The 61,673-nt window shown below is 33.6% G+C and overlaps 11 protein-coding genes across 14 annotated transcripts; 10 read left to right on the plus strand and 1 right to left on the minus strand.

The window, feature by feature from the left end:
• The first annotated feature begins 6,424 nt into the window (after window positions 1-6,424).
• Window positions 6,425-11,603, plus strand: LOC7497831 (protein ENHANCED DISEASE RESISTANCE 4). Its single transcript, XM_024597795.2, has 5 exons — window positions 6,425-7,059; window positions 7,319-9,686; window positions 10,116-10,176; window positions 10,265-10,488; window positions 11,246-11,603. The coding sequence occupies exons 1-5, from the start codon at window positions 6,942-6,944 to the stop codon at window positions 11,301-11,303; spliced, it is 2,829 nt and encodes a 942-aa protein (XP_024453563.1). The 5' UTR covers window positions 6,425-6,941; the 3' UTR covers window positions 11,304-11,603.
• Window positions 11,604-14,822: 3,219 nt separating this feature from the next.
• Window positions 14,823-18,538, plus strand: LOC7497832 (protein trichome birefringence-like 23). 2 transcript variants are annotated; one of them, XM_002303598.4, is made up of 3 exons: window positions 14,823-15,365; window positions 15,817-16,094; window positions 17,444-18,538. In XM_002303598.4, exons 1-3 carry the CDS (start codon window positions 15,029-15,031, stop codon window positions 18,215-18,217), a joined length of 1,389 nt encoding a protein of 462 aa, XP_002303634.1. In that variant the 5' UTR covers window positions 14,823-15,028; the 3' UTR covers window positions 18,218-18,538. The 2 variants fall into 2 exon arrangements, with proteins under 2 accessions (XP_002303634.1, XP_024452557.1); XM_024596789.2 differs by having other exon boundaries at window positions 14,824-15,365; window positions 15,805-16,094.
• Window positions 18,539-20,105: 1,567 nt separating this feature from the next.
• On the plus strand, window positions 20,106-22,586 carry LOC7497833 (uncharacterized). Of its 2 annotated transcripts, none has more exons than XM_024597098.2 (4): window positions 20,106-20,355; window positions 21,169-21,360; window positions 21,460-21,608; window positions 21,838-22,586. In XM_024597098.2, exons 2-4 carry the CDS (start codon window positions 21,235-21,237, stop codon window positions 21,878-21,880), a joined length of 318 nt encoding a protein of 105 aa, XP_024452866.1. In that variant the 5' UTR covers window positions 20,106-20,355; window positions 21,169-21,234; the 3' UTR covers window positions 21,881-22,586. The 2 variants fall into 2 exon arrangements, with proteins under 2 accessions (XP_024452866.1, XP_052307274.1); XM_052451314.1 differs by lacking the exon at window positions 20,106-20,355 and having other exon boundaries at window positions 21,838-21,883; window positions 22,211-22,586.
• A 1,076-nt stretch (window positions 22,587-23,662) lies between these two features.
• Window positions 23,663-26,372, plus strand: LOC7497834 (high mobility group B protein 13). The gene is made up of 8 exons (XM_024597096.2): window positions 23,663-24,328; window positions 24,548-24,670; window positions 24,768-25,045; window positions 25,135-25,306; window positions 25,395-25,565; window positions 25,658-25,746; window positions 25,829-25,913; window positions 26,019-26,372. Exons 1-8 carry the CDS (start codon window positions 23,861-23,863, stop codon window positions 26,148-26,150), a joined length of 1,518 nt encoding a protein of 505 aa, XP_024452864.1. The 5' UTR covers window positions 23,663-23,860; the 3' UTR covers window positions 26,151-26,372.
• A 342-nt stretch (window positions 26,373-26,714) lies between these two features.
• On the plus strand, window positions 26,715-31,815 carry LOC7497835 (probable GABA transporter 2). Of its 2 annotated transcripts, none has more exons than XM_024597097.2 (7): window positions 26,715-27,155; window positions 27,243-27,473; window positions 28,334-28,431; window positions 29,279-29,473; window positions 30,246-30,376; window positions 30,701-30,937; window positions 31,051-31,815. In XM_024597097.2, exons 2-7 carry the CDS (start codon window positions 27,331-27,333, stop codon window positions 31,438-31,440), a joined length of 1,194 nt encoding a protein of 397 aa, XP_024452865.1. In that variant the 5' UTR covers window positions 26,715-27,155; window positions 27,243-27,330; the 3' UTR covers window positions 31,441-31,815. The 2 variants fall into 2 exon arrangements, with proteins under 2 accessions (XP_024452865.1, XP_002303637.1); XM_002303601.4 differs by having other exon boundaries at window positions 26,716-27,155; window positions 29,287-29,473.
• Window positions 31,816-33,489: 1,674 nt separating this feature from the next.
• Window positions 33,490-35,538, plus strand: LOC7497836 (hydroquinone glucosyltransferase). Its single transcript, XM_002303602.4, has 2 exons — window positions 33,490-35,051; window positions 35,196-35,538. The coding sequence occupies exon 1, from the start codon at window positions 33,540-33,542 to the stop codon at window positions 35,046-35,048; it is 1,509 nt and encodes a 502-aa protein (XP_002303638.2). The 5' UTR covers window positions 33,490-33,539; the 3' UTR covers window positions 35,049-35,051; window positions 35,196-35,538.
• A 3,718-nt stretch (window positions 35,539-39,256) lies between these two features.
• On the plus strand, window positions 39,257-42,630 carry LOC7497837 (protein SEH1). Its single transcript, XM_002303603.4, has 8 exons — window positions 39,257-39,522; window positions 39,608-39,719; window positions 39,905-40,005; window positions 40,460-40,537; window positions 40,649-40,804; window positions 41,107-41,219; window positions 41,772-41,898; window positions 42,229-42,630. The coding sequence occupies exons 1-8, from the start codon at window positions 39,364-39,366 to the stop codon at window positions 42,358-42,360; spliced, it is 978 nt and encodes a 325-aa protein (XP_002303639.1). The 5' UTR covers window positions 39,257-39,363; the 3' UTR covers window positions 42,361-42,630.
• Window positions 42,631-43,828: 1,198 nt separating this feature from the next.
• On the plus strand, window positions 43,829-47,023 carry LOC7497838 (putative anthocyanidin reductase). Its single transcript, XM_024597163.2, has 5 exons — window positions 43,829-44,063; window positions 44,143-44,312; window positions 44,412-44,624; window positions 45,867-46,249; window positions 46,745-47,023. The coding sequence occupies exons 1-5, from the start codon at window positions 43,955-43,957 to the stop codon at window positions 46,914-46,916; spliced, it is 1,047 nt and encodes a 348-aa protein (XP_024452931.1). The 5' UTR covers window positions 43,829-43,954; the 3' UTR covers window positions 46,917-47,023.
• Window positions 47,024-48,495: 1,472 nt separating this feature from the next.
• LOC7497839 (uncharacterized) lies at window positions 48,496-50,461 on the plus strand. Its single transcript, XM_002303605.4, has 4 exons — window positions 48,496-49,179; window positions 49,733-49,750; window positions 49,856-50,046; window positions 50,129-50,461. Exons 1-3 carry the CDS (start codon window positions 48,807-48,809, stop codon window positions 50,044-50,046), a joined length of 582 nt encoding a protein of 193 aa, XP_002303641.1. The 5' UTR covers window positions 48,496-48,806; the 3' UTR covers window positions 50,129-50,461.
• A 169-nt stretch (window positions 50,462-50,630) lies between these two features.
• LOC7497840 (probable WRKY transcription factor 41) lies at window positions 50,631-52,602 on the minus strand. The gene is made up of 3 exons (XM_002304513.4): window positions 51,926-52,602; window positions 51,691-51,819; window positions 50,631-51,411 (listed from the first exon to the last, which is right to left on the minus strand). The coding sequence occupies exons 1-3, from the start codon at window positions 52,246-52,248 to the stop codon at window positions 50,835-50,837; spliced, it is 1,029 nt and encodes a 342-aa protein (XP_002304549.1). The 5' UTR covers window positions 52,249-52,602; the 3' UTR covers window positions 50,631-50,834.
• A 4,833-nt stretch (window positions 52,603-57,435) lies between these two features.
• LOC7476706 (uncharacterized) lies at window positions 57,436-58,145 on the plus strand. Its single transcript, XM_002303606.3, has 2 exons — window positions 57,436-57,836; window positions 57,944-58,145. Exons 1-2 carry the CDS (start codon window positions 57,516-57,518, stop codon window positions 57,947-57,949), a joined length of 327 nt encoding a protein of 108 aa, XP_002303642.1. The 5' UTR covers window positions 57,436-57,515; the 3' UTR covers window positions 57,950-58,145.
• The last annotated feature ends 3,528 nt before the right edge of the window (window positions 58,146-61,673 follow it).

Raw genomic sequence — 61,673 nt, forward strand, 5'->3', positions numbered from 1 at the left:
AGATAAACTTAGTCTAACTATTTTATTTTTTATTAATTAATAATTAATAGTAAACATACGTTGGATATTTGAAATCCAATGTATAATTTATAAATATCTAGATTTTTTACTAAATAGAATATAAACTACGTGTATCTATTGACATCCAATCGAATATAAAGATTCATGTGGACCACATGAATCTTTATATTCGATTGATGTGGTGTTTTTTAGCCCAACAAGTCTCTCTAGGTTTGAGCCTAGTCGAGACTCTGGACCTGGTTCAAGACCAACTATGAAATGATTTTATTGGCCTCACATTACCATGGTTATGTTGTAGCCATTAGTTGAGGAGTTGCCCAAGAGGATAGTAGCCATTAATTGCCAGGTCAACTGCGATTAAAACTGGCAAACAACTGGATTTGGGCCCCATCTGGGATTTAAACCACGTTTGACTGTGTTGTGCGCACTCACGGTATCCATGGAGGTTTTTAAGAGTATTTTTAATTAAAGATATATTAAAATAAAATTTTTTTTATTTTTAATATTAACATATTAAACCATAAAATATATAAGAAGCATCATTTTTATTTTTTCCAAATAAAAAGGAGGTTGTGATGCAAAAACTCAGAAACTTCTTTTATCTCCTGTTTGCTGTTGCTAATTGGACGGCCTTTTTTAGTAGTTGCTGGGTCATGCCTAAACTTTTTAGATACTAACATCAACGGGTTGGCTCCGTGTTAAAAAAAAGAAAGTTCTAATTATTTCATTGACTTTGAATTTTATATTCAAACTTTCAAGCTGATTATAAACTTATTATTGAGGTACAATGTGCATTTTTCAAACCTCGTGAAGGGAGGGTTTTGACAATTAATCTTTTAATACTGGAAGACCCAACAAATTCTTTTAATATATCATTTTTACGTCCAGTAGAATTTATTGGTATAGGAAGAAGGGCAATCACATAGAAATTCTCTTTCCATAACATTACCACAAAAAATTCTATATTCGTGGACATTAAATATCGAATTTAATTATGTCTAAAAAATCTTATATATTTAAGTAATAAATTATTTGATGTTGGGATAATGGTTAATCAAATATTCATGTATTTATTTTCTTTTTCTTTTTTGGTTTGGAGATGATGACCCTAACATGAACAATTCATATAAATAATACGAAAATAGAATCTTATGGTTCCAACATGGATTTCTAAGTTCAACTACCGGACTTAGAGGAAATGAATATGAAAACTTGTCAGACTCATCATGTTTTGGGTTCAGCTTGCGGCTGAATCCAAGTATAATAGGTCTGGTAATTTGCTAGATCCATGGTTACTTGAACTCGACAATATGAGTTGAAAATACTGAATTATCAAAATTGTTTGTTGTATTTTGTGAAGTATAAATTAATTCAAAGATATATTTGAACATAAAATCAGCCTAGCTTATATTGTTATTGTTATATTATCTTTAACGCGTTTTATTTTCTTCAGGTGCTTCTCCTATTATTATCATTATAATGCTTTTTTTTTTCTCTTTCAAATTTAACTAGGTGCTTATTTTTAAGTAAATTCCCTTTTCCCATTGCCATCTAGAATTCAAATTCATTAAAAAGCTGTATTTTTTATGTATCAGTTTGTGCATAAATGATTTGAGCAACTTTAATACATGAAAACTTGCTTTAGATCTCAACGCCTAGAAGAAGAAGAAGAAAAGTCTTCTTTTCCGCCCTTTAATGAAGAGAACAAACCGATTCAACTAAGTGGTCTTTATCGTTCATGGTTTTAAATTTATTGATAAATAAGGATCTATAGCTTTCCATCTATTTCATCAGGAAGAACTCAAGCATGCAATGAATTTTGATTAACTCCAGTTTTTTTATGAACGCTGCTATATTTTTGACATGGTCGTGATGCATTCACTCTATCTATTCATGGGTTGGTACTGTCAAATTGCTAGAAATTTCAATTTTAGTGTGTTTGGTAATGCGGCGGAGGGTATTTTTTTATGCGAATCAGCGAGCATCACTAAAGAATTTATTAAAGGTATCAATTAGGTTTCTTACAAGGTCCGAAACTAAAAAGATTCAAAAGGAATTGATTGAGTTGATTCTGAATATTTGGGTTAACAAGTTGCAAATATATCAAGCTAAACCAATGTGTATTATTTGGGTCATATCTGAAGCTTCAAGTAGAAATTTATTGCGATTCTAGTTGAGATGAAAACTAGACATTTTAAGATTTTCATTCATATATGATAAGTCTAGCAATTCACTAGTACAAGAGAGAACGACATATTTGAAGTCATGTTAAAAATTGTTGTAGGGGTTTTGTTATTCGTTTCTTTATGATTTATAGATTCTTATTTAGTAAGAATTACTTTTCATACAATGAAAGCATAATTTACAACAACTGAGATTATTTTTGCAATAGTTTCAATGTTGTGAATTTTCTCTTTAGTAAGGTTTTTTTATCATTTAAAAATACTAGTTGCAGTTTTGAGTTTATTTTTTCTATTATATAGTTTTACGCTAACATGCATAATATTTGACCAGATTGTTGGATCGAGTTGAAATTTCACCAGAAATTTTTAGAATTCTTGTTTTATATTGGGTTAAAATTTTAGGTTAATCTGATATCGTAACGTCCTTGCAATAAGGTCCAGAAGCTACTATGCATGAATTATATTAATTTCCTAGTTGATATAAGATTCTTTTTCCAATTTTATTTAAAACTCTTTTATTATTTTTCCAACATGGTTTATGATATTTTTACTTATTATAAATAGAGTTATCTAGCTTATATATATAGACTTTGATTTTTTTAATAATCTTATTATGTGTTTGTAAGAGGATTCTCATATTTTGGTTATTCATTGAACTACTTTAACTTATCGAAAAATTAATCAAACTTTGTGGTGTCTTTTATACTTTTTGTTTGCGTCTCTTCATAAACATTGGGTGGGGTTCAGTTTTTATAGTCTTGGTGTCTCGGTACAGGTTATTGTTGTGTCAAACCCAGTCACAAGTATGAATTTAATTTTCTCATGAAGGGTTAATTTAACAGTTGGTTCCTGGATTTTTATTTCCACAGGATTCATATCACTTTTATAATTGAAAATACATCAAAATGATATTTTTTTATATATTTCTTTTTAATTTTTAAAATTAATACATCAAAAATTTTTAAAAAATACTTAAAAACGTCAATTTAATGTTTTTTCAAGTAAAAAATAATTTAAAAAATAAATTGAATCACAAAAACAAACACCCCTCACTGTGACACGATGAAGAGTCGAGATGCCGATGTATTTTGGTGGAAGTTGGAAAAAGTCCAAGGCAACTTTCCCAATCAAAAGATACATACAAGTTTATGTTATACATACCATATGGACCGCCCTCTTTTTTTTTGGATTGCGTTTGGTAATAGATTAACTATTTAACCCGTACTTCGCTGCGGGTCAAATATTTTTTTCTTTCTTAAAAAAATGTATACATAAATTTTTACATCATGTTTTTATAAATAAATAAATCTCAAGTGAAATTAAAAAAGTTTATGCATATATCTAATTAAATAAACTGGGAACTATTTATGTAACAAAAAAATTATCAAGTCCAATCCTTACCTAGCAAAAGCTAATCATCTAAATTCGTGACCCGAGTTACGAGCTCAATTGAGCTTAACAATTTTTTTATATAATTTATTTTTATCTAAAATAGACACCTATAAAATAATGAACCAATAAAATATCAAAGTAACTGGAAAAAAAAATCAAACCATAATAAATTGCGTTGCTCAATTAACAATTAAATGAATATTAAGTGATTATATTGAAAAATAATGCAAGAAAAGAAATGCAATTGTAATGGAAAAGAAACGGAAAAAGTAAAAAAGACCCAGTCTTTCGGGCTAGGAAGGCCCAAAGTTCTTGAGCAACCCACGTGTTTGGGCCTTGTTTTATAAAAAATTTCTTAAGGTGCAGATGACAAGTCGTCTGCCCTTTAATGCTTTGAAAAAAAATATCAGGCAATGCATCGCCTAGATTCCGATGAACTCCGGTCGATGGAAAATCAAGCCGGTCTGTTTCGGACCAATAGAAACCCATTTTCAACCATATTTTGACATGAAAAACAAAAAATAAAAACACCCTAAACACCTTCTAAACATATATCAATAGACTCTAACAACTCGAAAATTAGCTTTAAAACTCATAATTAACCCGAAACAAAAATTGTTTTCGGGTTCAGATATGTCATTTCAAGCAAGTGTAGGGGAGGGGGACACCTTGTATAAACTTTCTTTATCAAAAGAAACCATTAACACTAGAATCACATGTTTTTATGGTCAGAATCGGTCTTCACTAAGATTTTCTTCCTCTATCATCTGAATCCGGCCACTTTATCTCTTTTCTCTCAAATCAGGAACCAAAAAATAAGAAAAATAAAATTAGTACTAAAACTGAATTTCATAATTATTAGGGACTGAAAGTTTATAATTTGAAGAGTTAGATGACTAAAGTGTATATTTAGCTCCAAATTTAGAAAAACCATCTTTTATTTTTCTTTTTTCATCTTATTCCCCTATCTTCGAATATTGCTCTTCATTAATAAATGTGCTTTGATTCGCCATTAATTTAGGTATATAAGGGTATAATAAAAAAAACAAATCAATATAGCAATCCAAATTAATTTATATGTAAACAGTGTTATAGAAAACAATATTTTCCTTGCACATTTTAAAATATTTCTTAATTTGCAAGCAAGCCCTTGCAAACTTTTTATTTGTTAAAAAAGAATAGCAACCGATGTTCTCACTACCCCTCACGCGTTTATACAAGGTTCAGAGACTTATTGCTGAAATCATATAAAAATAAAATATGAAAGGGAAGAAAAGAGGAAAAAATGTTTCCAGTTAATTATTTGACCTTGTCCTCTCCGTGGGCTATCAGTGTCTGCGTAAGCCAGGTCAAAACGAATATGTAACCACAGCAAAATGTTATCGATTAATTATAAAAAGAGATGGTAATCAACCCATCTAATACTATTCATTATAATAATATTTTTATTTTTTAAAAAAATTATCATTTAATATTTAATTTATTAAAAATTAAATTTCATAATTTGTTATAATTTGTTTTCTATATAATTATCACATTCTCATGAATTATGTTGTAGATTTAGCAGAGTAACCTTATTGACTCAGGTTTTTTAATTATTTTTTTTAATTTTATTATTAAATATTAAATTGATTGAGAATCAAGTTTTATAATTTTTTTTTATATATCATGATCTTGTGACGCAAGTTATGAATTTAGCAGATTAACTCAAGTTGATCTGGGTTAATCTGATATATTGTCGTTTAAATATATATGAAAAATATTATCTTAATTTTTTTAGTTAAATTATGTTTTTTAATGGTTGTCTAAATTATTTTTAAATTTATTAAATCTATTGAGTTATATTGAATCAATTCTAATATAATTTAAATTTTTACTTAAAAAATTACTAACAATATTTAAATATTTTTTTATATTTAAAAATAATAATAATTCAAACCATGACAAAGCCTATGGACAAATAAATTAGTCATGAAATAGATGGTGCTGGGTTGACAATGTCTCTCCTCTGAGAAGTCAACTTTGCCTAGCTTGCAAAAAGTCTATGTTTCATAAAAATAAAACCTTTTCTAAATAATGATTTCCGTTACAAAATACCCACTCAATTTTATGAGGATATTATTTGAATAAACTATAATAGATGAGCAAACAATACCTTTAATTTATTCTTATAATAGAGATTTTTTTAAAATATTCAAATAATTAAAAAAAATTCAAAAATTTAAATTTCAAGACATATGATTTCTAAGAAAAAACATGGAATGAATTAATGAAAATTTAAGAAATTAGAAAAAAAAAATACCATTAGAGGCTTTTCCAGATTGCTAAATAAGTACACTCGTTGTGTTATCATTTAAAATCATACAAGGAAAACTTTTAAAAAATTATTATTTTTTAAATTCATCAATCTTTAAAATAAAAACAAATTAATGTATCATCTTTTTTCCCCCCATGACATTAGTCCAACGTTCCGATCCCTTTATGAATTTTTAATTGTCTCTATATTTTATTGCTGGACTTGGACACTGTTGGAATGTTCTTATTGGAGAAGGGTTAAAGAAAAAACTTACGTGAGATTATATTTGAGTGTGTTTTAAAAGGATATTTAATTTAAAAAATATTAGATTGATATATATATATATATATATATATATATATATATATATATATATATCAATAATTTTTATATATTAATATAAAACTTTTAAAAAAATTATTTTAATATATTTTTAAATAAAAAACAATTTTAAAAATAACTCAACACAACATTAACAAACTCATAAACAGCTACTTATTTCAGACGTGCACTGTCAATGTTGTAGCAGCTTTAACATTAAACAACTCATGAAAGTCAAAAACGATACCGTGTACTAGCAATTTTTGCAAGCAAACAACCACGCATATTTCCCCCTTTTCTCGTTCACATTTTCCCTTGCTTTCCCGGGAAAAAGAGTTACGAGCAACCTTGTCGGGAATCGGTCCAAATTACTCCCTCCCTTCCAAACTTTCACTTTTATTGGGAACCACGGATTCTTAGGTTTTAAACAACCCCCCAGTTTCTATGTTGTCTTTTTTCATGTTTGTTTCTAAACGAAGAAAAATGTTACATGTTTTATACAAACCTCAAAGTTCTCACAAAAAGAGATAACAATAAACCTCAAAAATAGAAGTCTTTTGTCTTTTTTTTGGTTTTTCTTAAAATCCCATAATATTGATATTTTGTTCGTCTTGAAGTAAGTTGTTTTGAGGTTTTTTGAGGCTTGTTTTGGATTATTTGTTTTTTGTCTGGGTTGAGTTTGGTTTGTTGTGTTTTTGTTTCTGGATTTTAGCTTTTGAGGCTCAAGAATGGCTGAAGGGTCAGCAAAAGTTCGGTTAGTTCGTTGTCCAAAGTGTGGAAATCTCTTACCAGAGCTCCCTGACTACTCTGTGTATCAGTGTGGTGGTTGTGGTGCTGTTCTTCGAGGTTAGTTTGGCTTCTGCCTTTATCTATCTTGATTTTGGTTTTGTTTGTTTTCTCTCTTTGTTTGCTTACTGAGAAATCAAACGAAAATTCGAATTTTTAAATTCCATTTTTTTCCAACTTGTGAACAATAGCTTCAAAGTTTCAATTTTTTAAAGCTTTTTTCCTTCTGGGACCTTCTTTTAATGGAACTAAGGGGTTAACAGGTAAATTTTGGTGAAATAGGGAGTTTGATTTGTTATTTTTTATCTTTATTATACAGCAAAGAAGAAAGTGACTGTAAATGGTGGGATATTGGAGAAGTCTGGAATGGGGTGGGATGAAGAAGGCTTTGAGAAATTGGAGAGTTTGCCAGAGAAAGAGGGTGGTAGTTTAGGTAATGCATCTGAGACGGAGAGGGAGAGCGAAGGGATTATAAATAATAGGAGAAAAGCAAGAACCTTTGAAGAAACAAATGTGAATTTTGTTAGAAGTCCTTTGTTGAAAGCAGAAAAGAAAGATATTTTGGCTGCTAATAGCAACATAAATGTGAAGGAACAGCATGTGGGTTATCACAGTGGTGCAGAAAAAGAGAAACCTATGAAGCACCCCATTGATAATTGGATTCGCCGTGATGATAATGACATGAACATGAATAGATCTGAATCTGTTAGTTCAAGTAGAGAGAAAGGTATTCGAGAAATTTCAGCACAATTTAAGAGTTCTGCTGAGTTTTTTAGGCCAACAAGGGTGATGGATCAATGGGGTTCGGATAGAGAGGGTTTAGGGGGAGGGAACCACAGAGTGGCTGTCAAACAGAGCAAATTTCCAAATTTTGCTTATCCGGAGGAGGGCCCTTCAAACTATCATTTGGGTTCCTCTTCTTATGGATCCAAACAGCCAGTGAAGAATTATTACAACCCTGACAAAATTGCGTATTTCGAGCAGGATCGAGCTGAGCTTCTTAGGAGGTTAGATGAGTTGCAAGAGCAACTCAGCCGATCTGGTTCTGTGGGTGAGAAACAAAGGGAAAGGATTCCTATGTACAGTGAAATAGCTCCTCCTGATCCTTATCGCCATCAGGATACTTCCAATAGTTCGATGCTTCACTTGACTCCAGATAAGCATGTAGCAAACCCCCCTTGTTTCAAGTACTATGGCCATGGACCTGCTCCTTATATGAACAGTCATGACATGGATACACAGAACTTTTACAGTCCATCAAAGCGTTCTCCAAATGGAATTCCAGCTTACGAGGATCTATTTCAGCAACAAACTCCCAGGATGCGTCCCCATCAATCACCCCAACAATACTTGCGTCAACCACCTCATGACCACTTTGCAGGTCAACATGTAGATTTCAGTCACAAACCTCTGGTATCGGATTCGTATGGAAGATCGCATCACGGACCTGCATGCCCCTGTTTTCATTGCTACAACAAAAACTGGCATATTCCTTCACAAGCCTCACCCACTACTTTCAGCAATAAAAAGTTCCCAAAGGCCTCAACGGATTTCTGTTTCAATCAACATATCAATGCAGTGACACATAGGCCACTGCTTTACCATCCTCAAGCAAATCCCCCTGCATTGAGTCCTCGGGATCCACAGTCACATGTAAGATGGCCAAGTGATGTTGAATCAGATATGGATGGCTTTCCCAAGAGTTGTCCTAAGAAGGTGGTGATAGCCCGTGGAAATGAACAGCTTTGCCGTTCCATAGCTGGTGGTGCTCCCTTTATAAGTTGCTGTAATTGCTTTGAGTTACTAAAACTTCCTAGAAAACTTAAAGTGAGGGAGAAGAACCAGCGAAAACTGCGATGTGGTTCCTGCTCAGCATTCATCTTGCTTGAAATAAAAAGCAAGAGGCTTATTACTTCTGTTCCAGCAGAAAACAAGCAAATGTTGGCCGAGGCTGGCATTTCCTCACATGAGGTGTCTAAAGTCTTATTAAATTCTGATGGCTGTTTGAATGCTGGTGGCACAACTTGCTCTGATGATTTTGAAGATCATGGGTACGACTTCCAGTCAGCAGATTTCAAAGATGTACTATCAGAAGAACGGAAGCTAAACACAAGCAAATGTGAAAAAAGGCAGAGCCTTGCTTCATCATCTTCTATTTCTTCAGAGGAAGAGGAGAACCTGGACAGTTTGGTTGTTGAGAGAGATTTTTCCTATGCTGCTGAGCTGCCCGTAAAAGATGAAGTGCCTTCAACATTTCAAAGCTCACCTTTCCAAGAGCATTCTGGCGATGTCTTATCTAGCCATGCAGAAAACAAATGTGAGCAAGGAAACAGAGTTGGATGGACAGAGCAGGAGAATGTTATACTTGAGAAGAACATTTCTCAGCAGAGCTCTGTGAATGTCTCAGTGGCAACTGAAATGGAGGTTTCTTTCAATGAGTACCTAAACACCAGTGTATCTCAAGACTCTGCGGAGGTAAGAAATGAAGAAAATCAGTTGAAGATCAACAAGGGGAGTGAACCATTCTTGCTGGGTTTCATTAAAAAGAGCTTCAGAGATTTCTCAAGATCTAATCAACACCTGCCTAATGAGAAACTTAATGTTATAATTAATGGTAAACCCATTCCGGATTGTATGGTCAAAAGGGCTGAAAAGCTCGCTGGGCCAATTCAGCCTGGAGATTACTGGTTAGTATTCACACTCTCTTGCTTCTTGTCTGTTGCATTACTTGTGCACGCAGCATAGTGTTCGTAAATTTTAAATGGTGCTGAATAGATGAAAACTAAACATTAGTATCGTATAGGACTTAGATACCTGTGTTACCCTTATACTATTACAAAATGGTTCATTAAGTGTGAGGGGCTAAGACATGATAAGATGAAGAAGGAAAGGGTACCACTCTTTTCTGTGCTTGCTTATTTACAGCACCTCTATGATCTGAAATTGGTAGCTGGATAAATATCATGTATAGTATGTTGAAGACTTTTCTCTGCAATAGGGCCAAGCAGTTTCTGTTTGATGTCTTTCTTCTTCTCAAAGCATGTAAATCAGAGATTAGATGGCCTTTTTCATATACTAAAAATTACTAACATTTGCCCTTTATGTGCCTTTATCAGGTATGATGTTCGAGCTGGATTCTGGGGTGTGACAGGAGAACCTTGCCTTGGCATTATTCCTGTGAGATCAAGAGATCTTCAGTTTACATATTTTATTTGGTGATAACTTCAATATTTCTGCATGACAAAGAATCTCTTTTCCTTTGCAGCCTTTCATTGAAGAATTTAATCATCCCATGCCAGAAAATTGCTCTGCTGGAAACACTAGTGTCTTTATTAATGGGAGAGAGCTGCATCAGAAAGATCTTGACCTGCTTTCCAGTAGAAGACTACCAACCGAGAGAGAGAAGTCCTACATCGTTGAAATTTCCGGGAGAGTTTTTGACCAGGACACTGGCAAAGAGCTAGATGGCCTAGGCAGACTTGCCCCCACGTAAGTTCCACTCATTGACTGCTTACTAAAGATTCTTAGACAATGTTCCGACAAGTTTTCAGACTATAGAACATATGGAAGCTATGTATATAGTAGAAATTTATATATCCTCCAGGAATGAGTTTTTTCTGTTACTAGAATCATGGATTTCAGACTATAAATGATGCTTTATCATATAGACAATATGAGGAAGTAAAATATGTCACTCCTAAAATCTGGTTCAAAATCTGCATTTCTTGTAAATAAAAAGTGTCTAATTTAAAACTGGTCACAAGAAGTGTCTGTAATATATACGTCAATCAACTTTGTCAACCCCTTCTTGTCGTAGGTTCTTGCCATTGTGGTTATCTGGAGAATTTTATCATGAATACCGCTGCTTATGTTTGGATTATGTGCCTGAAAATGCTCAGAAGGAATAGATGGAGCAAATTAGGAAATCTTTTGCGTTCATCTATATGAACAAAATTTCAACACAAATTATGTTTGAAAATTGAAGGAAATTTTTTCATATACTTTTAGGAGATGCTGCTTTGTTTTGTTTTTTAATTGCCTTGATCTATATGCATAAAATCACCATCAAACGTTTCATGGCCTGAAATATTGAAAGTGAAGAATATTTCTTGTTTGGCAGCTCACTCTTTTTAGTACGTGTTAGTTTTCTTGCCACTTCTATGGAAGAGTTTGCATTTGCTAGCTCTCATGGGAATGGATTTGAATGTATATTGATGTAGTACTGATTGCTGACTGTTTTGAACAGAGTTGAGAAGGCCAAGCGTGGCTTTGGCATGAAGGTTCCCAGAAATCTTTGTAATTAAGGTCCTTGATCAGTTGTGGATTCTGAGGTCATCAACCCTGTATTATTTGCCTTTGCTTTGTTGAGTTCCTAATTAGGTGTCTAGTCCTTTGCAATGGATGCAATGTCAAATCCATCTTCATGTTTACACGGAACTGCATGGTATTCATCTAATCTTCTTGTACTTCGTAGTTTATAACGTTGGATGCCTCTCTGTCGACAAGTCGATTAGTTATTGTCAATGGTCAGCAGCGCCACAGTTGTTCCGAAAAGCCTACAGGTTTCAATGATCATTAAATGAAGAGTTCCAGTCAAAAGTTAACGTTTGGTTACAAGGTGGATTAGGGCGTAGGCACTTGAGCAGACTGTCTTTTGAGCAAGGTTGCCCATCATTTGTCAACTGAAAACCATGCAACCACGATAATATTAGTTGTATATTTAATAGCGTGCTAAATTATTTTTTAAAATGTTTTTTTTTGAAAATATATTTAAATTATTTTTTTTATTTTATAAAATTTATTTGTGATGTCAGCACGATTTAAAAATATCAAAAAATTAATTTGAAGCTAAAGATATTTTAATTTTTTTAAAATATGGTTATTATGTGATGCTAAACGAGATTAAAATAAAATACTTGTAATTGTAATGCATTAAATAAATAAGATTTTTAGGGTTCTTTTTATTATAATATAAAAAAACTAAGAGGCATTAATGTTTTATTATACATGTCATATGTTATTGTCTATTATTACAATGAAATTATTATTTCCCTATTCTAAAAAAAAAAAAACATTACACTAGCAAGGATGGAACAATCTTTTTACATAACTTGTCGGCTATTAATTTTTTTTAGTTTAACGTGGGTGTTCGGGCCAGCTTGCGCGCATCTCGACTAATCTCACGGGCCCTGAAGTTAACGACCATGTAAGCCTCCAGTGGTCATCATATGAGTAACCACAAGGCTCGAACCTGAGACCACAGAGAGAGTAAACCTCTTGGTCTCAAGTTCTTGTCAGCTATTAATTAATCGGGTACGTGGTTGTTTTTGTATTTTTACTTTTTCAAAGAATAATATAATTACTAAAATACTCTCAAATTTGTTTAACCGATGCAAAGGGTTTTTTCATTTTTTTTATCATAATTTTTTGGTTATAAATAAATTGACTAAATAGTAATTTGGTAATTTAAGTATTAATATTATTAAAAGTGGTAATGCACATGTCAACGTATGGGTAGTGCTCGAGTAGTTTAGATGGTGTATTCAGTATCATCCAACGATTAAACATCAGCTTTTAGGATGTTGTTGAAATCTCCTTAGCATCCCTTCCATGTTTCCATGTCTGGGAAAAGAGAGTAGTCAATAGATATTTGGTTTAACATTAATTATCTTTTGTTTTTCTCCTTTATTTTTTGTATCCTTCTTGATTTCCATGTTAAATCTTTCAATTTCTTAAAGCAGTTCATTAATTTATTATTTCTTTAGATTTGATCTTTATTTTTTATTTGAAATAAATTATAAAATTAATTTTTTTTTCAATTTCATCACTCTTTATTTTTTTTTCATTTATCATATTTGGTCTCTATTATTTTGATTGTTATTTTTTTTTGTTTTTTTAATTATTTTCTTGATTTACTTCATTTTTCTAATTTAATGCCTTGCTATTTTATTTCATTTAATTCTTATATCAAATTTGATCCTCATTTTTTATTGCTATTTTTTATTTTTTTATTTACTCCCTTGTTATTTTATTTCATTTATTTTTTATATAGAATTTGTTCTTTATTCTTTTGATTGTTATTTTTTTTGCCCTTTCCTTGATTTAATTTATTTCTCAATTTTTCCCTTTATTGTTTTATTTCATTTAATATTTATAGTAGATTAGATACTTATTTTTTTTATTGCTATTTATTTATTTAAAAAATAAATAAATAATTTGATATTTGACTTTGCTGCTGCAGTGAAAAGTGAATTTTTTTTAGTATTTGTTAATAATTAACGGGTCTCATATTTTAGTCAATATAATACTATTATATCATTTTATTTTGTAATTTTATTAAAAAAAAATAATGGAAAAGTAATAAGGAATAAATTAATACATAAGTAAACTTCTGTAATATCATAAACTCTTGAATAACTTGAAGTACCTTGATATGATATGAGTTGATTTACCATTAAAAAATTAATTTCTTGATTTTTTTCTTTTACATCTTTTTGAAAAAAACTCAATACACACCTTAAACTAAAGCTTGTGATATGAGTTTTCTGGTTTAAGAAAAAATAATTTATAATAAACTTAAGTAAAGAAATTGTGAGTAAAACGATTTAGTTGAAAAACTTTCCATGTATTTTTTTTTTCGAACTTGGTATCGATAATATTTATTATCTGCATAAGGAAAAGATGAATCATGGGTGCGTTTAATTTTTTAGAAAATGTCAAAATTCTAATGGTTAAAACTTAAATATATTGATACATAAATAATTCATAAATCATAACTATAAAACTACGCTGAATTATATAATTTTAGAATCTTACATGGGGCAAAGAAAGAGGATAAAAAATTGAAATGTCCACTTTTGGGGCATTCAAAGAGAATACATGAATTATTCTTTTGTCCCTAGATTTTAAATCTTATTATAATTTAGTCCTCATTTTTGAAGAATTTATATTTAATCCCTTGACCTTTGTTGACTATTGTTTCATCTAAACACACGGTGGTTGGCGGTGTAAAGAAAAATCAAAATGTTTGAATGAGAATGAGACAACGGGCAATAAGGTTCAAATGTAATTGTAATAATATTCAAAACTCAAGGATTGAACAATAATTTATTCCACGTGGATAATTCCTGTTCGTCTTCTCAGCTACAAATGCCCCCATTCAACTCCAATAGAGAAGTTGGAACGTGGGACTCGAACCCTAACCGAATATATTAGTCCGAAGTTAAATATATTTTAAAATAATTTTTATTTAAAAATATATTAAAATAATATTTTTTATAATTTTTTTTTATCAATATATTAAAATATTCAAATTTTAAACAATGGGTGTTAATTTGTATTACATTGAAAATCCTGTTCTGTTGGCTTAGGTTATTTGAGCATCAGCCTGCATGATTTGCGGTGGCATAAATCCTGGCAGCTAAGGGCACAGTCTCACTTGAATTAAGGTGAAAGTGAAAATGAAAGTTGCCAGCAATACATTTTGGAATCCAACACCACTTTCCCGTCAATAATGGCAATCGAAAATAATAATAATTAAGTACTACAATTTCCTAATCATTAGCTATTTTAATCACAAATCATTTACAATTATTACCCAATCACTTTCTATCTGAGATTCAAATCTTGATTTATTTTAGAACATATATTATTATTATTATTTTAAGTTGGAAAAATTAAAGTGTATTTTTTCAAAAAAAAAAAAACAAAGATAGAATATCATCGCACTTAAATACAAGGAAGGTCATGACAAATTTTCCTTAAATAAACTTACTAAGAGAAAAATAAAAATGGGAAATTATAAAGAAAAGAAAAGGAAAAAAAAAAAAACTGCCAGCTGACATCCCCGTCTTCTGGTTTTTCCTTCTTTCTAACCATCCTTGTCTTTTCCATAAATTAGCATTGCTTGTCGGTTACTTACTTTTAGTTGTTCCACTTCACTGTCTTCTTCTTCTTGATCACTTTTATTACTGTCTGACACTTCACATCACTAAAGCTTTGAAGAAATAAGGAGGAAGAAGCAAAGGAAATGAAGTTGATTTGGAGGTTGAAGTCTCTTAACAAGTACAACAACTGGATATTTAAGCTAGCAATTGCAACTCTCTTGTTGGGTTTTGCATTTAGACTCCTTTTCTATCAATCCTCAAGTTTTGAACCAAATATAGAAACAGCCTTTGCTGACAGCACTGAATTGTCAAAGGAACCTGTTTCTTCTGTTGATATCTCAAAACCACCACCCGTTACTGTTGATATTCCAAAGCCACCTCTTGCTGCTGATATCCCAAAGCCAACTTCTTCTGCGAATACCTCAAAGGATTCTCTATCTGCTGATTTACAAGAACCTGACGACGAGACACCCCAAAAGGGTAAATCTTTTTAGCAAATTTGAGTTGTTTTGTTCTTAGCGATCTTTTCTTTTTCCGCTTTTGCTATCAATGTACATGAAAATTGGATGAGCTGGGAGTGAAGTGACTTGCTTTTGAGAAAGGTATTCTTCTCCGGGTGCCCTATGAGAGATCTAAGTGCTATAAATAGTTCTTGTGATTTGCAAGATTGAAACTTTTGGTGGGTTTTGTCACAGTTCGGTTGTTGCTATATTGAATGCTGGAATATTTATGGTGGCCTTGGTTTAGTGTTGCATGATTAATTGCTCTTTTTTTGTTCTATTGAGCGCTCATTGATATTGTTCTAGCTGCATGTTTGATAAATGAATCTATTAGTATGTGTTTTGGAGATTAACGCTCTTTTACTTTCCATGAAACCTCTCTTTACAGATTTTGTTAAGACTGAGCTTTGGTTTTAAAGAACTTAATGCAGGAAAGTGTGATCTTTTCACCGGGGATTGGATTCCCAATCCATCGGGACCAATGTACACAAATTCCAGTTGCTCCTTGATTGAAGGTCATCAGAATTGCATGAGGAATGGACGAACAGATTCTGGCTATCTATTCTGGAGGTGGAATCCGCGAGACTGCCAGTTACCTCCATTTAATGCTCAAAGGTTTCTTGAGGTGATGAGGAACAAAAGATGGGCATTGATTGGTGATTCAATATCTCGCAACCATGTACAGTCATTGCTATGCATTCTGTCAACTGTAAGTTTTGGGATCGCTTAAACAATTTGAATTTTGGCTTTGGACCACTGAACTACATTTACATTTTTCCTTGCGGGGCCTTTCCGATCTACCATGATATTTATATTGAGTAGAACAAACATGTAGTTGACCGAAGCAGAATTGACACCGATAAACTGTTTTCTGTTTCTCTGCTTTCAATTCTCATGAAAGGTTTATACTCTGGTTTGCGAGATGATGCCTAGATCTGTTAATGCTGGTTCAATTCTGACATTTTTTATGGACATTCAGTTCCTTGTTTTTTTCCTAGTAATTTGTTCCCATGAATATTCCATTAGTAGGTGGCCTTTGCTAAAAATTTCATCAAATCATTGATCTTGGTGTCTGCTATTGGCCTCTCCACTGGGCTGCTGTTACAACTTTGTATTTGGATATTTGGTTGCATTTTCATTGCCTGACATTATCTTTTGTTTGATCTGTAAATGAGCACCATCTTCATCTTCAATCATTTCATGAATGCTAACAAAATCATTAAACAAATCAAGCATTTTGTCATCATAAGTGTCTCTGCAGGTCCTTTGTGTGGTGTACTTTTTTTTTGTTGCTCTTTTTGGTTTGAAGATGCATATTCATTACGTCATTATGCTCTGTGACTACTGGATTCTGGTTTGTTTAGTAAATTTAACAAAATTATTTTAGTACTTCACTGGACAAATCATATGGAACTGAGCGCTTTGTTTTTTAGTTCACGAGGTTGTTTTCCTAGCTCATGACATGCATAATTTATTTACTCTGCTTCTTGTTAGTTTTTTTTTATACCAACAGTGTTGTTATATTGATTTTGCAAATTGCATGATGCACCATTTGCAAAGTTATCCAAAGAATTTGATGCACACATATACAAGGGACTTATAATGTGGCTGGCTAGTGAAATTGCTGTGACAAATATGATTCGTCATGTTTCCAAGGTGAAGGTTAATCAGAATTGATTTCTTAGTTAGAAAATTGCAAAAGCTACTAGGAGTGTTCTGTCACAATATGCCGGAACTTAAATCTTCATTTTCCTGAATCACTTCTAGCTTTCTCCAGTCATCTCAGCACATTTATGCCCCACAACCATTTTTACTATGAAATCCTGTGATACCCAGTGCCTCCACCACTGGCCCTGCACTCTTGTGAGGCATGATGCTGCATTTTTTTCAGTTATTATTGTGACCTAAAATGTTCCTTCTGCTAATTAGTGCATGCTAAGCTATGTTAACTGTTGTTGAATGAGGGTACTACAAGTGTACCGTTTCTTTTGGTGATTATGGTGATCATAAATAGGCGAAGGGAAAAAGCTTACTAGATTTAACTATATGACCCTGCAGGTTGAGCAAGCAGTTGAAGTTTACCATGATGAGGAGTACAAATCAAAAAGATGGCACTTTCCTTCTTACAACTTTACCATATCAAACATCTGGTCTCCTTTCCTTGTAAAAGCTGCCATCTTTGAAGATAATGATGGTGTTTCAACATCTGAAGTTCAGTTGCAGCTTGACAAACTTGACACGAACTGGACAAATCTCTACCAGGGCTTGGATTACATGATAATCTCTACTGGAAAATGGTTCCTTAAAGCTGCTATCTACCATGAGAATGACACAGTGGTGGGCTGCCATATATGTCCTGGAAAGAACTTTACTGAGAAGGGATTTGTCTTTGCTTATGAGAAAGCCCTTAGGTATGCAATGAACTTCATCGCAACATCCAAACACAAGGGATTGATCTTTTTCAGGACATCAACACCAGATCATTTTGAGAATGGAGAATGGCACAATGGAGGGAACTGTACGAAAACAACACCAGCTAAAGAAGGTGAGATTGAGCTTAAGGACCTGAACAAGATTTTGCGTACTGTTGAATTAGCCGAGTTTGAGAAGGCATCTGCGAAAGCTGCTGAAAATGGGGTAAATCTTAAACTCCTTGATTTCACAAATCTTTTGTTATCAAGGCCGGATGGCCATCCGGGTCCATACAGGCAGTTTCATCCATTCGCGCAGGACAAAAATGCGAAAGTTCAGAATGATTGTTTACATTGGTGTTTACCTGGGCCTATTGACTACTGGAATGATGTGATAATGGAGATGGCTATAAATGGTTGAGAAGATTAGCTAGCAGTAGATGATTAATATGTTCCATATTCTTCTACATTTTTTGGTTATGTGAGCTTTGGAACGCCTCCCTGCTTGTATATACTCCCGCGGTCCGTGGCCTTCATTGTCATTTGCATTTGCCGGTATATCTGGCTTTACCTGGAGTCCATCAACTTCAGCCAACAAAAATTTCAGCTACTGAGACTGCGGAGGAGGAGATAGTAAAGCTTAATTTTAGTCCATGTTATTTGTATCGATAATAATCTTGATCTCAAATGCCCTAGTTATTCACCATTGCTTCATACAAGATTTCCACTTCTTGATATTCAATCCGGGTCTCGTTCCTTTGTTTATTTATTTATTTTAAAAAATTTGGTTTGGTTTATTATTATTTATTAATTTTTAAAAAATTGGTTTTGTTTATTATTTGGCAGTCAAGTGTTATCTTCCGGTCAGGGCACGGTATCCAATTACTTGGAACTAAAATCAAGGGATTAACATTATAATTATAATAAAAGTTAAAAGATTTGGAGAGTGTCTAGGAACATCGTGGAAATAATATTTTTTAAATTTTTTTTTGTTTAAAATAAATTTTTTTATATTTTCATATTGTTTTGATGTAATGATATCAAAAATAATTTTTTAAAAATAAAAAAATTTATTTTAATATATTTATAAGTGAAAAACATTTTAAACTGTTACTACTATCACAATTCTAAATAAATCCTTGGTGTTTCATTGAAACTATGATTATACTCTTGATCGGTAAATGAGTTGGCTTTGTTTTTAGAGGTTATGAGAGTTTTTTTTTTTTTTTCCACGAGACTCATTGGTTATTATAAAGAAGAATAGAATTAAATTGTTTTTATATATATATATATATATATATATATATATAGTATAATTACTTTATTACCATTGACAAAAAAAAAACTTTGGTTAATAGATTTGATTTTCAAACAATGAAATTATATCATTGTCGTTGAAATGTAAAAATATTTGTTCTTGATATAGGGTTTTTTTCCTTTTATATTTAATTATTCGATAGTTATTAAATGTTATTAGAGCTAATACAATAATTTTCTAAATAAAAAAAAACAAATTCAACGAGTTTAGATTATTTATGATTTTTTATTTTTGTTTGTTTTCTGGGTTATTACTGTGGTGTCATATATAATCTTTTTCAATTATCAAAATCTTACATTTTTCTTATTTATTTTAAAATATTGATATCATATGATATATTTTTTTATTGACAAAAAAATTAACCATAGCACCACCATTTACCTAGTCATTAACTATTTGAAGTTGAAGAATTGAGCTAAAATATGATGCCAAACTGGAATTATATTTTTTGCAAATTAAATTAATTTTTTTTAAAAAAATTTAACTAAAAAAGTCTTTTTTGTTTATAAATAACCGCTGTTTTAAATAATAAAGTTGTAACTTTTAGTCAAAAATTTAATTTAATAAAAAGTTAAAAACCTTAACGTCTAATTTATTGATTCTAATTCATGGATTTTTCTTTATTGAAGAAATTAATTTTCATGTTTTTTGCTAAATAAATTTTTAATTTCAATGATTGTGATATTAAGTTATTTATTTTTAATTATTTATTCTTAAGTTAAGAAAAGTAATATTTTAAATTATGATTCAAAATCGGAAGTCAATTTTCATAAGTTATACTAAATAAAACCTTTATATCAAATTATCAACATATAGTAAAGTCAATAAAGATATGATATGGCTATAATCGGTTTTGTGTGATGATGTAAGTAACCAAATGGATTATTTTTTTTCTTATCTAGTTAATGGATAAGTTGGTAATTAAATGTTTGTAAATAATAAATACCTCTACTGTACCCTTCAATGTCGTGTATGATTCTGAGAAAACTATATTCTTACACGACAATAAATGTTTTACTTTTGCTCTTATGGTTAAAATCTCGCCATGTTATCCTCTTAAGTATGTTTTATTGTAAATTATCATCACATGTAAACAATTTCGCCATCTCTCTTCCTCTGTTTGTCTGTTGAGTGTTGCCTTCTCAATTTCGCTTCTTGTCTCATCCATCCCCCTCCACCTTCCTTTTACGTCACCGAATCCTTGCTCAGTTACCCCCATTGAAGTCTGAAAAACAATCCAAGTAAGTATTTTCTTATCTCCCTTCTTTGTTTTACACAATTTCTTGATTTATATATGCTTGTCTGTACCTGGGTTTTTCTTTTATTCCTTTTCCCATTACCTCCTTGGTGTTAACAAACCTTAATTAGTCAGACCGTGCATAACTTAACTAAGGGTTTTGCTTGTAATGTTTTTTAGTTTTGGAGTGACCTAATATAATTGGGATTATGATTTGGAAGTCTTGGTGGTGTTTTTTGGGATGAAAGATTGAGAATGGCCAGGGAATTGTTGGTTTTGGTATGAACATAGTCGTAAGCACTTTTATGAAGGCAGAGCTGTGGGCTGTTGAGATTAGCATGCTAATGTTGTTTCAAGAAGGAAGAGGTTGAGCTCAATTTTTTCTGCTATTTTTAATTCGGTTTTGTGGAGTTTGTAGGAGTGGCCTTGGTGATGTTTATGTGGCCCAGTTAGAGGCTTACTGGAAACTGGGAGGTTACTTCGAGTTGTCTGTTCTTTGATGTGTGCATGGTGCCGACTTTTTAGCAAATGTGAGTTTATGGCTTCATTTGGGCTTGCATGTAGTGCAAGTGCCTCCTAAAGGTTTAATTCCCTTTACTTAGGATATGAGAGCGGTAGCTATACTTTTATTTCATGAGGTATAATCTTAAAGAAAATGATATGAGCAGGCTCATTGCTGTTGCTTTTACATTTAAATAGTCATTTCAGGTAATTATTTTGCTAAATTCAATGATTGCCTTTTCAATGTGACCTGTGTTTTCACCTGTGCATATTTGTGGCCTGTCCAACGATTATTCTACTTTGTTTTGGTCATCAGAAGATCAAGGGATGCTGAGCTCATAGGTGTGAACAACCTGCTGTAAAAACCTCCACACTGTAAAAGATGATTCCAAAGCCACTGCGCACACTTGTAACTGGCACTGCCATCATCTTGGGCGGCGTACTTGCTCTCAACATCACCTCCTCTATTGCTGTTAATGCACTTCGTTTTGCCACTGATCTCAAACTGGTTAATTCAGGAATAAGAACCTTAATTTTACCATTACTATCATTATTTGTTTGAGAGTTGTCTTTCTGAATTCCTTTTCCTGTCTTTTTTTTTTAATAGAGAAGAGTTGCGTTGCCTTGTGGGGCTTGTAGAGGAAAGGGGTTTTACATATGCAAGCTGTGCAAAGGGAATGCTAGCATACACTGGTCACCTTTGTACGACCCTGTTGCTATCAATCCTTGCCTTTGCCCTACTTGTGATGGTAACAGGTTAGTTGTTGTTAGTTGTTGTTCGTTGTTTGTTATGCATAGATTCTTGGTTTGCTATTGGATTTGGCATCACTGCTTTAGAATTTACTTGGGTGATTGACTTGTCTGGCAATGTGAACCTGTGAAGTGCTAATGTGAAACTTTTATGTTGCAAGTAATTCTAGTTTTCATATTGCTGCTTATTATGCTTGTGCATTGCTTTGATTGATGGCTTTCTTATCTATTGCAGAGTACAGCGCTGTCTAAACTGCCTTGGGAAGGGCTACAATTGATTTGTAAGATGTTAAATACTGTTTGTACTTATATTTGAATGTCTCATTTCGCAAGCTTCTAGCCCCAACTGCATTAGAGGGTATACATCTCTATTTTCTAACCAAATGTTGCCATTTGTTTTATGCTTCTAGAATTGTTTGTGCCAGTTAAGAAATATAGGCAGACTAATAGCACTGGCATAGCCATCGATAAGGAAAATGACTGCTATCAGTATTGGGGATTACACCACTTTATAGTCGGGCCTTATCCATGCTGGTTATGGTTCCTTAAGTAGTTTAAACTGATATATTGATATTATCTAAAACAATGATATGGTGTTCCTGAAACAGGATCAAGTTGCTGAATTTTAATTCCAATGTAACAAGACTCGGTTCTCATACAGTTTTTTCATTCAAAAAGAAGAATTCATTATTTGGCTTCCGCTTTCACATGATGCTGCATTAAACGACTTGAACAAGTTTCTTTGTATTATTGAATTAACTGAGTTTTGAGAAGGCATCAACAAAAGCTGCTGAAAACGGGGTAAATCTCGGTGTAAGTAGACTGGTATTTGTTGTTGGGTTACTGCTTAGCGCAGTCCGCCTTGTATTTACCATGATTGCTGTTGCTGACCCTGGGAATCTGTCTAAGTTGTTACTCTCTCGTGTACTTCTCTGTACTTTTTATCTCCAAGTCTGTTCATGCATTGTTGGTGTTTATTCTGAAGATGATTCTTTCACTGCCATATTTCTCCGTGATTGACTTAACTCAGGTGGCCCTGCGTGTTTCTAATTTGAATATTCTTGCCTTGATTTTCGCCCATAACTAATATGCTGGTTTTATGTGCCCATCTCCATCTTAAGTAGTCTACCATGGAAGTCAGTTGACAATGATGGCTTAACTGCTTGTGAATACAACAAGTTCATCGGCCTTAATTTCAGTCACAGTAGCCACATATTTGGCTTTACCTTGATTTCATCAACATTATGACCGGAGCTAAGGAGATAATCAAGCGTAATTATTGTCCATGTTATAGTAATTTCTCGATCCCAGATGCCCCGGTTATCGACTAGACTATTCACATCGATGCCATGAATGGTGAATCTTTAATCAGAATCCATTAAGATTTGCACCTTTTGTATACACACACACACACAATGATAGACAACGCTATTAAAACTTAGGGGTCTGTTGAGGTCTGCATGTGGAATTATGGGCTTGCTTTTGCTAGGAGTAAGGGTTATTGAAGGGTGGGATTGGAGGTAGATTCTGCAGGTGTTGCAGCTGGTTTGAATCGGCTTGAGAGCAGGAGCTGGTTGATCCAAATTTCACAATTCATTTTTCTACAATATGAATAGATGATGTTCCATGTATTGAAAAATTGTTATGGCAATAATTTTAATGAAAACAATCGAACCTCCAATTATAAGCATGGCCTTCCCATCCAATTCAAACGGGTCTGTATATGTAATTTGTACCAGTTTCAAGATACCCAGATATTGTATGTGCCTCCAATCCCCTGTTGCCACCCCACCTGGCACTACACAAAGGACGTCATCAGCATGAAAGAAAGTGGGTTCGCATGGCTTCCATTGATGACCCTTTTTTAAACATTCAATATTATTGTGCTCTGTTCCACTAAAAACATGGAGACCAATTTCTTTCATGCTGATGACCAATTTCTTTCATGCTGATGACGTCAAACCCCCCCCCCCCAATTTCACAATCCTCTAATGGCCAATTTAAAACATTTACTTACACTTTTTATGGTAATTATTTTTTTATAAAAAAAATCACACAATCCCCTGTTACCGGTCCAATTACCCGTAAATCAGATTTCCGATTCCGGACCTCAACCCCCTCTTAAAAACTTCGACAACTGATTTGAAATTCAAAAATATACTAGCCGTTGCGCTCCTCTCCTTCCTTCCTATGTAAAACCTATCCTCTCTCAAATACCCTAAATCTCTCTCTCTCTCTCTCAAAATCGAGATTCTAGAATGGCAGATACCGCTGTAGCCTCGACAGTTCCAAAAAAATCAAGAAACAACAGGAAAGCTTTGAAACAGAAGAACCCATCAACAAATGAATCCAATATAATGGCTCAAAAGCTCTCTGAGACATCTACTGCCACCGTTTTATCTCCATCGGATGCTGATCCTTCAAAAGAAAACCATGCGAGTCATTCTCAACCTCGGTCTTCACCCAAGAAAGGGAAATCCAAGGCCGCGAAAGCGAAGCAGAATAAAGAGGCTTCGGCTTCTTTGTTTGAGAAAGATTTTCAAGAAATGCAAGAAATGTTGCAGCAGTTAAAGCTTGAGAAAGAAAAGACCGAGGTTTTGTTGAAGGAGAAAGATGACATGTTGAAGGCTAAAGATGAGGAGATTGAAATGAAAGGTAAAGAACAGCAGAAGATGAAGATGGAGTTGAAGAAGTTGCAGAAGTTGAAGGAATTCAAGCCCACCATGGTTAGATTTCTTGATTTTTCGTTTCTTGATTTCTTGTCTTAAGGGATCGGTGGACTGAATTAACGTTGAACGTTAGGTTTGATTTGTTAACTTTCTTGTTAATTTTTAGGTAAATTGTTGGTTTAAACAAAGAAATGCTATCTTCAATTAAGAAAGTTATGATTTTTTATGTCTTTAGGGTTTGAATTGATAGGTCTTTCGTTATGAATCTTTGTACAGACTCTCTCATTTGTTCAAGCAATGAATGACAAGCAGCAAGACAAGAAGAAAAAGAAGGGTGGCAATGAAATCAAAAGGCCATGCCCACCTTACTCACTTTGGTGCAAAGCTCAATGGAATGAGGTAAACAAAGAGATAGGGTTCTGGATTTCCTTTTAAGCTTTTAATTAAACATGCTTTGGCTCTTATTGACGATTAATTTGGGGTTTTTGCGGTGCAGGTAAAAAAAGAAAACCCAGATGCAGAGTTTAAGGATATCTCTAACATTTTGGGGGCAAAGTGGAAGACCATTACTGCAGAGGAGAAGAAGCCTTATGAGGAGAAGTATCAGGCTGAAAAGGAAGCCTATCTGAAAGTAATGACAAAGGAGAAGCGCGAGAGTGAAGCAATGAAGCTTTTGGAAGAGGAACAGAAGCAGAAGACTGCTATGGAATTGCTTGAGCAATACCTCCAGTTCAAGCAGGAAGCAGATCAGGAAGAGAACAGCAAGAAGACCAAGTAAAATCAGAAGCAAACACTCTTTACTGTCTGTTCCTTTACTTTGTTGACTACAGAATTATTAATTTGTTTGTTTTGTTCATTCACAGGAAAGAAAAGGATCCATTGAAACCAAAGCAGCCATTGTCTGCATTTTTCCTGTTCTGTAATGAGAGAAGAGCCGCTCTCCTTGCAGAGAACAAGAGTGTTCTGGAGGTGGCCAAGATTGCTGGTGAAGAATGGAAGAACATGACAGAAAAACGAAGGGGGCCTTATGAAGAGGTTTACACTTGACACAACTTACCCTTTTTAGCTGGGAGTTCAATTATTTTACTCGGTTTGGTTTCTTAGCTGCTTTTGAATATTGCAGGTTGCAAAGAAGAACAGGGAAAAGTATATGCAAGAAATGGAGGCTTACAAGCAGACAAAGGATGAAGAAGCTATGAATCTCAAGAAAGAAGAGGAAGAACTGGTGAAAGTCCAGAAACAGGAAGCATGGCAGTTGCTTAAGAAGAAAGAGAAAACTGAAAACATTATCAAGGTATCAACCTGTTGCTTTCAACTGTGTTTGTTGATTGCTATGCTAATTTTGGAGCCTTTCTGGTGGCTAAATGTGTACTTTATAATGTACAGAAAACCAAAGAGCAACGCCAGAAGAAGCAGCAGCAGAATGTTGACCCTAACAAGCCTAAGAAGCCTGCATCTTCATTCCTTCTTTTCAGGTATTAGCGTCTCTCACGAGTAGTCACACTTTTCAGTGCAGTTTTTGCAATTAAATTTACGAAGTTATTGTTTTCTACGCAGCAAAGAAACCAGGAAAAGTTTAATGGACGAGCGCCCTGGAATCAATAATTCCACCCTGACTGCAATGATTTCTGTGAAGTGGAAGGTAATCCATTTTGCAAAACCCATCGTTTTTGCTGAAGTAGTTGGTTTATTAGCTTACAAATCTGAAGTGTCTGATTTTGTAATATGTGTTTTACTGGGTTTGCAGGAACTTAATGAAGAAGAGAGGCAAATCTGGAACTCCAAAGCAGCTGAAGCCATGGAAGCATATAAGAAGGAACTGGAGGAGTACAGCAAATCTTTAGCAGCTGCAACTTCAAATGACAAACAACAGCAGTAGTGGAAGGCTTGTTCCATCTAATAGATGCTAACTCTTTTTGTCGATGATGTTCAAGTGTCTGGTGGTTGAACATCATTTTCTCTAGTTGTTGTTGAACTAGACTATCATTTTTAGGTTTGGTGGGGCTGCCTATATCAGGCTTGGCGTAATCTTTCAGGGCGGGGGTTGTTTTCATCCGCAATTGGTCGCAAGTTATGATTGAATCGAAATGTTATTTTAAAACTTGTAGACGACGACCTTTTCACTTCTCTGACGTCTTACCTCTCTTTTATAATTAAAAAAGAAGAAGAAGAGGCAAACCTTGTAAAAGTCCATAGACTTAAACAATAGTTTTGATTAGGTCCCCGGCCTTTTTTTCATCTTGATTAGGTCCTCAATGTACCAATAAATTCTCTAAATCCTCGTTTTAAATAATATGAAACCCATAAGATAGATCAAACTATATAAAAAATACAAGATTCTTATGTTTCTTTCTAAAATTTGATAAACAAATCTGATTTAGGTTTATTAAAAATTCGATCGCCTCTTTTGTTTTGCCATAACAAACATTTTGGGTTGCTTTGGCGTCTCAGTTATGGCACCGATCCAATATACCTGTAGCTTATTCTTTCACTCCTCGGTCACCTAAAAGGAAACTACCAAAATAACCCTACACAACAGGCAGACAAGTCTTCTCCAAGCCCAATTAAAATGGAAACTCCTACCCCTCTTATACTTCTTTCTGTCACCCATCAAAGAATGTGACATCCTCCTCTCTCCTCCTTGCATTCACGTCTATCTCCCTCTCCGGGCGACGACATGCCTGCCCGCTTCCTTTTAGCCTTGTCTCGACGCCTCCGACATTAACGTCGCCTCTTGCTTATCTCCCTGCTGCACCTTAACCTGCACGTACACCACAGTCTATATAACATTAATTAATGGCTCCACCTCCAAAACCTGACCCTTTCCCTGCAGACTCTCAACGTGAAGTTGATGCCGGTGCAGTCTTCGTCCTCCAATCCAAGGGTAAGTGGTCTCAAAAAATCTATATACACTTGGAGCCACTACTTTGAAGAAACGGCGAAGTTTTCATATTTTTTTATTTACACGCAGGGGAGTGGTGGCATGCCGGATTTCATTTGACGACGGCGATAGTGGGGCCTACAATACTGACGTTACCGTATGTGTTTAAAGGTCTAGGATGGGCTTTAGGATTCTTCTGCTTAACGGTGATGGGCATGGTGACTTTTTACGCTTATTATCTCATGTCGAAGGTGCTAGACTACTGCGAAAAGGATGGTCGTCGCCATATCAGATTCCGGGAATTAGCTGCCGACGTTTTAGGTAACTATCGAAACGGTAAAAGAGCTGCTGGTTTCGTTTTGTTTTGGTAAAAACTAAAAGAGGCAGTCAGGAATGACGGAAAATCATTAAAGATGTGCTTCCATATGAACGGAGGAATTTAAGTGTGCCTTTGATTTAATTTGCTGTTAAAAAATTTCTGGTTTTGCTTTAAATGTGTCATGTTTACATTGACCATGTCACCTAAGAATCTTAACCATTTGATTTGGACCCTCACTACAAGCCCTGCAATCCAATGGATGACATTTTCTTTTTTGTGCGTTTGTGTTTGATAGTGTGATTAATTATAGGAAGAAAACTTCAAATGGTGGAAAGTATAAAAGTTTTCCATGAATGAAGTTTTGCAAAGGAAAAGGAAATTGCACTTTCTACTAATGCCACTAAGAACTAGGAAAGAGATGACTTGAGGAAGCTAGATGTTACCTCCATTGGTTTATGAGGCCAAAGGGTAACTATAAAGTTGCTCTAAGATGCCTAAATACATCGACAACCTCTAAGTGGAGGCAATATGTAGCATGATTAGGCCCGTTGGAGACACAATGAAACGTCCTCTTCATTGCCAATACGTTCTCTCTTTTCTTTTACTTTCATTTTTGTCATTGATATGTCCACACAGTAATTACACGAAGCTAGAATTTTCTTATTAGTAATTGATTTGGTTTTACTTTTGTCATTGCTTCCCTTTCATTATTTTTCAGATTGGATTTGGTGTCAGCATTTCAAGTAGGGAAAATCAGCATAATTTAACTCCTTGTCAATCGTTTAAACTTTAAAGCATAAAGTTTAGACTAAGAACTAACGAAATTAACAAATCTGAGGTTTTGCCTTCTATTTTCTTGCAGGGTCTGGATGGATGTTTTATTTTGTTATATTCATTCAAACTGCCATCAATACTGGAGTTGGCATAGGAGCAATATTGCTTGCTGGAGAATGCCTTCAGGTGTTTTGTTTCATAATGCTTCTAATTATATTGCAGAAAACTGATAGAAGATGCACCCTTCCAATATAGCCCCATTTTGGTTATTAACTTTGACCAGGCCTATCTTTTTGTTACAATAGAGATAGGCTTATCTTTTCTGCCATCCAATTCATGCTTCTTTTTTCTGGCGAGGGGACTTGCGGTTCAGTGCATTCATACCACGTGTTGCTGTATTATCTTAACTGTATTATTACAGTCAATGCTTGGTCTGCTTCTCTTTTTTTTTCATAATCTGATATAAAAATTGGGGGTCAACATTGGCTGTGGTGGGTTTTGTCTGAATCTGGCTGTCTTCATTTCACACGATGACAATAGGAAGGCAGATCAGATTTGCAATCGAGATGGTGGACGAAGTATGAATTATAAGGCACCAGTGTTTTCAGTTTCATGCTATTTTTTACACTAGATCAGTCTATATTTATCACAGAATAAACGTTTGAAGACATTTGGAATTGTTTTGATCACCCAGCAAAAACAAAAAAGGTCATTGACACTTCCACCAAGTGATCACATATTGTGTTCTGAGCAAAATCAAAATATCACTGCTTATTTAGGGAAATATCACTTGAAAGTCGAAAGAAACTTTATTAATAATGTGCTTAATTTGGGACATATGAGAATATAAAAGCTGACACGAGTTCATTTAATTTTATCACTAGTTTTTTGCAGACTTAAATGATAGGTTCTTGGCAGACGTGTTGAAGTAAATAGCATATGGCGCCTGTTTGTTGTTCATATAGCTAAATAGAATCCTGGATTTTTCATGGTTGTGTTACTTAATCATTCCTTTTCCGATTTCCAATTTGAGTTATGAAGATCATGTACTCAAGTCTTTCTCCCGACGGACCCCTGAAGCTGTACGAGTTCATAGCAATGGTGACAGTAGTGATGATAGTTCTCTCTCAGTTGCCAACATTCCACTCCCTCAGGCATATCAACCTGGCTTCACTGTTTCTCAGTTTGGGGTACACTTTCATTGTTGTCGGTGCTTGTGTCCAGGCAGGTATATTGCATCCCCTAACCTTTCTTGCAATTTTCATTTATTTCAGTTGCCTGATCAATAGAATTTATATGATATAAAAACAATTAAGACTTTGTTTGAAATGCAATTCAGTGCTGTACTTGAAAGAATAAAATCAGTTTCAGTAAAATAGAGGAAGGTTCCTCTCATTTCCTGAATCTCAAGATTGTTACTTTCAATCAAAGCAGAATTGCTGGTTGCATTCTTTCAACTCAAATTCCATGAAGGAATAGAGACTTGTTGTTCATTCTAGCTGTAATCCATGACAAGTTTTCGGTTGTGGAGCTGTTGCAACCAGTGTCCTGTCTTTAAAACTAATCAGAACCCCTCTGCCACATTTCTGAAATCAAAGATGAATAAGATTACACATTGGTAACAGGGTAGGAAATAAATTCTAGGCCATCCCTCCTTTCAACATCTCACCAGTCACCACCATGCAACTGTCCTTTGGTGGGTAGGAGATGTGCATCTTGGGAAGTGCAACGTGTGGTTGAATTGGTGATGGGCCTGACATGGGCCAATTTTGATATGGAACCTGACCAGTGAACTGGCTAGTGATCCATAACTGTTGCTCCTATATATTAATTTCCAAGTTGCTTCCACGCAAAGGAAGTGGTTTAACTTTCAATGTGTTTCTTCAGTTCATTAAAGTGTGTTTGTTATCTTGGTGACAAACTAAAATGACCCGCAAGGAATTACTCGATCTTATTTGAAAATAAGAAATTGTTTTTCACAGCCCGCATTTGTTATGCAGGTCTGTCAAAAAATGCTCCTTCGAGGGACTATTCCTTGGAATCGTCAGGGTCAGCAAGGGTCTTCAGTGCATTCACTTCTATCTCCATAATAGCTGCCATCTTTGGGAATGGAATACTGCCTGAAATACAAGTAAATTGCAACTGATACTTGATAAATCCTTCTGTTGGCTTTTGAGCCTTGCATTTGTATAAAGACTCCTTTAACTTTCTTTCTATTTTTTAAAAGTGGAGAAAACATCTTTCTTGATGATCTGAATCAACTAAACAATAAGATTTGATTGATTTAAGTAATTGCATGATCAATCTTGCTGAATGAGGTGTGATTTATCAGTTATATTTAATCCTGTGTGAATAATTATTTGATGGAGGGATCATTGCATAAGAAACATGTGTAATACTTAGTATTCTTGATACATGCTTTTATTGATGCGATTCTTCTATGCCTTGAATACAGGCTACTTTGGCTCCACCTGCTACTGGGAAGATGGTAAAAGGCCTTTTGATGTGTTATACTGTAATTCTTCTTACTTTCTACTCAGCTTCAGTGTCTGGATATTGGGCGTTTGGAAACAAGTCTAACTCTAACATTATCAAAAGCCTAATGCCTGATGAGGGACCTTCCTTGGCTCCAACATGGGTTCTTGGCCTTGGTGTTATCTTTGTTCTGCTTCAACTCTTTGCTATTGGCCTCGTAAGCTCACAAATTCACTCTTCAGATGATCTAAATAGCCATTTCCCATATCCTTTTCCTTTAGTTTTAAGACTATCATATCTGTTGAGTTAACATTCCACCACTGTAAACAGGTTTATTCTCAAGTAGCTTATGAGATCATGGAAAAGAAATCTGCTGATGTGAAGCAAGGGATGTTCTCCAGAAGGAATCTAATTCCGAGGCTAATCCTTCGGACTCTTTACATGATATTCTGTGGATTTATGGCAGCTATGCTTCCTTTCTTTGGAGACATTAATGGTGTCGTAGGAGCTATTGGTTTCATCCCTTTAGATTTCGTCCTTCCAATGCTTCTCTACAACATGACCTACAAGCCGCCAAAGTCATCCCTCATCTATTGGGTCAATCTCTCCATTATGGTTGTCTTTACAGGTGCAGGGCTCATGGGTGCTTTCTCCTCTATGAGGAAATTGATTCTTGATGCCAACAAGTTCAAGCTATTTAGCAGCAATGTGGTTGATTAAAACTTGCAAGTAAAACGCATGGTGATCTCGCTCTCCAATGCCGCAGGTTTTATTAGTTGCCTCAACATCCAGAAAGTATACAGCTACATAGCAATAAGATGTGAAATTTAATATACACGGCAATGCAAGAAAGTTGAGGCAAAGGCATTTTAGCTTATAGCAGCAAACATAGTAATCAGTAGGGAGGACAATTTAATTCCCGATCATTATCAGCCGACCTGACTTGACTTGAATTCACGAGTATTTTTGGATCCAATAAATAATAAATAGAGTATAAATAATAGATAAATATAGATGTTAATCAAGGATATTTATGTTATTTTATTTAAAAATAAAACAAAAATAAGCTATATGCCCAGGGGGTGTTTTTGTTAATTCCATTGAGTGCATTTTAATTCTTTTAACTTGATTAATTAATGTTCTAATGCTAGCACATGCTGCTATAGGCATCCATTAGCGTCTCTTAATGATTAACTTGTCATTTTTTTTATGTTATTAAAAGTGTTGTTGCATTAATTTTTTTTTGGTGTGGTGCATGTTAATTGTAGATAGACGGTTTGTTGTCTGTAACTTTTTTTTTTTCTTTAAAAAATATATGTTGGTGGTTTTATTTTTTCCTGTTTCAATTTAAGTTTTTATTCTTTTAATTTTTAATTTTTTCTCTTGATTTTTTTTAATAAAAATTTTGTTTATTTTTAATTTAGCTTTTCAGTTATAAAGTTGTCATATATTAATTTTTTTCAATTCAATACTTATTCTTTTTATTTTTATTTTTTTTCTTAATTGTTTTGTTAAAATTTTATTGGTTTTCAACTCCCTTCTTCAATCAAAGTTTATTGTGTTATTTTTTTAATTTGACTTTTATTTTTTTAATTTTTTGTTAAAGTTTTTTTTATTCTGTCCTCCAATCAGAAATTCATGGTTACCCTCTCATTTATTTATTTATTTTTATTTTCATTGTTATTATTTTAATTTTATTTTTTGAATTTTAAATTTATTTGTGTAATTAATTTTTTTTCTGGTTTCATCCTTTAAAATTTGATTTGTTGGTGTAATATTAGTTATTTTAAAGTTATTTTCTTGTTTGATTTTATATTAGTTTTAACTCTTGAAACCCTATCATTAATTTATATAACTCAGTAGTTAAAATTTCACTATTATTATTTGGATTGGCGTGTTATGTTATCTAAATTATAGCTGTCAGAATGATTCGGAGACTACTTCTACAAATAAATTCTAAGTTGTTGGTAGGCCAAAAGTCAACCTCATCAATTTTTTAATTAAAATAATGTTTTTTAATTTTTAAATATTGATTCAATTAAATTTAAAATTAGATTTAGTTATATAAATAAAATCATTAAAAAATTTAAAACAATAAAGTTTTATCCAGTTAATATTTTATTCCTATATCAAACTTGAGATTATGAATTTTCCAAATAAACCCACTGAGCTATACTAGTCTCGACTACTATAATCTAAATTCTTGTTTAATTTTGCAAATTAACAGCATTATAGGATAAAACGATTAATACTGTTGTGATAAAAAAATAAAGTTTAAAGCTTTTATTCGATGTGTGTTTGTTTTTGAATATATATACTTTTTTTTAACAACACAAATAAAACACATGTATAGATGCAAATGTGAATCATTAAACTGACCTATGTACATGTACTAACTTTTACACAATTGCTATCCAGAAAAAAAAAAAAAAAAAACAATTTATAACATCTGTGTTCTTCAAACATATACTTGTACTTGGTGTGGTTTTTCTTTTTTTTTTTTTGAAATCGAGGTTAAATATTTAATTAAATTAAACATGGTAGAGTTAATCCAATCAAATTATAATAAAAATCCACAGGAGCGTCATTAAGAAAAATAAAAAATCTATGAAAACAACTCCTGTTAAAAATATACTTGGTGTGTTGTGTTTAAAGGACTTGTCACTATCCTTTAACAACATAATTAACAAATAAAGATTCTCTTTGTTAACAACAAGGATTTAAATAAACAACAAAACAAAAAGGACTCTCATTTCACCTTGTCAAGTTAAAAAACAAAACATAGCTAGAAAAACCCCACACATACCCTATCCTATCTTATGTCTTCTTGTTATCACTCTAAAAGCTTAACCAAACAGTCATCTCCCCTCGAGTCCCAGTTCACCGAAAAAACCACCATGGACAAGATCCAAGGCCAGGAGGCATCACCCCAGGTAGTCATTGTACCATCTCCAGGGATGGGTCATCTAATCCCATTTGTTGAGTTGGCCAAAAAACTCGTTCACCAACACAACTTCTCTGTCACCTTCATCATACCAAACGATGGGTCACCCATGAAACCCCATAGGCAACTCCTTCAAGCCCTACCCAAAGGAGTATCCTCCGTCTTTCTCCCTCCAGTCAACTTCGATGACCTCCCACCGGACGTTTTGATGGAGACTCGCATCACACTCAGCTTGACTCGGTCTCTTGATGCTTTACGTGACTCTTTGAAGACTCTGACGGACTCAACTAAGGTTGTGGCTTTGGTTGTTGATTTTTTTGGTCCTTTTGCCTTTGAAATTGCTAAAGAGTTTGATGTTTTGCCATTTGTCTTCTTTCCGACAAGTGCTATGCTGTTGTCTTTGTCCTTTCACTTGCCTAGGCTTGATGAAACATACTCCGGTGAGTATAAAGATATGACCGAACCGGTCAGACTCCCTGGTTGTGTTCCGGTTCAAGGAAGAGATCTTGTTGATCCGGTTCAGGATAAGAAAGATGATGCCTACAAATGGATCCTTCATTTATGTAAACTATACAATTCGGCTGCTGGAATTATGATTAATAGCTTCATTGATCTGGAACCGGGTGCTTTTAAGGCTTTGATGGAGGAGAATAATATTGGTAAGCCTCCAGTTTACCCAGTTGGGCCGCTAACACAGATCGGTTCAACCAGTGGGGATGTGGGAGAATCTGAGTGTTTGAATTGGTTAGATAAGCAGCCAAAGGGGTCAGTGCTGTTTGTCTCTTTTGGTAGCGGTGGGACTTTGTCTCATGCTCAGTTAAATGAATTGTCCTTGGGTTTGGAAATGAGTCGCCAAAGATTTCTTTGGGTTGTTAGGAGTCCACACGATGAGGCTACCAATGCCACTTACTTCGGCATCCGAAGTTCTGATGACCCTTTAGCCTTTTTGCCAGAAGGGTTCCTGGACAGGACCAAAGGGGTTGGTCTAGTGGTGCCTTCTTGGGCTCCTCAGATTCAAGTCTTAAGCCATAGTTCAACTGGAGGGTTCTTGACTCATTGCGGGTGGAACTCAATCTTGGAAAGTATAGTTAACGGTGTGCCCTTAATTGCATGGCCGCTCTATGCAGAACAAAGAATGAATTCAGTATTGCTAGCAGATGGTTTGAAGGTTGCATTGAGGGTGAAAGTGAATGAGAATGGGCTGGTGATGAAAGAAGATATTGCAAATTATGCAAGGAGCATTTTTGAAGGAGAAGAAGGGAAATCGATAAAGAGCAAGATGAATGAACTAAAAAGTGCTGCCACAAGGGCTTTGAGCGAAGATGGGTCATCTACAAAGTCTCTAGCAGAGGTGGCCAGAATCTGGAAGGACCATAAAAAGTAAGAGGTAATGTTTTGCATTAGTCTTCAAGCCATCAGGTGTTTCACTGGATGATGCAATCCGTTTTATGATTAATCTACCTATGTTGAATTGTTAATTAGTAATATTATGATTTAGTTAACTATTCATTCAAAATACATTACTTTTCAGCTATGCAACCAGTCATTTGCCCTGAGATTTCCAGTTGCAAAAGCTAGAGGCGTAGTCAAGTGTTCGAGTATTAAAATCCTGTCAACGTGCTTTGCATTTGCCATGTCCCTCGAGGAGATTTGGGGCAGTTCATAATTATGACAGGCATTATGTTGGTTTGGGCCTTGGGGATTCTACGATTTTCATCCTAAATTATATGTTTTTTGTCTAAATATTCCTCTGAACTTCTGGTTTTGTTTTCAACTTTAGTCTCTTTACCTTTCATCTATCTTGATTGAGGTCTTTAATAATTTAAGGGTGTAATTGAAAAAACTTAATGAATCTCAAGAGGATGTTGCAAACATTCTAAACTCTCAGTATATCACAAGAATAAATTGGAAGTAATGAAAGAAAGTTGGAGGATTAAAAGTGAAGATGATTTGAAACTTCAAGGGTGTGATTAATAGAATTCACAATTTGGGCAAAAAATTGACATAGCCCAAAAATCCTAGGGATGGTGTTTTTTTTTTTTGTAGTTTTTCCCCTTATTATTCCCCATTACAGATGTCTCGAACCATTATTCTTTGAGTTAATCGTAATTGAATCCATGTAATCTATTAAAATTAATTAATAAATTCTAGTAGTATAAAAAATAATTAAATAGTCATTTGATTGGTGTTGATTATCCTCAATTCATTTTCTTTTCTTCTCTTCTCTTTTCCTTCTTTCTTTCTTTCTTTTTCTTTCGTAAAAATGTATTCTATCCTAACTAAACTTCTCGTTATTAAACGGATTTAAATATATAGGAATTAATATATAATTTTTGAAATCATGAGATTTAATTAATTAATTGGTTGATTTTCTTAAACAATAGTGATTAAGCTATAGTTTGCTCTACTTCCTTTTGGACACTAACTTCCCTTACACAAAAAGACTCGAAAGCCAGAGAATTAAAAAGATCGTAAAATAATGGGAGTGAATTATTTTATTTTCTGTTTTTTGAGAATTAGCGGCTGATTGATTAAAAATTTAAAAGTATCTTTGGTGTTTTCTGTATGGTCAAGAAGAACACGTACAAGCTGTCTAGATCAGTACTTTTTCAAGCATGAGCTGCTGATGATGTCAACTTTACCCCGTGACAAGAGTGTATTTTACCTTTTTTAACACGTATCCTAAAATATTTTAAAAATGATAAATGTTAGAAAAATATTTGAAAAATAACACAGTTTTAATATAATTATAATTTTAAATATTAGTTTTATAAGAACCACTTAATAGAGTTGTCCACTCAAGAATCCGACGAATACGCCAGTTAAAAATGTCATTGAATGGAGGACACCGACACGAGGAATGGATAAACAACTAAATTACACAATTTTATTGCTAAAATTTAGGAGATATGTAGATTTTAAATTTTATATACATAAAAAAAAAAAAGCTTGGAAGATTCAATTCGTTGCTTGAAAAAGCTTGAACCAGCCGAGGTGATCCGGTTCTGACTCTCCAGACACGACAAGGAAAAGCAATAGACTGGTAAGAGAATACTTGCCAGCTGTCAAATAAAACACAAAAGATTAGAAACGTGGAAAGAAATGAATCACCAGCAGCATCTCTTCAAAGTTCAAAGAGAGACGACGGCCCTGAATATTATAAAAAAAAATGAAAGAACTGAAGACTCTAGCAGGAACACCCTTGCTTTGCTTATTTGTACAGTAAGTATTTAACAGTAATTATTTTTTGAAATATTTTTTATTTTAAAATATATTAAAATAATATTTTTTATTTTTTTTAAATTTATTTTTGATATCATTACATTCAAAATATCTAAAACTACAAAAAAAAAATTCAAATAAAATAAATTCAAATTTTCTATAAAAAAATTAAAAACATGAAAATAAATAAGATGTACGATCCGAACTGACATGTGAGATAATACAAAACTTTGGTTGGTAAGCTAATTTTATTCTCAAAACATCGTAAGCTCAACCAAATTGGATGTCGTGCCGATTTAAAACCCGAAACAAAAATCTTGTTCTGCTGTGGAATGAAGTTCGAGAATCGAATCCTTGTACAACGCGGAAGTTTGCTAATTTATTTTAAATAAAAAATTCAAATAAGCTCCACCATTAGGTTTTTTGTTTCGTAAATGGGTGAGCATCGCATGCATGGATGCTTCTTCTCGTTGGGAATAGCTAGGTGCTACGTTCATGGCTCTCCATTTACACCTCGATCGGAAGCAATTAGCAAGACAATTCAGAGTCGTTTTACAATTAAATCTATTCGAATCTAGTTTTCGAGGCATTATGTGATAACTATAGATATCGAAGTTGCTAAACCAGTAATCAAACCTTGATATCTTTTCTTTTCTCCATGCTTAGATTTGCAATTATTTTTTTACTCCTCCCACATTCCATGAGATAGTGATAATCAGGTTATGTAAAAGAAAAGAAAAAAAAGGAGGGAAGAGAGAGTTCGCTGGACTTCATATTTAGATCTTCTTCTCCAATCCTTTCTATACTTTCATAAAAGTTCTTTAATATTTTAATTAATATCGTTCTTCAAACAAATATTTCTGGTACTGACTTGATCTTTGGAGGATCCTCTATCAACACCCCCAAGAAACTTTATGCAGGTATTTATTTTAAAAGAGTTTATACTCCCCTGGATAAAGATTTGCCAAAGAAAAAACCGCGTGGTTTTAAAATGGAGTTAATTGAATACACCATAATTAGTATGAGACAAAACTATAAGAATAAGATTAATTTGTGTTTAGTTTGATGGACAATGCATATATTTGTCTTTGTCTATGTTTAGTTGCAGAGGATCAGACATAACAAAATATGCAGATAATCTCTAGCATATCCCCTTATACATAGTTTTGTGCATCCTAGACTTACTATATGGATTAGGAGGTTTTTTTCAAAAAACAATTCTATACACTGTGTATATTGTATGTGTTTTCTACATGTCCTAGTATATTATTACTTGTTCTAATTGTTTTTCATTGAAATTAATTGTAAAAAAATACATAAAAAATTATTTTATTATAAAAAACACATAAAATAATTTATAATTTATTTTTATTAAACATTTTTCAGTATTGATTTAATAGTATGATAAAATATGAATAAAATAGCATAAAAATTATTTACTGATTTAATAATATGATAGTATATGAATAAAATAACATGAATAAATTCATAAAAATACATAAAAAGCTCCACTATCTTTTAATGTATGTATAATATCAATAAAAAAATAAAAAACTCAAAATAACAATAATTAAAAAAAAAAAACCTATATCTAGAGCTGATCTTACACGCGCTTGAGCTTTTGTCCAAGTGCACCTAGGCTTGCTTGGGTTGAAACACTTATTTTTTTTATAAAAAGAAAACTTATAGACGGATTACATGCATAATCTTCTCCTAGGCTCACATTAATCTGGTAAGTTTATTAGATTTCGGCGAGCCAACTATAATAAAGTGAAAACTTGTGATTCTCCTTTTCTTTTTTCTTTAAAAAAATATATTTAAACAATCATCAAAGCCTTTTAAACACAAATCTAAGTATAAAAATAATTTATAAACAATAAATTAATACAAAAATCAAATTTAATCATTTTAGATTTTAAATTGGTATATCTCTCTATTCGAATCATGAAATGGTTCAACTTATATATATATATATATCCATGAGTATTTATTTAATGGTTTTATTTTCTTGTGTTGTAGTTGGATTTCTTTAACAAAAATCCTCTCTCATTCCTCTCCTTTCTTTTAAATCAAATGTTTCTTTCTAATTTGAAATGGGCACAAATTGTTTTTTAAATTTTTTTTATTTAAAAATATATTAAAATAATATTTTATTTTATTTTTAACATTAGCACATTAAAATTATTAAAAAAACTAAACTAAAAAATTTTAAACTAAAAAAAATAAAAATTTAAAAAACATGATTAGATATGGTGCATGAATAAGAGGCAAAAAAGGGGGTAACCGCTTACCAGTCTTCTATTTTCTTTGGGAATATATTGGGCCTTGTATTTATTACCCATGTTTATAAAATCTGACACACTTTACTACCCAAGCCTGCAATCTACTGGGCCTGCAGAAACCTCTCCAAAACCAAGAGCAGCCATGCCTCAGTAACCTCCGACTTCAAGGAATTCGCGCATCTTGTGTGTTGAGACATGGAGAAATCAGTGGCAACACTAGATAAAGGCACTACATGCACTTCATGGAACTACTGTGGCCAAAGACTAGCAACTGGTTCTTTTAATGGGTTTCTCTCAATCTTCGACTCACCTGACCCTGCTTCCTCTTCCTTCACCGCCACCTCCAACATTAGGGTTAGTAAGTTCAGTCCTTTTTGTGTCAAAATTCGCTAATGGGTTTCTATTTTTAACTTAAATTTGTGTTTTTATTCTTGTTTAGATACATGAAGGTGGGATTGTCAAAATTGTCTGGATCCCACCAGAGTATGGGGATGCAGTAGCCTGTATTTGTGGAGATGGGAGTCTGTCTTTGTGGGAGGAGATTGCTGAAGGTACTATTTGTTTGTTAAAAATAAAGGGCTTTATGGTTTCTTAACATTAAAGGATTTTTACTTTACAGTGCAGATTGAGATTGATTTTGTTTTTGAGCTTGATTGTGTTTGTTGGAATTGTTTTCTGTTTCATTAAGATGGTGTACTTTATTATTGTTGTTTTTTATTTACATATAATTGTGTAGATGGACTACCTCTTCAATGGAAGCTTTGTAAGATTTTTCATTGCAAGGGAAGTAAAGTGTTAGATGCTCAATTCGGAGTAATCCGGACAAGTTTGAAAATGGTGAGCTCTTGAAACTCTTGGTGCTATGGATGCAACTGAATCACCATATAGCATTGAAGTAGTAGATTTTATAGTAAGCCTGCATTTCTTGTGCGTGTTAAAGGTGTTTTTCAAAACAGGCCAAGTCTTTTTTAACAAACAATTGTGGCACATCGAGCTCCTTTTTCTAGAAAGCATATTGAAATATCCACTGATCTAATTATGGTCATCATGTAACAGAAATATATTGCTTTGATTAAGTAAAGAAGGTATGGTTTTCAGTTCTGTTGAAAGGAAATAGTCATCTTAGATGGTAGGGGTGGATACATGCATACACCCACACACACACACACCCCTTCGGCTTCTGCTACAATAGCATTTGGGAAATGTGTGGCATTGTTGTATCAAGTTTCCTGCCCAAAATTTAATTTACCTGTTCAATTTCAATTTATAATTATGTGTATATAGTTTACAGGTTGTGGCATATTCAGATGGCCATGTGAAAGTCTATGAGCTTTTGAATCCTTTTGAGTTGAAGAATTGGCAGCTTCAGGTATTCTATTTTATATATGAATTCTCAATGACACACAAACTGCTTAAAAAGTTGTAACTTCTTTCTTTCTTCTTTCTTTCTTTCTTTCTTTCATCCTTTTCTTTTGAGCAGGCTGAAATTCAGAATGTGATTGATTCAGTTTCAACATTTGGGAAGGCTTCATGCTTTTCTGCGTCTATTTCTTGGAATCCACAACGGAATGAAAGCCAGGAACCAAGCTTTGTTCTGGGTTTCAACTCAGATACACCTCAACTGAACAGTTCTAAGGTAGGTGTATCATGCATCTGATGGAAGCTATATTCTGTTCATTTCATGCCGGTGTTGATTGAAACATGTTAATAAAATTTAAGAATGTCACTTTCCATACATTAAAAACAAAAATCTTTGTGAATCACAACTCAATTGAATGCTTGTTACTAAAGGTAATATTAGTGCAGGCAAGATTACTTTTATCATATGCTAGAAAAAATTTCCTTTATGTATGTTGCTGATTAATTTCCAAAATGATTAAGAAATCAGCTGATGAACTGCTGTATTGGTCAAGCTAATTGGATGTTATATTTCCACAGGTGTGGGTGTTTGATCAGGCCCATCATCGATGGCTTCCAGTTGCCGAGTTAGCATTGTCCTTGGACAAAAGTGATCAGGTTTTTGCAGTTGCATGGGCACCAAATGTTGGCCGGTAAGGGTTTGGTACTTGATTAGTGAAAATGAATTTCCATTTTGTGGACAAATGATAGGAATCCAAATTGTTTTATGCACTTTTCTTCAAGATAGAATCTGAACAATTTCTAAATCTAGTGGACCTCTTTAGGATTTAAACTCGGATGAGATTACAGCAATCTGTCCTAGACAAAAAAAAAAAAAAAAGATATTGTAGGATTTCTATTATATTTTCCATTCAAGACTTGGAAAAAATAGGATGGCATCAAAGAGAAAAATGTAGGATTTAGATCCGAGCAGGACTGGGTTTAAAATACTGATACTAAGGAAATCAAACCCTAATCATTATGTTTTGCCATTAGTACAGTAGGTATTCTAGCGGACACTATCTAGAATGCAATTCAGCAAAGAAATGTGGCAGGTGCAAACTGTGGAAAATTTCTATCCTAGGGCTTTGAACCAATTTGCTTAGGGCTGTCACGGCCCTGGACTCCTGCTTTGTTAGTAATACTAGTATACCGGTCCTGTCTGTTTTGGAAAATACTAAACTGGTCTTATTGTTTCTGCACAGGGCATATGAGTTAATAGCTGTTGCAACTCGCAAAGGTATTACAATATGGCATGTTAGGTTGAACCCTGGCCTGGATGGAAGGCTTTCAGTAGAAAAAGTTGCATTGCTTTCTGGATATGAGGGCGAGGTATAAATGCCAGCATTTGAATCTTTATTGATCTTTATTTTTCTAATCCAAGAAAGATGGTACATGCATCATATAGATAGAGATTTTGTCGTGCTTTTATATTGTTCTGATTAATAATCTAATTATCAAATGGAATGTTGGAGAGACCAAACTGGACAATTGGAGTGAGATGAATATGGAATGTTTGCCAAGGCAGCTGGCTAAACTTACATGTAGCAAGGAGCTGCCAGGATATGATTTGTCAACTATGTTTTCTATGCTTTAGTTTAGTTTAGTTTTGTTGAAAAGGGAAGTAGTAGACTCCTGAATATTATGTTCCTTTGCAATTAGGTGTGGCAGATGGAATGGGACATGAGTGGAATGACCTTAGCAACCTCAGGAACTGATGGGATGGTAAGATTGTGGCAATCCAACTTCAATGGTGTTTGGCTTGAACAGGCTGCATTTGAACCCGCATCTTAGCCCCTACCATCATTTCTTTGTAGTTTGTACTTGTTTCGGCTGCAAGGAACCACTGTTTCTATTGTGGTGGTTTCCTCGTTCTGTTTGTATTAAACACGTGTTCTGATTAGAGAACTCGTAAAGATCGTCGCCGGTTACCTCAATGCTCCAACTCCATCCATCATTTTTGAAGTCAGTGTTTCAAAAAGATTTTAGCACTATCGATTTTATATTTCTGGCTTAAATTTGTAGCTACTATTGTATCACTATATTCAAAGAATGGTTGTGTCACGTACTGGAAACGGAAAAGAAGCAATTCCAAGCGATTCATGCAGACCAATCGGACGAGAGGTTCAACTAATTATTTCCTTCTGCTTTCCAAATTATTATTTCCAACTCAATTCATCACATCTGAATAGTAAAAAGTTTTATCGGAGCTGTTTTTTTTTTTTTTTTTTTGAATAGCTTGGTGGCTTAAAAAATTAGTTAAAATAGCACTGAAAATTTATTTGTGAAAATAAAATAGTTCTTCTGACATACAGGTGATTAGAACTGGGCGACCGATCAAATTTAAATTATAATTTATTGTATATCTCCACACACGCTATAACATTTCATTTATGCCAATAAGTTATTTTTATAATTATAATATAATTGTTTAGTACTTTCGTTTGCAATATTGACAAATCTAAATTTAAAAAAGCCTAAAAACCTCCCAGACTAAAAAATATTGTCATTGGCTTGGACTATCATACTCAGCTCAACTTTTACCAAGGTACATGAGCTCGGGCATGGTAGTCGAGCCCATGCTAAGCACACATCCAATGCTGGGCGTGCTGCCCATTGCTCTTGGCGCTAGGCGTGCACCCCGGCACCCACATGGGCTCGGGCTATCATGTCTGAGCCCAACATGCTTGAGCCCAAATAATGTTTCTGGATTTATTTTTGATCTCTAACATGCTCAAACACCTTTTTTGAACCCAACACTCATTTAGAAATTTTTCTAAGATTCAATACTTATTATTTCCACAAAAGAATACATAAGTTATAAATATATCATGAATCCTTAAAACTCTAAGTTCACACTTTTCATTCTTAATATTTTTAGCATATATATTTTCAGAATTCATGTCTTTAAAATATTATTATAATTTTTCTCTTTTAAAAAATATTTAAATATTTGAGTCCTTAAATTTATCAGATAAATTTTTTTATAAATAATCATCTTAGTTTACCAGGAACCAAACACTGGCCACCAACTATTTCAACTAAAAATAATAGCAAGAAATTAATTAATTATTCAATACGTAAACTTGTTACTTGCTTGAATATTCACCTATATCTTCATGACAACATCATTAGCACGTGTCCCATGCATGTTCATGGAATCACGGGCTGTAGTGTACAGCATTTGTTATCTTCAACATTGGATACAAGTAACTCGGAAAAGTTCGCACAAGAAGATTTTCAACATTGATCGTTAACCACACAAACTTGGTGGTGATAATAGGACATATATACAAGGATAAGTTCTTTTCCAGGTGTCCACCCATATAATGCATGTCAGCTGCCCTCCCAAAAACAGAAGCAACAGAAGAGCTATTTCTCACACGCCATGGCCACAAAAGTCTGTGTTACAGGAGGCTCTGGGTATATTGGTTCCTGGCTCGTCAGGAAGCTATTGGTGAAAGGCTACACTGTCCATGCAACACTAAGAAACTTGGGTCTCTCTCCCCCTCTCTTTTATTTTTTTGTTTTGTTTGTGTTAACATGGATGTCTTACATGTTTTCTTGGAATAGCAGAGGACAAATCCAAAGTAGGCCTACTCAATTCCCTTCCAAACGCAGATACCAAATTAGTCCTGTTCCAAGCTGATATATACAATCCCCATGAGTTTGACGATGCAATTCAAGGGTGTGAATTTGTTTTCCATGTTGCCACTCCAATGCAACATGACCCCGAAAGTTCTCGGGTCAGTAATTTGTAGTTGGGATTTAAATATTATGAGCAATTAGCAAATACTGTTTTTCTTGGTTACAATTAACATATAATTTTGAAAGTTGAAAAACAGTACAAGGATAGAGTGGAAGCAACAATTGCTGGAGCGAGGAGCATAGCTGACTGTTGCGTCAAATCACAAACTGTTAAGCGTCTCATCTACACTGCAACTGTGTTGGCATCATCACCATTGAATGAACATGGAAGTGGCTATAAATCTTGCATGGATGAATCCTGCTGGACTCCTTCTGATCTCTCACTCACTTATGCCAATGATTATGTAATGGTATTTCTCCTATCTTACCCTGAATTACCACTAAGGATGATGTTGGTCACTACCAGAAAATCGATAAATACAAACGGAAATACTAAAGGAATATTTTCGTCGGTAAATTTTTGAGGGATTTTACCGATGGAAATATTCTCTCGGTATATACCGAGGGAATTACCGTGGGAAAAAAATTTAAAACAAAACAAAAAAAATGATGACGTGTCATTTTTACTAACAGAATTACCGACGAATGCGTATGTAAAATTTTTATTGCTAAAAATTTAGCATATTAATAATTAAAAAATATTAATATTCAATTATCCGTAGGTAAATCCGTCGCTAACACGCTCCAATAAAAAGCCTGAATGCTCTTATTTCACAAGAGACAGACTCATTTTTTATAATTCTTCTTCTTCTACTTCTTCTTCTTCACTATATATAAAAAACATCAATATCTATTTCTTTCTCTTCTTTTCTCTCCTCATCTCCTTCTCTTTTCTTTCATGCTCGGGTATGTCTTCTTTTTCTTTTTTCTTTTATCCTTTTAGTTTTTTTTTTAATTAATATGCTTTACGAAATTTTTTTTCTATCCTTAGCTTCACTTGCAACTACATTAAGGTAAGATTTTTTTTTCTTTTTTTTTCATGATTTTTTTCACTATATTTGTTTTTTATTGTTTTTGTTCTTAATAATTGTATAGATGTTGTTGTGAGATTTTTTTTTCATATGAGATTAATTTTTAGTTGATTTATTTATAGGATTTTTAAATTTTTAGCAATTGCAACTTCATTTTTTTCATACGAAACTTTTTAGTTGAATTTTTTTTTCATTTTATTTATTTGTTGCAAATTTGTTTGAGTTGATTTTCTTATTTTTTTCCAAGAATTTTGAGTATATATTATACAGTGTTGATTAATGTTAATTTAATTATTTTATAATTTTATAAAATGATTTTTTTAAAATGTTTTTAAATAATTACCGATGGAATTTCGTTGGTATATCCGTCGATAAATCCATTGGTAATAAAAAAAATTAAATTACCCGCTTTATATAAAAAATTACCGATGAAAGATTCACCGACGGAGCATTTCCGTCAGTGATTTCGTAGGTAAATTAATTACCGACAAAACATGTATCTTATGCCGATGGAAAAATTCCGTCGATAAAATTGTTAAATCTTGTGTAGTGGGTCCTTTCTTTCTTTTTATATTCCCTGAAGGGACATGGCATGGTTGGTGATTCTTTCTATTTCCGTAGGAATATACGAATTCAAAAACATTAGCTGAGAAAGAGGTTTTGAGTTATAATGAAATTGAGGATGCGAAGCTTGAAGTGGTGACTCTTCTCTGTGGTCTAGTGGGAGGAGAGACTATTCTTTCCCATGTGCCTTCGAGTGTACAAGTGATTATTTCACCATTTACTGGCAACATATTTGGTTACTATCAAGGTTTGAAGTTTATAGAAGAAGTTTTGGGATCAGTTCCTCTTGTTGGCATTGATGATGTTTGTGAGGCACACATATTTTGCATGGAAAACCCATCAATGAAAGGTAGATTCCTCTGTTCAGCTGCTGATCCAACTGTTAGAGAAATTAAAGCTTACCTTGAAGAAAATCATCCAGAATTCAAGATAGATGAAAAGTAAGAATTCTTCTTTCCTCTTAAAATTTTCATCTGTATAAGAGGAAACGGATTAATAGCTGAATTTGTCCTTATTAATAAGGTATTTTTTAAAAACTTATTGTAATTTCCTGAACCAGTTTGATCTTAAACATACGTTAAGTTTTTAATTTATTCTTTGAATGAGATTTTCAAGACAATCCATCGGAATTAGTCACATGATTTGAAGGCAATAATAAGCTTTTAATTGAATATACTCTAAGTTCTTAATTCAAATGATTCTCACATATAGACTATAACTGATGAACTAACTTCAAAATCTCACTAGAATGATATATTAGAAACTTAATATATATTTAAAAATAAAACTAACTCAATTACGTACAAAATATAATGAAATATTAGAAAAATAAGTAATTATATCCCTAATCGAGCCATTAGACCAGAGTAAAGAAGGGGCATTCCATGTTTTCTGCTGTGATTTTGCTAATAGTAATGATTAACTTTTAATTTTAGGTTCAGGGAAGAACCAGAGATCAGAGGAATCAAATGCGATTCATCAAAGTTGATGAAGATGGGCTTTAAGTATCAATATGACATGAGGAAGATCATAGATGAAAGCTTGGAATGTGGAAAGAGGCTGGCAGCCCTCCAGTTAATTGATAAAATGGACTCAAATACATCATGAACAATTTTCGTTATAATTTTTTTTCTTTCGTATGTGGGATTCTTATGTTATATTTTGCTGGGAATGTTGAATTATATATATACGATTCCTTCCTTTTTGGTGGTTCAGCTTAGAGATTCATATACCTTTTTCTTGTTTTTGTTGATTGATTGGTTGGCAAGCAGTTTAATTTTTAAACCTATTAAATCAATCAGTTCACGTCGAGTTAATTTTCGTACAGATTAATTTTTCTGCAACAGCTTGATCTATCTGAACGACATGAAAAGCTAGCAGCCAGAAGTGAAAAACCAACAACAATTTCAAACAATTACTTTATTCCTGCTAAAGGAAAGAATTTTTTTTTCTTCACTTTTAATGAGAATGAAGGCATGAGATTTCGAGAATACATTATTCATTGGATATGAAAAGTCATAATATTCCAGATTTTTCTGAATTAAGATTGCTATTTATAATTGTTTTCGTTAATAATTATCTAAACGAATTTGAAGTCCGATTCAGCCATGCACGGAATATTGATGGTGTTTATCACGTTTTGCGCCAGAAATACACTATTAAAGTGTCTTCTGAAAATTTCCATGTGCCACGATGGTGCACTCACTTTTTCCTGAAAGGATGAGCCTACACCCCTGGCCTAAATGAAAAGCCTTGAGACGCACAAGCCTAGAAAGCTAGCCTTGCAGGCCTAGTTTTCTTCTGTTTTTTAAATGGGTGAGTGACACTTTTTGTCGCCACCTCTATTTTTCTAAAATAGAATTTCATTCAAATTCTGACCTCTAAATTCTTGGACCACCATTATAATTCAAATCTCAACTTGTCTTGAACTAAAATATCTTAGATATTTTAATAAAATTATTTTTAATCTAAAAATACATTTAATTAATGTAAAAATTACAAATCAAAATAAAATTAACAAGTCACAATCTATTTATATATATATATATATATATGTTTAAATGTTAAAACAACTTTCATTGAACTCTCATCTCTGAAACAAAAGTCATTGACATCAGCATCGTTATTTTTATGATTAAAATATGGCCGATCACACTTTTTCTTTATTTATTTTTTATTGACTTTTTATCTCTTCTCTTAATATTGAGTGACTAAAACATGATAAAAATAAAGTTTATAATCAAACTGTAAAAACTTAAAATAATAAGGACTAAATATGCAAAAATTAAAACTTTAGGGACTATATTGATTTTTTCCATGCCTTTTGAACAATGTAAATGAAAAGGGCTTGTTTTTATGTTAATTTTGGTTATTTTTCTTTCATTTTTTTAACAATAACCTAAATCTTTATTTGTAAATTTCATCTTTAATTTAACATTGAAATATTTTTAGTCATTTTGGATACACTCGAGCATGCAAATCGAAGTTGATTCCAACATGTAAAACCATGTTAAGGTGACATTGAAAAAAAATAAAATTTAACTATAGTGCAAAAAAATTCAAGGATCAAAAAGATAAAAAATTTTGCTATTAATAACGAAATGTGAGAGAATAGTTATTAAAACTTAAAAGTGTGTTTTAGTTTATTGTATAATTTAATCTAAAAATAGAATATAAATTACTGAGAATTTCTTATTTTTATGAATTTACCGATCCAAGTATAAATAACTTAGAACTTAAAATAATAATAATAATAATAATAATAATAATAAAAGAAGTAAGTTGCAAAATAGGCGTAATTTCAGGTCCAAGCCCCTTGCAATGATGCCTACAAGAAGGGGCCAGATAATCTGATTAAGGTTCATAACACTTTAGGAGGCCCAGAAGTCTATGATGTTTTTCAACAGAATATAAACTCTTAAGCAGAAGTTAGGATTCAGTTCACCTCCGTCTCTGACTCCCAATCCACAACAGCAAAAGCTAAGATTCTTTCTTGACATGATGATCAGTTTTTCGCAACCTGTTTGCAGAGTACCGAGTTCACTAATCCCTGTTTCCTATGTGGGTTCTTCTTATTTCTTGCAAAATCTTCCAAAAGACCCATGTAGAGTAGGCAAAGATTTCTACTTCACAGAAAAAACAAGACTTGGTGGTTGCAAGAGGAAAAGGAGGGTAGTTTGTGGTGCTGGTTTGATGTTTCCAGTTGATCCATGGGCACCTAACATTGACTCACAGAGCATTGCCTCACAGCTGTTTGCATTCTCTTTGTTTCCTTACATTGGTTTCTTGTACTTCATTACCAAATCCAAGACTGCTCCTAAGCTCACTCTCTTTGGTTTCTACTTCTTGCTTGCCTTTGTTGGGGCTACCAGTGAGTTTCTTTGGCCATATTTGTGCTTGCAGTTTTCTTGTTTGTTATTTTGATGCTTGAAATTATTGAATTGAGGAATGAGGTGGATTTTGAAGTTTTAGGAATTTTTAGTTAATTTGTTGGATTAATGTAGAAATTAGTAAAAAATTGAACTGTCTGGAGATACCCTTTTCCTCTCTTTACTAAAACACGTCCTTTCGTGTTCTCATATGGCCGAGGACTAGAAGTGTTTGTGAATGGGGGATTAAGGGCAACAGCCAAACAGGTTCCATTAAAAAGAAGAGATCTTTTCATGCAACGCACATTGTATTTGTGCCATTAATGATATATAATATCGTATTGTAGGATCAGAACTTGGGGATTAACCTAATATGTTGATGAATAATATTGGTGGATTTTTAAACATTGTTCCTTTTGCATGAAATTTTCCCTGACTAGGTTTATAATTCTTGTTCTGCCATTTTTCGAATGTCTTCTGTTGTCAGACAGCTTGTTTTATCTATACTGACTTTCTTCCTAATGGTTCTTTGGTTGCTCCACATCTGTTGAGCAGTCCCAGCAGGAATTTATGGTAACTTCTCCCACTGTATAGGATTTAATTTGAACATCAATCAGCTTTATTATTCATGCCTTCCCTAACTTTCTAGTGGGACTTATGTTTGCATGGTTGAGGCAGCAAAGGTGCATTATGGTACTTCCTTGTCTAATGTGGATTGGTTGCATGGAGGAGCTGAGTCACTTCTCACCCTAACCAACTTATTCATTGTCTTGGGGCTAAGACAAGCTATTAGGAATGAAAATGCCCCCGAAAAAAGTTCATCAGATCCTGTTTCAGAAATCGAAGAGGAAAAGAAACCTTCTGTCTAGGTAATTTATTCAATCACGATATCTCCTTCACTTTGCAAACATCGATTAGTGATCTCTCTCTACTTCCATGCTCTTACTCCAGATGGATGTTCGAATGGTCCATACTTATGCAGTCCTTGTTACTTATGCTCTGCTTCTGGTCAGCCACAAGTACCTGTGCATTAAGGCTTCATTCCAGCCGAGTGCTGGAGATACTGATTCATTGCAAAACTGTTACAAGGAATCATAAGTATTCAGCTTAGCGTTTTGTACATCGTGTATTTTTCTTGTAAGGAACCGTCTTGATCTGTGGTCCATTTTCTTTTGGAATCTTCATCAGTTGGGTGATTTCCTATGAATGACAGAATGTATTTGTGAGCTATCGTGTAAAATCGACATATAATAGGTTCGTATGCAAACAAGAGTGGTTTGTACATTTTTCTGTGCTGTCTCTGCGTGATCGTTAAATTTATTCTTGTTTGCGATGCTTCTAAGTGTTTTTCCTTGTTTTCTTTTTTGGTCCTAGAAGTCAACATGCAGTGGCCTCTAATCTACTGCTGAATTGTCTTTCGAGGTTATATAAGCATATGTTATGTTAATGGAAGTTTTAGTTAGTAGCAATACAATTACTGATGTTATTTATAGGAACTTCAAAATTTTTCAATGCTGCCATAGCTAATCCTATTTTACATGCATCCTTTCCTCATTTATAATACAAGCTAGGTTCTACAGGCGAAACCAGCCAGAGTGTTGGATTGCACACAAATGCAGCACTTTCTCATTTCTTATTGTGGAGTGTCTGCATGAAATTATGAGAAAAATCCAGGTGTGTCGAACGGAAAGTTGGGGTCTAACTCCACTTGATCAAGTGAGAAATCCAAGTCCACAATTGGAGAATTGGTCGCTGACGTGTTGGTTGAGATTATCTCAGTGAAATCCGATTCCAGATGCTGCAAATTATATGCTCCTACAAAATTGTTCATCTGGAATGGTGAAACTGAGTAGTGAGTTGGTTCAGGTGTAGCTGGAGATATAAACGACGGAGAATAACTGCTCACATTCTTTGAGCATCCGTATGCAGAGGGAAAAGAGAAGGGAGATACCATCTCTTTATTGTCCAAGTCCTCAGTAATAACCTTTAGGCTATTTTGGAAGTTATAGAGGGCTTGCTGTGACTGCTGTTGTTGATAGTTGTTATTGGTATTCTTTTGTTTCTTTTCTTGTTTTTCTGGTGATGATGGTGATGGAATCGATTGGTTTCCATGAGCGCAGGTGTGCGTTCCTCGGTATGTGATCTCAAATATGGTGGGATCTTCATCTGATCTCTGCACTTGCTTTGTAGCCCAGCAGTTCTGAGTATTTCTGTAGGTGCACCTGTAATAGCTTCTGCACATGTAACAATCTCTCATTAGATGTCTAAACTATATATAGCAAGATGAGATGACTGTTGAAACATATAATTTTTTGTATAATTTAAGTTTTGAGTGCTTGGTTGGTGACACATACTTTCAATGTCATCAAGCCCTTGCTGTGAGAAACTAGTGACACGAGTCAGTTTCAAGTTCTTTTACTCGTGCTCTTAGTTACTGTTAAGCCGTAAAGTATACAGTCACAAGTGGTGGCATTTGTAACTTTCCAAGAAAGAAGAGAGAAAGGACTAGTCACCTGGGATATTTTGCTCCTAAAATATCTTTCTGCCCGTATTTTCTCCAGCTATAGCCATCATCATGAGGACCCTCAAGTCCATTCTCAGGACTGACTCTAACATGATCTGTCCATCTGGGAGTGGTCTTTCTGCAATCCAAATCGGAAAACATTTTACAAGAAGCATTAGCACAACTGAAATGGACATAATCTTCTAGCAACATGCAAGAGTTGTAACAGTAAACCACAAGTTCACCTCTTCTTTGAGGCCTCATTATAACCCTGATTATCCTTAACACCCCCATCGAACTCGTCACTTCGTGAGCTTCCATTAATGGATATGGGGGACTCTGGAACACCAGCGGAGACTCCAACACTTTGTGGCTGTCCCATTGACCCACCCCAGTTGAGAATCAAGAGAGCCCTCTCATAAGAAGCTAGTATCCTCTGTAATAACTCGTCCCTACTTTCAACTGACGATGTTGCATTCAAATGAGCTCTTAACTGTTTTGCTAGTTCCATACCTTGGACTAGCTCAGCAATCAAAGTCTGTTGCTCCCAGCACAAACCACTCTCCATTTTGTATACCTCCCTTAAAAGTTACCACAAGCAACACAATTATGCTTCTTGCTAGCTCTAAAATGCTAAAACTTGTTGTCCAGCAAAGCAGTATTAGCACATTTTCTACACCTGTAACATTTGGTTGCTTAGAAGCAAAAACTTTCCTCCTAGCAGGAAAAGTAAGAAGAGCAGAAGATTCTGGAATGACCAAGATGGTATAGAGCTAGAAGCTAAAAACATAGAAGTAGCCAGAACTAGAATTAATTTTTTCTGTGTACTGGTGAAAAGAGGTAAGGATGTATATATCTGTAAATGAGTGAAGCTTTAGCTGAGGAAGCTTTGTATTTAAAGAGAAAAGCGGAGGTTTGGAATGAGGATGAGAAAAACTGAAGGGAGAGAGAGGTATATATAGATTGGAAGGTAGAAAGTTTGAAGTTTGACTGAGAAAACGAGTTTTTCAGCTTAGACTAGTCTCTGGTCATAAGAGAAGACAGAAAAGAGAGTGTGTGTGCGTAAAATAGTATGTGGAGGTCCAAGTGCTGACCAATTCTACCCTTCAAACACTTCGAAGAAAAGGGTCTCTTTACTTTCCATTGGTTTGTGGCTTTGTGCTTTAGGGAATGAATGGATGATTGAAGTGTAGACTCAGTTAGAAACTACCAAAAGTCAAAGTCCAAGCTACGAGGGAAGAGTGGACAAAGAATTTTCAACCCCATTCCGCGTCATCTGTTTAATATTTAGTAGGTCCAAAGTACTGGAGATCCCGAGTGCTGTATCTATATATATATTCTCTCCAAAACTAACATTTAAGTTGGTTTTTTAGCTGCTGGTTTAGCTATTCTTTCTGTTTGATATTGTGATATGTGATGTTTCTTCATGTATCTATAAATATATACTTGTAATTGTCATTAAATCATGATCTGCAGAAAAATATATCAGAGTAAAAACTCTAACCCTACTTCTCTCTAATATATTAGGTCTAATCCAGCGAAGCATTGGTGGATTAGAAAAGGTGGGATAAGCTTAAACAGTGTATTGTTTTTTCTCTTGTCCATATGTGTATTTCCTGTGAACGCGTTTTTGGTGGAAAATAATAAAATGCATTATCCAAAGACTCCATGGCCCCAAGATGTTTTCTGATTGCCAAGAAGAGATCAGCATCGTTAAATTATAAATCAATCCTTCTGATTTATCAAAATAAATTAATAACTCCCTCTACTTTAAGAAATCATTTAATAGTTCATTGGCTGTTAAACAGATTTGTTAGTTTTATTATCAATACCCAAAACTACCTCTTAATTCTTGGATAACTATCGACTGAAACCAGTTGTTAATGTACAGTGATTAAAATATAAGGGATTAACTGTAATATTGTAAAATTACAAGGAGTTTGTTGCACAATTTGTAAGAATTAAGGACTGCATGATAACTCTTACTACAAGTTCCAGCAGCCTTCTTCTTCCTTGGGCTGCTGCTGTTCAGGATCAAATCACCACCCCTCCAGCCTCAAAACCACGCCAAATCATCATCAGATCAATTATTTTCGTCTTCCGAACAATGCTGCAATAGTGAAAAAAGATTTAAAAGCTCAAATTAAACATAAAAATTTAAGATTTTCAAGTTTTAAAACATGTAAATTAACTAGTTTTTAGGTACAAATTTGATATTAATGAACTCTTGAAGATGAAGAGCTTAATTTGATTGTGGTTTTTCCTTTGGTGGTGAATAGATGATTAAGAACTAATTGTATCTCTCTTTTCTTTCTCTTTGTTTTTTCTTTGTTGAGTTGTTGCTGTGATGATGGAGCAAAGAGAAGAGGAAGGAAGAAGAAGCAGAGGGAAAGGAGAGGAGAAAAGAAAGGAGAGAAAGGCAAAGGAAAAGATAAAGAGAGAAAATGATAAAAAAAATTTTGTGTTTGGTATTTTGTTTAAAGTATTTTTTATTTAAAAATATATTAAAATAATTTATATATATTAATATTAACATATTAAAATCATAAAAAAAAAAACACAAAAAATACATTTAAAAACAAAAACCATTTAACTTCCAAACACTCACATGTGTTTTTGAACAACAAACCAATAGAATGGTAAGTCAACCTAATGAAAAAAATAAAATAAAAGTTAATAATAAATTAGTACCTATATTTTTTTTAAAATGAATTATTTAGTCCCTTTATTATGAAAAATAATTAAATAATTTTTATGTTGTTTCGTCAACAATACAGTCCCTTGTCAATTCTTTGTTAATAAATTGAGAAGCTGTGTGCATTCGAATCACGGTAGGCTTGTCCCAGACAGGCTTTTTTTCGAATGGGTAATGGCCGAACTATAGATATGAGTGGCTCTCCTCTTTTTTTTTTTTTTTTTTTTTTTTGAAGCACCAGTCTTTATATATATTTACTGGAGTGGTGACTAATGTTATGTTGTGGGCTGAGTTTTTTTAAAAACAAATTGAATAAAAATGTTTAGATGATGAGCTTGATTGTTACTTAATTCAGAATATAGGATTGAAATAATTATGTAAAAATAATTATAAAATTTAAGGTCTAATAATTAAATGTCAAAAGATAAAAGTAAAAATAATCAATTTTAAAAAAAATATATTGAAGAAAAAAACCCAAGTCAATCCGGGTTAACCTTACGAACTCACCAAACAGGATATGAGATTGGAATTAAAAAAATAAATTTTAAAAAAGATCTAGAAAAAAAAACCGAAGTTAAATCAATAAAAACAATGAAAATACCTCGAGCCAACACGTATTAACTTGACTAACCTGAACCCAAAATAACCCCGCATAAAAAAAAAGTGAAAAAAATCACAAAGCTTAAAAATTAATAATTTAATATCAAATGATAAAATTGAAAAAAAAAACCCGAGTAAACCCAAACTAACTCAATTAACCCGCGATCAAAGATATGAGATAGGGATAACTCAATTAAAAAAAAAAGTAAAACAAATCATGAAGCTCATAGGCCACAATAACTCAATGTTGAATAATAAAAATAATAATTTTTAAAAAGATCTTAAAAAATATTGAACTGAGTTAATCTTCGAAATCAGTGGACCAAGTTATGAGACCGAAATTACTTTGTAGAAGACAAATATGAAAAAATTATAAAGTAAAATTCTCAATCATAAAAAATTAAAAATCAAAATAAATAAAAATAAAAACAATAAGGACTAAATCTTGTTAAAAAATAATTGAAATAAAATAATTAAAAATTAAATTGAAAAACAAAAAAAATCAAGAAATGAATAAAAAAATAAAAAAAATCAAAATTAGAAACAAAATCTTTTAGGATGTGCGTGCAGAGTTAACTAGGAGGGAGAGAGTACAGGGAAAAAAAAAAGATTTTGTTTTCCCAAGATAGAACAATTCTTTTACCTCTAAATTCTAATAACTCATCAGATGATTTGGTTGTTCATGGCATCGAAACTAGCTGTGTGATGACATTGCAGCGGTTGTTCCATGTCAACTGGATATTTCTTGAACTTTTTACGGTTTCAAATTTTGCGCTAATTTTAATGGATTTTTTACTTTTAATTTTAATTATATAATAAAAAATAATACTAACTCAAAATCAATCTAATATTAAAAAATAAATAATAAAAATTGATCAAAAACCCAATGTTAATTTTTTTTAAAATAAGAGCTAGATGAGTGAGTTTGAGTGGCTCGGCGTATCAAGGATTTAAAGAAAAAACTCAGACACGTGGACCTAGGTTAGACTTGTGCTCCATAGCTATTTATATTTATTTATATATATATATAAAATAGACAGCATTCTATTTATTTTTTTTAAAAAAATAAATAGTTGACTTGTCGCGTGCTATTACCTTACTTAGAATTTAACCACTGCTATAGTGGTTGAAAAATTACTAAACAATGTTTATGAGTTATTTTTCAATATATTTTCATCAAATATATATAATAAACATAGTAAAAACCTTCCTAAATAAAAAAAAAAAACCCCAAAATCACTCAAGAAATCAAAATTCAATTGAACCCATAAAATTAAAAGGGAACTTGATCTCATTTTCCATGCATGTTGATAGGAAAAGCTCATCATCATCAAACTTTTCTCATCGAATGAAGTTTATATACACCAAACTAGATCATTTTTGTTGCTAGTATCACGATAACCAACTATTTTTTTTTTTTTATCTCTTTTGTTGTTTTCCAACAACTTTTTGTCTTTTTTTTTCTAACTTATGGATCGGAAAAATAAACCAGAAAAATAAATAAAAATAAATTTTTGGATCAAAATAAAACTTGTTGTAAATTAGGGGTGAGCAATGTATTTTTTCCGCTATATGCATCTCAATCTTCTATAATTAATTTTATATTTTTACTATAATTTATAACCTAATTTCATATAATTAGACTATAAAAAGATGCAATTAAAGGGAAATTTAAAAAAAAAACTATGCAAGAAGTTCACTTTTCTTCATATAAACAGTGACAGCTCTCCAGTTTTTTTTTAGTTTTTGTTAATAATCATAGGCTGGTTATGAAAAACCTCTGCTTGAACTTAGGATCAGAACGAAACACAATGACTTGTGCGTTTTGGAGACGATGTTTTTCACGGCTTAATTAATTTTTTTTTTTTAACTCCAATGATTCAAAAGTCGAATCAAATCGTGATAGGTAATATCTAAATCGAAAAAAAAAAAATTCAACTTAAATAATTGGTATATTTATATTAGATCAGGGCTCCAGTAGATTTTAATTTTACAATTAATTGGTATGGTGATAGCTCCACTAAGCGAATCGAGTAATCAAAAAGCCTAGACTAGTCTAGAGTTTCTCAAATGGGATCCCAACAGGGCTTCATGCTAAGTTTTTCATTTCTCTGAAAAGATTATTTCCTTTGCTTCTGGTGTGACTATACAGTTAGTGGACATTCAAGGGCAGAGTTTTCTAGCTAGCGTTGAGCTTAGATTCCAAATTTCCGTCCTCGATTCAATAAATTTGTCTGATGGGGAACAATACTGCCATATGGACGTGACATTAACCAAAACATAGATATGGAATTTATTCATCAAGAAATGGGCATAAAAAATGGCAATGCTCTGCATTTTTTCCCCACAGAGAGAATATGTGCTGTCTATACCCCATAATGCAAAAGCAGATTCAAAGCAGCATAAAGTGAAAGAATCCCACTCACTCCATGCCTATATATACGTGCTTCAGAATTGCCTTCTAGCACCAAGCGAACAGAAAGAGAGCCTCAAGAGAAGTCTTACACTAAAACCAACAAGCCCTCTTTGCCCAACTTGCAATGGCCTCGTGTCAGTGCTCCAAACCCGTTGAGCATCCATGCAACCAAGACCAGAAAAGCCACTCATCGGGCCAAAAGGTAGAGAAACAGGCTGAAGGTGGAGTCGTCAAGACCGGGACTCGCAGCTCAAGCCAAAGCCATTCCCCTGGAAGCACTAATGGCATGACCCCTGCTCCGGCATGCAATGCAAACAAGAGAGGTGAGCGCAAGAAGGGTCTGTTCCAAAGGATCAAGGATGGCATCTCAGGCCATAGTGATGGAGGCGGCAGCAGCAGCAGCAGCGAGAGCGAGAGCGATGATGAGAAATGTGGTAAACGAAAGGCAAGTACTGTTCCTATTATTTTGTTAACAAATATATATTGGCACTCACGCATGAGACCGCACGGGCATACATACTAACATGTATAAGTTTCTTTGATACTCTGCAGAATTGATGGGCAAAATCAGATATTGATGGTTTCCCCATATCTACAAGGAAATAAAGAGATGCCATATGGGATATGGTGATTACTTTAGAAAGGAATAAAGTGGCTTCACGTACGATAATCATGATGTAATCTTATACTATTATTATTATTATATGAATAAAAGGACAAGTCATGATTAAATATGCGGGCTTGCTTCTAATAATCAATCTGAGCACAGTATTGCTTGATCTATGACCAGAAGAATAATCCGCCCGTACCAAGATAGCATAAGCAGAGAATAAAATGAACCGTTGAGGCCTCGAGGCTAGACGGAAGAGACACTGGGTTTGAGTCTCAGCATGCATGCATGTTATTCCTGTGGTGTCTTACCTGTTTATTGGGCTTGCAGGGTGTTCAGTGAATCTGGGAATTAGTTGTGGTGCGCGTAAGCTGACCCGGACACCCCGGATTAAAAAAAAAAAAATGAAGCGTTGAGTTTTTTAAAAATGGTCGCAAACAAGAGATTTTGCAACAAATGCACCACAACACTTAGCTAGCTAGAAGTTCTAATGGCCAAACAACGTGGTTCTTACAACAATTTATGCATATTCACTGACCCCTCTGAGCAAGCCCATGTTTTCTCATCCAACGGCAGAGAAACAAGCATTGGCACAATTTTGGCCTTCATTAATGTTAATAAAATTTATCCTCTAGCATACAAATAACTACAGATATCTTGGGATAATTAAAATCTAGACCAGCCCTGTTTCCACCAATCCTAAGCCCAAGTCTGTATGAGAAATGGCCGACGCCACGACCAAGCCCATGGAATGGTCTAAATCGGTAGAAAGGCATCTAACCATTTTTGTTCTTTGATTGGGAGCTAGAGAGGAATAAATATTGCTCTAGAAGGTCGAGTATATTAGTGTTCCTAGCTATGGCAGCAGCAATTGAGAGAGAGATTGATTATACTAATAAAAATAAATAAAACAATCACTTCTTTTCATCCCAGATGAATTTCAAGCGGTCTTGTTGAGTCTTTAATGATTACTTAGTTTCAAGTTAGAAATAGGTCCAAATGAATGTTGAAGTGGGCGAGAGTTATAAAACAGATTACAAATCTATAATTTGGCAGCAATTATTTTGTTTCTTAAATTAGTTATATCTGGGATTTACATTTAGGTCAAATTTTGAATGAAAAATGCTTTTTACATGATAGATGCGATAAATGACTGGTTGAACATAAAAATAATAATTGCTGCATGCTTGTATGATTTATTTGTAAATATAGCATTGCTATTTTCGAATTTGTCTTGGTATTTATGTTCGATTGCTACGGCCCTTTGCCAAGAAATTATAAGATCTGATGGAAACTCATTCATGATACAAACTGGATCTTACCATTTCCGATCCAACAATTAAATGCCCAAGGTATAAACCCTAAAGCAACGAGGATATATGAAGACACCACCATTGCCGGTGGGAGAGAATTCAGGAGCTTTTCTTCATCCTATCAGCCCGTCACAGAATACTGGGCCAGATCTAGACTCTGTAGACATGATGCAGCTCAAGTCACAATCTGTTCTCAGCTTCATTATTTGAGACCTTATATAGTTAATACTATATTTAACCAAACAAGGCATCAACAGCTTCTGTTAAGGAAGGCGCCCTAGGTTAGAAGTGAATTTAGACAACTAACCATACAAGACAAAACCAAACAAGGCATCAACAGCTTCTGTTAAGGAAGACGCCCTAGGTTAGAAGTGAATTTAGACAACTAACCATACAAGACAAAACCAAACAACTGCATCGAATTTAAACTATCTTTATATCATTTAGTATATGTTCGGATTCTCTAAAGGACACAGAAATATTAGTTTAAACGGCACACAATTTGGTTCCCATCAACATTTTCTGTGCAACTTGGATATGGGAGCATCTATTCCCTTCTCAGGTCCAATAAAAGGCGGAAACTGTATTCTCTCTCTGTAATGGAGATGTTAATTGTCGATTCATCGTGCAAAAAGCATATTCAAAGGGTGATAAATAATCACTTGGAATCCCACTTGCCCCATGCCTATTTATTTATACGTTTCTGCAATGACATATAAATATATGAGTGCCAGAAACAACCAAGAAGGCTAAGGAAATATACATACCTTGATGACAAAACTCTCAACAATATTATAATCTGTGTCCGACGCATGTGTGCCTCTAATGTCTTCGTTTTCCCCCCTTTCTTATTTCTTTCTTTTTTACTAGGAAGAACTATTAAATATATATAATTACCAATTGATAACGATAAACTTCACATAAAAAATATCGGGCCTTCCATGGTCTACTATGAAATTGGATCTATGAGCTGGAAGTTTCTAAAAAATTAAGTCCCTCATAGAACAAAAAACTATTCAATACTAAAATTAGTACTTGTGGAGAAGAAAAAGATGATGTATAGAAAAAGAAAAGTAAAAGCATGTTATGTGTGTATCTAGGTTTAGTCTTTGTCTGGCTCTATCCAAAGTTGGTCTCTACTTGGTGAGACCGAGTATATTTATACACCTAGCTTAGAATTTCTACATGGATAAGAAAATCATTGCATTTGCCACCCAAGATGGTTCATCCATTGATACGAGCGCGCAGTTATGAGTTTTGTGCTTGGTACATGATTGGAGGAGAAGTTAATGTATTAGAGTGATTGAGTTTATTTATTTTTATTGGCCTTCACGAAGGCTAGAAGTAGGTGTACTAGAAGGGTAACTATTGGTGATGGAACACAATGTATGTCTTGCAAATATTGTGTGTGCAAGACATAAAAAATGTGTGCTATATGTGAAATTGTCAAATAATTATTCATAAAATAGTAGGGGTGAGTAAAAAAATTTTAAAAATAGAAAAACAAATAATCGAAAAAACCGAACCATGAAAAAAATCTAATTAAACTGATTAGAATTTTTAAAAAACCGACTGGTTCGGTTTTATAAGCCTGAAATCAAAAAAATTAACTTGAACCTAAACCGAAAAAAAACCAAGCCAAACTAAAAAAACCAAAAAAACTAGTTTTTGTTCTAAAATAACTGAAATCAGTTGGTTTGAACTGGTTTTAGTTCAATTTTGGTTTTTTTTGAAAAAAAACCAGTTTGGTTAATTTTTTTATATAAAAACCGAACCAAACCGAACCGAACATAATCGCCCCTATAAAATAGTATATAGAGGTGTGTGACATGTAGCTTTATTTGTTAAGAGAGAGAGAGAGAGAAAGAGGGGAAAATGGGTTACTCGCTAGTCAGGTGACCCGCGAGGTTGGGTAGCCCAAAAATAAGGCGACTACGTTGGTTGCCCTTACTTGGGCGACCTCGTTAGTTAGTCCTTTAGAGCAACTAGCAAGTTTGGTTGCTTAGGCTGGTCTTAGCGACTGGTAGGGCCTAAATAATTTTTTAAAAAAAGAAAAAACTTTGGCTTATTAAGGAATCCTTTTTCTATATAATATTAATAAAAAACACTAAAAGATGAGGGATTTCATTGTACCATTTTTTTACAAAGCACTATTCATTGGAATAATGCTTTGTTTTTGTTATTTTTGCTTTTTTTCCAATCAATGCTTCTTTTTTTTCATTTTCATTCTTCAATATTAGATTTGTTTTTTAAGAGATTTTACTGTATTCTTCTCACAAAACACTATTAGAATAGTGCTTTTTTTTTTCTTTTGATATATTTTTTTCAATCAATGTTTTATTTTAATTTCATTCTTTAA

The sequence above is a fragment of the Populus trichocarpa genome, chromosome 3 (genome assembly GCF_000002775.5).
Source record: "Populus trichocarpa isolate Nisqually-1 chromosome 3, P.trichocarpa_v4.1, whole genome shotgun sequence".
Taxonomy (NCBI): Eukaryota; Viridiplantae; Streptophyta; class Magnoliopsida; order Malpighiales; family Salicaceae; genus Populus; species Populus trichocarpa.

Excerpts from the sequence above, each read along its gene's own strand:
- LOC7497835 (XM_002303601.4), top strand. The coding sequence starts at position 27,068 with ATGGCTCCACCTCCAAAACCTGACCCTTTCCCTGCAGACTCTCAACGT. Across the intron at positions 28,432-29,286 it reads TTGCTGGAGAATGCCTTCAG|ATCATGTACTCAAGTCTTTC; the intron begins GTGTTTTGTTTC and ends TGAGTTATGAAG. Across the intron at positions 30,938-31,050 it reads AACTCTTTGCTATTGGCCTC|GTTTATTCTCAAGTAGCTTA; the intron begins GTAAGCTCACAA and ends CACTGTAAACAG.
- LOC7497840 (XM_002304513.4), bottom strand. The coding sequence starts at position 52,248 with ATGGAGAGTGGTTTGTGCTGGGAGCAACAGACTTTGATTGCTGAGCTA. Across the intron at positions 51,820-51,925 it reads AATGAGGCCTCAAAGAAGAG|AAAGACCACTCCCAGATGGA; the intron begins GTGAACTTGTGG and ends TTTGGATTGCAG. Across the intron at positions 51,412-51,690 it reads TTAGGAGCAAAATATCCCAG|AAGCTATTACAGGTGCACCT; the intron begins GTGACTAGTCCT and ends TTACATGTGCAG.
- LOC7497836 (XM_002303602.4), top strand. The coding sequence starts at position 33,540 with ATGTCTTCTTGTTATCACTCTAAAAGCTTAACCAAACAGTCATCTCCC.
- LOC7497839 (XM_002303605.4), top strand. The coding sequence starts at position 48,807 with ATGATGATCAGTTTTTCGCAACCTGTTTGCAGAGTACCGAGTTCACTA.
- LOC7497834 (XM_024597096.2), top strand. The coding sequence starts at position 23,861 with ATGGCAGATACCGCTGTAGCCTCGACAGTTCCAAAAAAATCAAGAAAC. Across the intron at positions 25,046-25,134 it reads GAGAACAGCAAGAAGACCAA|GAAAGAAAAGGATCCATTGA; the intron begins GTAAAATCAGAA and ends GTTCATTCACAG. Across the intron at positions 25,914-26,018 it reads TGATTTCTGTGAAGTGGAAG|GAACTTAATGAAGAAGAGAG; the intron begins GTAATCCATTTT and ends CTGGGTTTGCAG.
- LOC7497833 (XM_024597098.2), top strand. The coding sequence starts at position 21,235 with ATGATTCCAAAGCCACTGCGCACACTTGTAACTGGCACTGCCATCATC. Across the intron at positions 21,361-21,459 it reads TTGCCACTGATCTCAAACTG|AGAAGAGTTGCGTTGCCTTG; the intron begins GTTAATTCAGGA and ends TTTTTTTAATAG. Across the intron at positions 21,609-21,837 it reads CCTACTTGTGATGGTAACAG|AGTACAGCGCTGTCTAAACT; the intron begins GTTAGTTGTTGT and ends TATCTATTGCAG.
- LOC7476706 (XM_002303606.3), top strand. The coding sequence starts at position 57,516 with ATGGCCTCGTGTCAGTGCTCCAAACCCGTTGAGCATCCATGCAACCAA.
- LOC7497837 (XM_002303603.4), top strand. The coding sequence starts at position 39,364 with ATGGAGAAATCAGTGGCAACACTAGATAAAGGCACTACATGCACTTCA. Across the intron at positions 40,805-41,106 it reads CTCAACTGAACAGTTCTAAG|GTGTGGGTGTTTGATCAGGC; the intron begins GTAGGTGTATCA and ends ATATTTCCACAG. Across the intron at positions 41,899-42,228 it reads TTTCTGGATATGAGGGCGAG|GTGTGGCAGATGGAATGGGA; the intron begins GTATAAATGCCA and ends CTTTGCAATTAG.
- LOC7497832 (XM_024596789.2), top strand. The coding sequence starts at position 15,029 with ATGAAGTTGATTTGGAGGTTGAAGTCTCTTAACAAGTACAACAACTGG. Across the intron at positions 15,366-15,804 it reads CGACGAGACACCCCAAAAGG|AACTTAATGCAGGAAAGTGT; the intron begins GTAAATCTTTTT and ends TTGGTTTTAAAG. Across the intron at positions 16,095-17,443 it reads TGCTATGCATTCTGTCAACT|GTTGAGCAAGCAGTTGAAGT; the intron begins GTAAGTTTTGGG and ends ATGACCCTGCAG.
- LOC7497831 (XM_024597795.2), top strand. The coding sequence starts at position 6,942 with ATGGCTGAAGGGTCAGCAAAAGTTCGGTTAGTTCGTTGTCCAAAGTGT. Across the intron at positions 7,060-7,318 it reads TTGTGGTGCTGTTCTTCGAG|CAAAGAAGAAAGTGACTGTA; the intron begins GTTAGTTTGGCT and ends TTTATTATACAG. Across the intron at positions 10,489-11,245 it reads CTAGGCAGACTTGCCCCCAC|AGTTGAGAAGGCCAAGCGTG; the intron begins GTAAGTTCCACT and ends TGTTTTGAACAG.
- LOC7497838 (XM_024597163.2), top strand. The coding sequence starts at position 43,955 with ATGGCCACAAAAGTCTGTGTTACAGGAGGCTCTGGGTATATTGGTTCC. Across the intron at positions 44,064-44,142 it reads TGCAACACTAAGAAACTTGG|AGGACAAATCCAAAGTAGGC; the intron begins GTCTCTCTCCCC and ends TTGGAATAGCAG. Across the intron at positions 44,625-45,866 it reads ATGCCAATGATTATGTAATG|GAATATACGAATTCAAAAAC; the intron begins GTATTTCTCCTA and ends CTATTTCCGTAG.